At 51.0% G+C, this 72089-nt stretch overlaps 1 protein-coding gene across 2 annotated transcripts in view; it reads right to left on the reverse strand.

Annotated features, from left to right (window-relative positions):
- Positions 1-70217: 70217 nt before the first annotated feature.
- The window catches only part of KIF5B (kinesin family member 5B), a 721610-nt gene continuing 719738 nt past the window's right edge, over positions 70218-72089 (reverse strand). For both annotated transcript variants that reach the window (XM_085631849.1, XM_085631850.1), the window contains exon 26: positions 70218-72089. This exon is cut by the window's right edge and continues 792 nt beyond it. The gene's annotated coding sequence lies outside the window, so the exon portion shown is untranslated.

Below are 72089 nucleotides of genomic sequence, written 5' to 3' on the forward strand. Positions count from 1 at the left end.
CCAGTATTGATATCTTTCATAGATTCACATTCTTTCATAGACATCGCGCGGACAGCCGAAATACCCTTGTCCCCTCCCCCTTCCCCAGAAGTGGGTCCGCCGGACATCCTCCCTGGCCGTGGCCCAGGGACTAGACTGGTGCCTCCAGTGCATCCAAGATGGCGACCGGAGAGGAGCTCGGGAATGGAGCGCCGTAGGCTGGGGATCGAAACCGACAAAATATCCCTGTGTTAGCCCTCGCCAGCCCTTGCCGCGTTAGGCACTGGATCTCAGGAACCACATCTTCACAGATACAGATACGGGATTTCCTTACCGGAGAGCCGCATCGGCAGGAGCCCCCCAGGTCAGGAGCAGGACGCTGCAGTAGCAGCAGGCTCGCTGGTGACGACCCTCCGGGACGACCAAGCTCTTGCCCACATCGTCTCCGACTGTGTGGAGACCTCTAGCTTTGAAGCAGAGACTGGAGGCAGCCCCGCGGTGGCATTGGCAGGTCTCCGATATTTGATTTCGTTGGAATACAGCGCCGGAGGAAGACACATCGCGGGAGGCATCACGGGAGGCAGCTCTGCTTACCCGAGGAGGGAAGTGGCTTGGTGACCCACGGATGTGCTTCGTGGCCGAGTTGACGATTATAAATGCAGGTATTTCCCCCTCCTCGTGCCGCAATCCAGGACCTTCCCCTCGGGCGCCTGCATCTCTCTGCTTTGCTTTTTGCATGAGGCAGCACGCAGCGTATTTGGCCCATATCTAACACGCTTGCTTAAAAGCGCATCAAGATCTAATCGGCACAAAATCGGTCCGTGGGGCAAAAAAAACCCCCAAAAAACAAAAAAAAAAACAACGACCACACGGTTTCCATATCGGTTTTATTGCCTTTCTGGACACATCGCGCCTAGCTAGTCTAACGACGTTCTAACAATCATAGAGCGAGGCGGGTTCACAAGGAACTGGTCCCTCGGATCTCATATTGTTTTAATGGGCAATCTGCTCATTTACTTTATGTTTGCATCTTGACTAAGCCATCATTTTCACCACTCAGTGTTAATAGCAGCATTTGCTCTCCTCAAAATGGCTCTCTTAAATTACTACACCAAGTCATGACCAAAGACCTAGAACTACCTCGCTCTACACATTACTAAAAAGAAACAAAGGACCAACAACTGCTACCTATGGTTATAGACAGAGGACTTTAATCTGAGAGTGAGGATCATGGAAAGAGTGATAGGACTACACACTTGAACCCAATCATCTCTGGTCTTTCGGTAGCCATCTTGGTATGGCTTTCCTATTGGTTATATCAATCTTTAGTATTTCCCTGTTTTTCTCCCTTTGATTACCTAAACTTCCAAATCACAGAGCCAGTTCTGGCCATACTTCTCTGACAACCACTATCTCAGCAAGTTTTTCCCTGAATACTTTTGCGACATATACACAAACTCCCCTCTTCAAGGGCTCTATTCCCTCTTACTTCTGATCCTCCCACACCTACCTCGACCTTTGTCCCTTTTAGTGCAACACGTCTCTTTACTTCTCTCACTCTCGGTCCTCCCCACCCCACATTATAAAAAAAAAAAAAAATACCAACTTTCCTTCCTATCCTTTGCCTCTTTTGACCTCAACTCTGCGTTCACGCCTCTCCCCTCCCATCTCCCCTCCCATCTCACCTCCCTCCTCTCCGTACGTCACTCCGCTGGGGGTGGACGTCATGGAGCGTGCAGGTACACACACCTACAGCATCATTTATCCCCCTAACCTATCTAAAAATCAGCCAAGTGCTTCAAACATAATTTTATTAAACTTCACCCTGAAACGCTCTTCGCGGACCCTTATTTCTCACCTCGTACTGGAGTCACTACCACAGATTTCATTTTCCACACTAAGATAAGAGCCCAATGGGAATAAGCATTCCTAGCCTCACGATCTCCTCTACAAGGAAAACCGCACATGGAACAGCCTTCGTTACTTCCCCCTTCCAACTATTTCATGCGACAGCGACCATCACCATCTACAATAACGGCACCATCCTCATTCAGGCCTCGGATCATAATCTAAATCTCTTAGATACCATCTTCCCCATCATTAAAAACCGTGTGTCTATATCACAGCTGCCCTTTCCACCCCCCGTGGCAACTCAGACTGGATTAACCCCCCCATCCTTACTTACAATCTCTCACCATCTCTGCCCGGTTCCAGTCCTTCCCCCACTCAACCTACCCCCCCTCTCCCACACTCAGCACTTAACCTCACCTTCAACGCCTGGCGCCTTTATCTCCCCTACCCCACTTACTCCCCAGCCACCTCCAACACCATTGCCTTATAGCTCTCCCCCCGTGCACCCCTCCCCTCCATACCCCCCCCAGCACTGCACCTGACCCACTAACCCTACTGCCCAGCACGACTGCTTCAATCTATGTGCCCCCCTCAGAGGGGAACCCATTCCTCTGGAGCCCTCCGCTCCTCTCCCCCCTTACAATCTATATCCCTCTGACTCGTTCCCTTCAGCCACCTCCCTATCGCATGACCTGGCCTCACCTGACACTTACTCCCCTCAACGATGTCTCCCTCCTCCACACAGACTGCGTGATAATAATGTCCCACCTCACCCCCTTTTGGCTACTACGCTCCTTTCTGAACAAACCACCCTCCTTCCTCTCCCCGTTCCTGTACAACAGGCAGCATCCACAACTTTACAACCCCCCACTCAGCCTCCCGCAGGCACAACACACCCTCCTACCTCTCACTCATCCGCATCAGATCCTAGACTAGACGAAATTATGATCGCCTTGCACCAAATTAAAGCAGAGTTACATTAGTTCAAGGTGATGCTGTCGAGACATTCATTGCGCTTCACGCCATCAAAGTCATATAAGTCACACGAGCACCTGGACCTCATTCCACCTGCCTCCAAAATGCCCCCTCCTTGTTGGAAAACAGTTCCTTCCCACAACGCTCGAACACGCCCTATGCGCACCACCAATCTACTCTCGGAGAGCGATCTCCTCTCTCTTCTGCACTCTTACGAACCCTCCCTCCCCAACTCTCTTCCAGCCTCTCAGACTACCATCCCGACTATCCCCCTAAACCCTGGCAGACCCGCCACACACAAAAACAGAGGAGTCTGTGCTAATAACCTTAGATGAATCCTTGTCCCTCAAGACCCCTCTCCTTCCCTCACTGCACCCGATCTGAAATGCACTCTTCTAAACTGCCGATCAGCCTCCAGACATGCTGCCGACATAGCTGACCTCCTCATCTCCCAGGAGCTTGACATCCTATTTCTTACTGAAACCTGGTTAACAGATTCATCCACCTCGCTACTCGACATCCTCGTTCTACCTAACTACGACATCATTAGACTCGATAGATCGGACAAGATAGGGGGCAGCATAGCTTGTATACATCGCAGCAGCATCACCATAAACAGAGCCATTTCGCCCTTTTTCCCATCATGCGAATACTTATGCCTAAACATCTGCTGCAAGGGCAAACCTGTTTGCTCACTCCACATCATCTACCATCCCCCAGGAGACAACCTCCTTTTCATCGAACACCTCATGGATCTGATCTCCTCACAACGGGCGGAAAAATACCCAAATATTCCTAGGCGACTTCAATCTCCATTGGAATGACATTAATGACTCAGGGGTCAACAGTTTCAAAAACTTCCTGGATAATCTAGCCCTCACCCAATCCTGCAGTAGTCCGACACACAATAAAGGATCAACCCTTGATCTCATTATCGCCAAAGCTGACGTCATCCAGGTGGATTCGATCCAACCATGCGACTGGTCGGACCATCACATTATTGCCTTTCACATCAAAGAAGCCTTTAAACTCATCTCATCGCAACCCACAAAACCAAATATCTGGAAAAGAGACTTGAAAAAAATCAACCCCAACTCACTACCCGCCTCCAGTTATAACCTGCTCCAGCCCCCTGTAAACACCTCTGACATCCATGTTCTCACGAATCACTATCTCAACGCTATGACCTCGATAATTAATGAGGCTGCCCCCCTGCAACTTAAGAGAGCTCCCATTAAAGATTCCAAGCCCTGGTACAACGCTCTACTTAATGAGGACAGAAGAGCCCTCAGGTCCTCAGAACGCAATTGGAGAGCAGTGCCATCGGCTCTCCACCTCAAACTCCTTAGGAAAAACAGAAATAGATACTACAAAAAAATTAAGCGCACTAAAGCTGACTTCTTCAGCCACCAACTAGACCAAGCTAAAAACCAGCCAAAAAAGCTCTTCGAACTTGTCAAAAAGCAAACCAAGGAAGCTCCCCAACGGGCCCGAGACCTAGCTCGCCCACAACCTAACTGTCAAGAATTCTCCACCTTCTTCAATCTGAAGACTGACAACCTCATAAAGGATCTCCTTAATGACAGACCATTACACACTGCTCCTCATACGGTAATCACCCCCTTATTTACACCCATCCCATGCCATTCCCCCCCCTAAGGCCTGCCCCAAAAACGAGGCAGCTTGGTCCTCCTTTGAGGCGTACACTGAAGACTACCTAGGCAAGATTCTCAACAACCTGAAACCGGCCAATCACTTCACTGACCCTCTCCCGGCTAATGCAGTCAAAGCCCTTTCACCTTGGCTTCTTCCACTCTGGACCAAAATCATTAACAGCTCACTCCAACAAGGCTGCATCCCGGACTCCCTCAGAGTAGGCCAAGTCTCACCTATCCTAAAGAAACTCACTGCTGACCCTACTGACCTTAACAACTACCGTCCCATTTCCAATATCCCCACCTTGGACAAATTGCTGGAAAAATGTGTACACCGACAACTGACCTCACATAGATCACTTCAACCTACTAAACAAACACCAATCAGGCTTCAGAGCGGGTCACAGCACTGAATCAGCAATGACACACATTCTTGATGATGCGCTACAAATCCTTGACCAGAATGGTTCGTGCTTACTCATCTTACTAGACCTCTCATCAGCCTTTGATACGGTCAAACACCAGAAACTATTAGATCTCCTGGAGCATAGGATGGGTCTGTCTGGCACAGTGCTACAATGGTTTACATCCTTCCTGCATAACCGTACACAAAAATTCAAGGTTAACAACGCGCTCTCCAATGCCTCTCCTGTATCTCTTAGGGTGCCGCAAGGGTCCGCACTCTCACCGTCCTTATTCAACTTGTTCATGGAACCGCTCACTGAAATCCTGCAAACATCCAATGTTCAATTTCATATGTATGCGGACGACACACAACTATACCTCAAGATCAACTCCATAGAGGACATTAATTTGCTCAACTCCACACTCATGATCACCCAGTCTTGGTTATCAGAAAATCATCTCAAACTCAACGCATTAAAAACAGAATTCCTCCTCATAGCACCACCGGCCAAGATCCCTTTAATGCACGACTTGATCAAACAGCTCTCCGCGTTCAACGTACAACCAACTATCGTGGACTCATCAAAATCCTTGGGGATCACTCTCGACAACAACCTCATGATGCAAAAACACATCAGTAACGCCACAAAGAGAGCTAATTTCCAGATAAGTACCCTAAGGAAGCTGAAACCCTTCCTGCCACTCGAGGACCTCAAGTTGGCAGTACAAGCGCTAGTTATCCCTTGTGTGGATTACGGAAGTGTCTCCCTGTGTGGCCTACCAAAAGCTGCAACAGCGCCCTTAAGAGCGTCCATCAATGCCGCAGCAAGACCCATCACTGGCTCGAAAAGAACTGCACACATTACCCCGGACTTAAAATCCTTGAACTGGCTTCCATTTGAAGCTAGAATCCACCTAAAAGTGGCTTGCATGACTCATAAAGCCTTACACCACAACTCTCCCAGCTACCTCGCGCAGAAACTGACAATGACTGGTGATCTACGGACTTCCAGGAGTGCCGAAAACCTTTTACTGAAACCTCAAAGGTTCAACAAAAAGAAAACATATAATCGATCCTTCTCAGGGATGGCGCCCAAAATTTGGAACACTCTTCCCCCCGAAACCAGACGGAATCCCTCTTCCGCCGCTTTCAAAAAAGAAGTCAAAGCGTTTCTCATGGCAAAATTTACATGAGCACTTTCTCCTCAGAACTGAGTGCTGTAATCCTCCTACTATATTTGATCTCATTATGGTTTTATATGATTGTTTACTTGCATATTTTTGTTTTGTTCTTCTTACAGCCAGTTGTTATGTAAAGCGCTCTGATATCCGCAAGGATCTTGTTCGCGCTCTATAAAACTTTCTAAATAAATGCTTGTATCTACCCCGTTGTCATGGCGGGAGTCTCACGGTAAAGGAAATAGATAGCAGTAAAAGAAAAACCTGCATAGGTACCATAGATAACTATAGACTTTGGTATCCCAGTATCCTCATTATGTGGACCAAATGTCAGCCAATGAGACGCCAGCCAATGAGACGCCAGCCCTGAGATCACACTCCCAAGAAGAGCCATCATACCTCAGATTTCCAGCCCATAGTGTGAGCCAAGGAAGTAATCGGGAGATGAAAAGTGGTCTACCTGAGAAACGGGGAGGCGGGCGGGTCGCATGTGAATCTATGAAGTTATCAATACTGGTGAACCATAGTGTACAGGTAAGTAACTTGTTTCATCTCCAGTATTGAATCTTTCATAGATTCACATGCTTGTATCAGAATAGAAAGCAGTACACTTACAAGGAAGCATTTTCAGGATAACACCCATTTTTTTTCAGGCTCTGCTTCCTGTTTGAGAGATTAAAATATATCCTCTAGAAGATAGAACAGATTGCATGTTTCAGCATGTATCTTAATGCACAAGTTACTACTTGTGTAATGATATATCTGTAAGAGACATTAGTGATAGATTCCTTACCTTAGAATATCCCCAGGCGTCAGACTGGATCCGGAAAGTTTTGCTAGCAGTACCCCTGCGCGTCAGTATGTGGCGTCGTGCAGCTTCTCGTCCATCGCTGGCGTTGTAAGCACCGAGAGGATGTCACGGAGACTACTTTGGCGCCACCCATGCGGGCTGACGTCAGTTCTGTTCATGACTTTCCATGCCAGGAACGCAGAGCCATGCAAGAAACTGACCACTGGTGCCAAGAAACTAGGGCCCTGAAAGGGATGACCTTAACCCTAGAAATAAGTTCGCAGAACGGGGAGGATGGGTGGGGCGGTAAGGAATCTATCACTAACGAAAGTCTCTTATAGATATATCGTTACACAAGTAACTTGTGCATCTGAAAGAGACACGTTAGTGATAGATTCCTTAACTTAGAATAGATACCCCAGCAATACCAACCACGGAGAACAGACCGGCCAAAGAAGCAGTCTCTCCGGACTTGACTGTCAAGGCAGTAATGCTTGGTAAACGTATGCAGCGAGGCCCACGTAGCTGCCTGACAAATATCCTACAAGGGAACGCCGCGCCCCAGGGCAGAAGTGGCTGCAGTCGCCCTGGTAGAATGGGCACGCAGCCCCACAGGAGGCTCCTTCTTGGCCAACGAGTAACATGCTTTGATGCACAGAACGACCCACTGAGAGATGGTTTGTTTGTGCACGGCCCGACCTTTTTTGGTGCCCACATAGCCAACAAAGAGCTGGTCATCCACCCGGAACTGCTGTGCGCGCTTCAGATAGAACAAGAGCGCACGTTTTGGGTCCAGACGGTGGAGCCTCTCTTCCTCTTTTGAAGGATGCGGAGGCGGAAAGAAGGTGGGCAAGGTGATGGTCTGCCCGATGTGGAAGGGCTTGACAACCTTTGGCAAAAAAGGACGGGTCCGTAACACCACCTTGTCCGGATGAACAGAAAGGAAAGGAGGTTTAAAAGAAAGAGCCTGGAGCTCACTCACTCTTCTGGCAGAGGTGATAGCAACCAGGAAAGCCGTCTTGAGAGAGAGAAGACGTAAAGGACAGGTATGAAGGGGCTCAAAAGGAGTGCACATCAGATAGGTCAAGACAAGAATTAGGTCCCATTGAGGCATTATGAAAGGCATGGGAGGAAACGCGTGCGTAATGCCTTTCAGGAAACGGATAACAACCGGGGACTTAAAGAGAGAAGGCTGATCTGGAAGCCTTAGAAAGGCGGAGATGGCCGAAAGATAACCTTTGAGAGTGCCCAGAGCAGAGCACTGCTGGGCCAAGGATAGTAGGAACAGAAGGACCTCAGAAAGAGGGGCAGAAAGGGGATCCACAGACTTTGCTGCGCACCATGCCACAAACTTGTTCCGCCGGCAGGCGTATACCGTCTTAGTGGAGGGACGATCGCCATGGTGAGTAGCTCGGGATACCAGTATCTTCGTGCCCAATCCGGAGCCACAAGGATGACTTGGGCCCTGTCACGCCGAATCTTCTTCAGCACTTTGGGCAGAAGTGGTATAGGCGGAAAGGCGTACAACAGACCGCAACTCCACTCGCGACGAAAAGCGTCGCTGAGCAAGTGCCGCATTGGAAATTCCAACACGCAGAACTGAGGACATTGCGCGTTCTCTTCGGTGGCGAATAGATCTAACCAAGGCTCTCCCCACTGCAGAAAGAGTGCTTGTGCCACGTATGAGTGCAGACGCCAATCATGATCCATCAAGCACCGGCAGCTGTGTTCGTCCGCACTGGCGTTCAGCGAACCTGCCAGGTGTTGAACCACAAAGGTAATGCCGTGATGTTCCAGCCATGACCAGAGGCGCAAAGCCTCCTGACATAGGGTCCACGATCCCACCCCGCCCTGCTTGTTGCAATACCACATGGCGTGGTGTTGTCTGTGAACACCTGCACTATACTTCCCCGGACAGAGGGAAGGAATGCCTTCAGTGCAAGTCGGATCGCCCGAAGCTCCAAAAGATTGATATGGAGTCGGGACTCCGCCGGAGACCAGAGGCCTCTGATCTCCGCCTCCCCCAGGTGGCCACCCCATCCCAGGAGGGACGCATCAGTCACCACTGTGTGCTCCGTTTGGGGAAGGGAGAGGGAGCTGCCACTGACCCAATCGCGATTCGTGAGCCACCACTGCAATTGTCGTGCAGTGCCCTCCGAAATCTGCAAATGATCGGACAGGTCGCCCTGATGCTGTGCCCACTGGAACTTCAGGTCCCACTGCAGAGCCCGCATATGCCATCTGACATGTTGCACGAGCAGGATGCAGGAGGCCATCAGGCCCAGGAGCCGGAGGGTCATCCTGACTGAAACCTGGGATAGAGGCTGAAAGATCGGAATCATAGCCTGAATATCCCGGACTCGCTGCTCGGGAGGATAAACCCGAAACCGCGTCAAATCCAGAACAGCGCAGGTGAAGGGGAGCTTCTGAGAGGGACTCAGGTGCGACTTCAGCATTTTGATGGAGAACCCCAGCAAATGCGGGAGGTCGGCCGTAGTCTGAAGGTGGGAGAAGACTGCCTGGGGCGATCCCGCCTTCAACAACCAGTCGTCGAGGTAGGGGAAGACTGACACCCCTGACCTGTGCAGATGAGCTGCGACCACCCCCATCACTTTTGTGAACACCCGAGGGGCGCTGGTAAGGCCGAAGGGGAGCACGGCAAACTGAAAATGCTCCGGGCCTACCATGAACCGCAGGTAATGCCGGTGGGCCGGCAGGACGGGGATGTGAAAATATGCGTCCTGCAAGTCCAACGCTACCATCCAGTCTCCAGGGTCGAGGGCAGCCAAGAGCACTTTGTACGTCTCCCTCCGGAGGAAGCGATTGACGTTCCGGAGGTCCAAGATGGGACGCAGGCCTCCTTTGTCCTTCTTGGGGACCAGAAAGTAGTGGGAATAACAACCATTCCCTACTTCTGGCCCAGGAATGCACTCAATGGCCCCCTTGGCCAAAAGGGTTGTAACCTCCTGCTGGAGGGTTGCCAAGTGTTCCCCCGACATGCGGTGGTACCGAGGTGGCATGGCTGGAAGGGTGGACTGAAAGGGAAGGGAGGAACCCTCGCGGATGATCTGCACCACCCACTTGTCCGATGTGATAGCGTGCCAGTGGTGGTGGTGGTGGTGGATCCTGCCACCCACCGGCGTGAGGTGCTCCACAAAGCTTGGATTAGGAAGGTTTGGAGGTAGAAGCAGCGGGGGCGGAGGTGGACTGACCCCCATGCTGATTCCCAGACCCGCCCCTGTGGAACCCGCGGCCGCGCTGAGGCTGTTTCTGCACAGGCTTGCTGAAGGAACTTGCCTGGGCGCCTCTGCCGTGGCCACGAAAGGAACGAAAATCAGGAGTGGACGGGCTTTTTGCAGAAAGACCTAATGACTTAGCTGTGGCTGCAAGTCCTTAAAACACTCCAGTGCACTGTCGGCCTTATCGCCAAACAGGCGAGTGCCATCAAAGGGCATAACCATGAGTGAGCTTTGGACATCTGGCGAGAACCCGGTAGATCTCAACCAGGTGCCACAGTCGTAGAAACGGCTCTCTACCCAGTGAGTCCACGGTGTCCAAACCACACCGAATGGCGAACTGAGCCGCATGCTTACCCTCGGCAACAGCTTGGGACAGCACAGCTTGGGTCTCTTCAGGACACTGAGGCAACACCTGTGCAACTGTATCCCACACCATGTGAGAATAGCAGCCCATTAGGCAGGCGGTGTTCACCGACCGCAGCCCCAAGCTGGCCGAAGAGAACAACCGCTTACCGAACTGTTCCAGCTTCTTAGAGTTCTTGTAGGAGAGTAGGGTCTGCTTTCTATGTTCACCCCCACTTTTTGCTTTTGCTTTACTGGTTTTCGACTTAGATGTGGCTGTGGGCCTGCTAATCAGACCCACAGCCCTGCTGTTCTCCCTCTAAATTGATACTATGTACTTTAGGTGCATAACCCATTCGGATAGGATCACCTTATTGGCCCCTGTACAGTGTACCTTAGGTACCCAGGGCATAGGTGTACCCTAGGCCTACCAGGGGCTGCAGCATGTATTATGCCACCCCTGGCCTGGCCTTCCATTATGACACAACTGGCTGATCACTCAGCTGGGGCAAGGTCGTGTAATCAGCCCTTGCTTAGGTGTAGTATTCCTATACCTACCTTATATATAGACACATGTGTACCTATCAGCCACTCCTATGGCAGGCCTTAACAATCCTGGAGGCAGAGTGCTTGGTAACATGTGAGATGGTGCTCTAGCATGAGCTGAGCCTGTCTGCAGCTTTCGGAACCATGTCCTTATAGCTGTTCTATGATATAGCCTATCATATACTCTTAAAGTGCCTTATAATCTTAAACGGTTATGGTAACTATGGTTTGGCTTTATCAAAACATGTCGTGTAAGGTGTCTAACACTTTGGAATAATACCCTCATCCCATTCCTGGTGATGAGGATATTATCCCTCCCTTCTAGAGGGAGAAGACATGTTGAAACCTACTTACCCGGTTAAAGTTAACCAGGGCCCCAGCGTCACAAAATGGATGCTGCTGCCACGACACAAATCTGACCTCCTGCTGCTGGGAGTGATCCCGGCACGGGAGACTTGGACAATAGGTTTCCTGCCTTGGGAGGTGCTAGCACCACCCCAGACAGGCCTTAGTGTATTAGGGCAGGGAGGGATGAAAGAAACTAGACACTGCCTGGGGCACACAAGGTGTCCCATGCATAGTCCAGTTCAAACCGGTGCTGGGGCACTCCAGCCCCAGTCCTGGCGCGAAACTGGACAAAGGGAAGGGGGTGTAACCACCCCCCTCCCAGGTCCCACCCATAAGGCGTGACCTAGCAGGCAACCCAGCCCCCCAGATTAGTATAAGTGTGGTAGCTGGGCCCCAGGAGATTAGATTATCCTGAACCTGCAACTTGAACAGAAACTCTGGACCTTCGACATTCGACGAAAGAAGACTGAAGAATCTCCCTTATGGCCAAGGAGTGGCTACCCTGTGCGAACAGGCACCATCAAGAGAGTTGCCCTTTGCTTTGCTGAAGTTCTACGAGGGACCGACTGCAGAGCCTGACCAGAGCCTTGACTTCCAGACTTCTCCGACCCTGATCCACATCCACAGCCGAGCTGAGATCCGTGGAGGCGACGAGAGACGTGGGACCGGCTACCTGGGAAAAGTGGCGAGTATCTTCCAGCGCAGCTTCTGAAGCACCCTCGAGGTTGTGCACCGGGGATTGAGAAGCCCCAACCCCAAGCACCATCTGCACCGAAGATCAGCCCCCCACACTCCACGACTCCTGCGTGGGGCCCTTCTGCATTTTCCTGCTTGCCGCGTCTGTCCGGTTGCTTGCCCGTTGGCTAGTAACCTTTGCGGCGACTGTAGGAGAGTAGGGTCTGCTTTCTATGTTCACCCCCACTTTTTGCTTTTGCTTTACTGGTTTTCGACTTAGATGTGGCTGTGGGCCTGCTAATCAGACCCACAGCCCTGCTGTTCTCCCTCTAAATTGATACTATGTACTTTAGGTGCATAACCCATTTGGATAGGATCACCTTATTGGCCCCTGTACAGTGTACCTTAGGTACCCAGGGCATAGGTGTACCCTAGGCCTACCAGGGGCTGCAGCATGTATTATGCCACCCCTGGCCTGGCCTTCCATTATGACACAACTGGCTGATCACTCAGCTGGGGCAAGGTCGTGTAATCACTCCTTGCTTAGGTGTAGTATTCCTATACCTAACTTACATATAGACACATGTGTACCTATCAGCAACTCCTATGGCAGGCCTTAACAATCCTGGAGGCAGAGTGCTTGGTAACATGTGAGATGGTGCTCTAGCATGAGCTGAGCCTGTCTGCAGCTTTCGGAACCATGTCCTTATAGCTGTTCTATGATATAGCCTACCATATACTCTTAGAGTGCCTTCTAATCTTAAACGGTTATGGTAACTATGGTCTGGCTTTATCAAAACATGTCGTGTAAGGTGTCTAACACTTTGGAATAATACCCCCATCCCATTTCTGGGGATGAGGATATTATCCCTCCCTTCTAGAGGGAGAAGACATGTTGTAACCTACTTACCCGGTTAAAGTTAACCAGAGCCCCAGCATCACAAAATGGATGCTGCTGCCACAGACACGAGTCTGACCTCCTGCTGCTGGGAGTGATCCCGGCAAGGGAGGCTTGGACAATAGGTTTCCTGCCTTGGGAGGTGCGAGCACCACCCCAGACAGGCCTTAATGTATTGGGGCAGGGAGGGATGAAAAGAATGAGACATGCCTGGGACACACAAGGTGTCCCGTGCATAGTCCAGTTCAAACCGGTGCTGGGGCACTCCAGCCCCAGTCCTGGCGCGAAACTGGACAAAGGGAAGGGGGTGTAACCACCCCCCTCCCAGGTCCCACCCATAAGGCGTTACCTAGCAGGCAACCCAGCCCCCCAGATTAGTATAAGAGTGGTAGCTGGGCCCCAGGAGATTAGATTATCCTGAACCTGCAACTTGAACAGAAACTCTGGAAACTCTGGACCTTCGACATTCGACGAAAGAAGAAGACTGAAGAATCTCCCTTGTGGCCAAGGAGTGGCTACCCTGTGCAAACAGGCACCATCAAGAGACTACCCTTTGCTTTGCTGAAGTTCTACGAGGGACCGACTGCAGAGCCCGACCAGAGCCTTGACTTCCAGACTTCTCCGATCCTGATCCACATCCACAGCCGAACTGAGATCCGTGGAGGCGACGAGAGACGTGGGACCGGCTACCTGGGAAAAGTGGCGAGTATCTTCCAGCGCAGCTTCTGAGGCACCCTCGAAGTTGTGCACCGGGGATTGAGAAGCCCCAACCCCAAGCACCATCTGCACCGAAGATCAGCCCCCCACACTCCACGAGTCCTGCGTGGGGCCCTTCTGCATTTTCCTGCTTGACGCGTCTGTCCGGTTGCTTGCCCGTTGGCTAGTGGCCTCTGTGACGACGCATCCTGAAATCTTCACTGCTGGTTTGGCTCCTCCAGACTGGCTCCCGCTTCCTTGCAAAAGAGAAGCACCCCAGACCTTCCTGGTCTGCACCAGAAGCAAGTCCTCCGTTCTTCGTGGGTTCCGCTTGCCAAGGTTTGGTGAGTCCTAGTTCGACTTCGACGCCGCCGACAGCAAGAGCCTTCGTGGGACAGCTCGCCTCCTGGTCCTGGTCGTCCTCGACGCCTCCTGGTACCCGTGGCTGCAGCGACAAGCTTCACCTTTCACCTGCAATCTTTACGACATCGCCTGGTTCCTTCCTGGTTCCACGTGGTCACTGGCTAGTGACCTTGACTCTGTCCCTTCTGCTTGCAGGTATCCTCTCTTCTTGATCCCAGCCTTGGGATCCACCGGACACTCTTCACTGACTGCCTGTCAGCAACTTTCCTTCAGGCATCCATAGAAGTCCACGACGAAACCGGACGCAAGTTCACACCTATGCACCCGCAGCCCGTGGGCTAGGTAACTTGGGTACTTCGGTGCTCACAAGGGTAGTGACTATCCTAGGGTCTAGTTTCCGAGTCTCGACTCTCTAGCTGCTTCAGAAGTGTCCTTAAACTGTTAAATCCTAACTGCTAGTAATTCTATCGACTTTTACGCATTACGCGTGAGTGTTTCCACTCTGCACGTGAATCCCGTGGGCCCTTCACTTCCTAACTGTTGCTAGTGTACTGTAGCCCCTGCGATTCCCTAGGCCTAGGCCTATCCTATTTCCGTGACAGTGGTCCTTATACCACTTCTTTAGTATATGGGTTGCGTGGCCCCTAGGGCCTAACTGTATTACTTACCTGTGTGACTTAATGTATGCTTGAATAAGACTGTGTTGTACTTGCCTCTAATCTCAAAGAGTGCTGAGGGTTTGACTAGAATAAATACACTTTATTTTATATATATATCTGTTGTGGTGTCCTTTCATTTGGTATTCAAGGGATTATATATGGTATCACAGCTGGCTTCCCATGCCATTCAGAGTTTAGCCTAAGACTGCTCTTGTCCATGCTACCACTAGGATAGCTGGTCTATAAGGTTGACTTTACAACCAATCACCATAAGGGTTGTTTGGACTGATATAAGGTGTGCACTAGAACTAGTGACACCATACATCAGGCCAACTTCTCACAACGACACACCTTCAATTTTCCACTGCTGGTTTGGCTCCTCCAGACTGACTCCCGCTTCTCTGTAAAAGAGAAGCACCCCAGACCTTCCTGGTCTGCACCAGAAGCAAGTCCTCCATTCTTCGTGGGTTCCGCTTGCCAAGGCTTGGTGAGTCTTAGTTCGACTTCGACGCCGCCGACAGCACGAGCCTTCGTGGCACAGCTCGCCTCCTGGTCCTGGTCGTCCTCGACGTCTCCCGGTACCCGTGGCTGCTGCGACAAGCTTCACCTCTTCACCTGCAATCTCCCAACATCGCCTGGTTCCTTCCTGGTTCCACGTGGTCACTGGCTAGTGACCCAGACTCTGTCCCTTCTGCTTGCAGGTATCCTTCCTTCTTGATCCCGGTCTTGGGATCCACCGGACACTCTTCACTGACTGCCTGTCAGCATCTTTCCTTCAGGCATCCATAGGAGTCGACGACAAAACCTGACGCAAGTTCACACCTATGCACCCGCAGCCCGTGGGCTAGATAACTTGGGTACTCCGGTGCTCATCAGGGTATTGACTATCCTAGTGTCTAGTTCTCAAGTCTCGACTTCCTAGCTACTCCAGAAGTGTCCTAAATCTTATTAATTCTGAAATGTACTATTTCTATCGATTATACGCATTACGCGTGAGTGTTTCCACTCTGCACCTGAATCCCGTGGGCCTCCCACTTCCTAACCTTGGGTAGTGTAGTGTAGCCCCAGCGATTCCCTAGGCCTAGGCCTATCCTATTTCCGTGACAGTGGTCCTTATACCACTTACATAGTATATGGTTTGCGTGGCCCCTAGGGCCTAACTGTATTACTTACCTGTGTGACTTAATGTATGCTTGAATAAGACTGTGTTGTACTTACCTCGAATCTCATAAAGAGTGCTGAGGGTTTGACTAGAATAAATACACTTTATTTTATATATATATCTGTTGTGGTGTCCTTTCATTTGGTATTCAAGGGATTATATATGGTATAACAGCTGGCTTCACATGCCATTCAGAGTTTAGCCTAAGACTGCTCTTGTCCATGCTACCGCTAGGATAGCTGCTCTATAAGGTTGACTTTACAACCAATCACCATAAGGGTTGTTTGGACTGATATAAGGTGTACACTAGAACTAGTGACATCATACATCAGGCCAACTTCTCACAGTTCTTATCCGGCGGAGCCGTGGGAAAGGCACTCTGTGACGTCGAGGCTTGGATGACCAGGCTCTCAGGCGTAGGATGAGTGGTCAGAAAAGCGGGGTCACCAGGCGCCGGGCGGTGACAACTGGCGACATTCTTATCCACAGAAGCCCCTGTGGCTGGCCGCGACCAAGTGCCCAACAAGACGTCAGTGAGGGCGACGTTAAATGGGAGCAGGGAGTTCGACGAAGTGGACGCCGTCTGGAGCACCTCCGTGAGGAGATTAGTTTTGAGGGCCACCGTAAGGAGATCAAGGTTAAGGACCTCAGCTGCCCGACGTAGTACCATCGTGTAGGAGGTGCCCTGCTCCATGGTAGGCGGGGGAGAGGCAAACCCCAGGTCAGAGGAGACGTCTATGTCGCCGGCATCCTCCAAGTCGTCTGCCCAGTGCTGCTCGGAGTCACATTGACAGGCAAGAGGGTTCTCTGACCCCTTCCAGTCGTCCTCCACCTCTGCCGCATGGGGAACAGACCACGGCTGCAGAGCTGGGGCCGGAGAAGGAACAAACGGCTTCGGAAACGGAGCCGAAAACGGCACCAGGAACGGCGTCGGCCGGGGCTGAGCCGGCGCTGTGTCCCAATGCGGATCCCAGGTAGGAACAAAATGGTCCTGGAACCTGGGCAAGGGCGGGACAAATGGCACCCACTGCCGGAGCCGGCAGCGCTGGACCTTGTGGCGCTGGGGCCAGAACCCACAGCGCAGGATCCTGTGGTCCGCCGGCGGCCCAACAGGATCCGGACACGGGACCGCGGGGCCCGAGGGCGCGCCGGCAGGAGCCCGAGGCCTAAAGAGGCGGTCCATGGTAGCAAGAAATTCTTGCACCTGTTCGGGAATCGCCGACGGATCCGGGTAAGGTGGGTAGGCCGGGCCCGGGAGGAGCCGCAGGGGCAGAATCCCTGTACCCCTCGTCTGCATCCGAGGACCGACGGGGGGACGTCGGAGAGCGAACTCGCTTCTTCTACTTCTTTTTGTGTCGTCTCTTACCCGAATCCGAGGGTGAAGACTTGGAGCCTGAGGAGCGACGACTGCGGCCCTGCGAGCGTTCCCTGGAACGGCGCTGGGATGAGTGCCGGGCCTCCAGCAGCTTCCGGCACCGCTCCCTCAAGGCCTTCGAGGCCATGGCCCAACAGTCCCAGGAGTCATGGTCGGTCTCCCGGCAGTAGAGGCAGACATCGTGGGGGTCCGCCACCGACATATTGCGACGGCAGGCCCCACAAGACTTAAATCCAGGAATCCCTACGTGCACCAAGTCTCAAAAAGGGTAGTCTAACCGGATCTGCGCTTTCTGGCGCAGAAAAAATAAAGAACGGACGTCAGCGTGCATGGGTGGTGCCTAAGTAGTATTCGTGACGTCATCTCGGCACTTACGACGCCAGCGACGGACGCGGAGCTCCACGACGCCACCTACTGACGTGCAGGGATACTGCTAGCAAAACTGTCCGGCTCCAGTCTGACGCCTGGGGATATTCTAAGGTAAGGAATCCATCACTAACGTGTCTCTTTCAGATGTAATATATCACATAAAAATCAAAGACATATAGTGAGAACTATTCAATGTAACATTTACGAAAAAACATTTAACAAGAACAAAAGAGCCATTTTAAGAAACTGTAAGGTAAATACCTTAATGAAACAGGTGACGTAGCACAGCTTGTCCCACTGCTGAATCTGCTTTCCAAGCTGTGTCCAGACAGTAGTGCTTGGTAAACGTATGGACATTCTTCCACGTTGCCTCTCTGCAAATATCCGGAAGTGATACTCCCGCAAACAATGCAGCCGAAGTCGCCATTTTTCTGGTTGAGTGAGCTCGAACCGCCGAGCGTAAAGGACTTCCGGCATTCTTGTGACACAAAGTAATGGCTGAGACTATCCATCTGGATATGCTAGTCCTTGACAAAGCCAGACCTTTTCTGGGACCAGCAAACTCTATTAACAACTGCCTTGTCTTTCTAAAGGACTTTGTCTTATCAATATAACATTTTAAACACCTCTTGACATCTAATGTGTGCAAATATTTTTCTGCTGCAGACGATGGGTCTTTCAAATATGTGGGTAGAACAATAGGCTCCTTGAGGTGAAAATCCGAAGGGACTTACGGAATGAATTTTGGGTTCATTCGTAATATCACTTTGTCTGTTTGGAATTGAAGGAAAGGCTCTGTGATGGAAAAAGCCTGCATCTCACTGACCCTTCTCGCTTACGTCAGAGCCAGGAGTAGAGCTACTTTCCAAGATACAAACTGCAGCTCAGCTTTGTGAATCAGTTCGAAAGGTGGTTTCATTAGTTGCGCCAAGACGGTGTTAAACTGCCATGGAACTGATGGATGTCTAATTGGAGGGAAAACTCTGAACAATGTTTTTTTTTTGTTTGCAGAGTTTTATATAGCGCGAACTTGACCCAAATCCAATCGGGTATCAGAGCGCTTTACATAGCACCAGTTACGTTACACGAGGACACACATTCATTTTTTGTTAGGCGCAGGGAGATTAAGTGATTTGCCCAGAATCACAGGATGTTTAGCGTCATTACCGAGACTCGAACCCAGTTCCCCAGGTCCGAGGTCGAGCGCCCTAGCCATTAGGCCAACTCCTCTCCCCTAAATCCTTTCAAGAATTCCTTTATCACTCTCTGCAACCAAAGAGATGGATAATTTGGTTTCCTGCGATATCTTGAAATGGCACTTTGACTGATGCATGAGAAAGGCCTGCTATACGAGATGTAATAGATAAGGGAGAACCTGCTCCGGAGAAGAGTGCAAGGGGTGAAGAGATTTATCAAATACCATTGGCAAAACGTTTTCCACTTCGCCACATAGGTTTTATTTGTGGAAATTGCACGATACTGGGAGAGGATATCTCAGAATTCTTCATTAATGTTTAAGGACTAAAATTCGTGCTCATGAGGTTCCATGCCGACAAGTTCAGCGAGGCCAACTGGGGATGAAGAACTTGCCCCCTGTTCATGGAATCAAATCTTGGATTAGAGGAAACTGCACTCTGGAAGTCACTGATAAGTGAAGAAGCTCCGAGAACCAGAATTGTCTTGGCCATGCCGGGACTATCAGAAAAAGTGACAAGGTTCCCATCTCATTCTCCGGAGCATCTTTGGGATCAGCGGGAATGGGAGAAATGCAAATGCGAACATCCCAGTCCAACGGAGCTAAAGAGCATTCCCCTAAGATCCTGGCTGAGGTAATCTGCTCGCAAACTGGTTGCACTTTTTATTGTTTCGATTGGCAAACAGGTCCAGAGCTGGAGTGCCCCATAAGCGAAATATTCAAATGAGTTAATCCTGATTCAGTTCCCATTCGTGACAAACAGTTGCTGATCTGCTTAGCGAATCTGCTCTTATGTTGTGTATTCCAGGAACATGTTGAACTTGCAGAGAAATATTATGTATTAGAAGCCATTTCCAGATTTCTTGAGCTTGCGCTGATAGAGGCTTTGATCTTGTTCCCCCGTTTTATTAGATAACACATCATTGTTGTACTGTCTGTCCTGACTAGTACCGGAGAATTGTGAATGCTGGGGAGAAAGGCTCGGAGGCCCAAGAACACCGCTTTTAGCTCCAATAAGTTGATGTGTAATTGAGCCTCTTGTTTGCTCCAGTGTCCTTGGATTTCTAGGTCTTGAAGGTGCGCTCCCCATCCCTGCAATGATGCATCTGTTGTCATTATATAACTGGGAGATTGAGGTTCGAAGATTAGCCCTTCTGATAAGTTCTGTCTTATTCCCCACCATGACAGCGCCTCCTTTATTTGAGGATTGATCAGGATCCGATCCTCGAAGGAGCCTTGCTGTTGCACCCATTGAAGGTCTCGAAGTTCTTGTAGAGGCCGCATGTGAAGCCGACAATTCGGAACTAAGGGGATGCAGGATGACATCATCCCCAACAAGGATTTGAATATCCTTACTGAAGTGGACTTTCTTTTCTTTAGTAGTGAAGTTAGCTTCAGAATCTTTCGGATGCGTTCCTCTGAAGGGTACGCTTTTGCTTCTCTGGTTCGCAATAAGGCTCCTAGAAATTGAAGGGACTAGGTCGGAATGAGAGAGGATTTTTCCGTAACCCCATAAACTGGAAGCGATTCCTGCAACATTCCAAGGACTCTTGAGTGTCTTGGTACGAAGCGCCCTTTATAAACCAATCGCCCAGATATGGATAAATCTGATGACCTTGCTGCCTCAGATACGCTGCAACGGCGCCATGCATTTCGTGAACACTCTTGGCGCGGATCGGAGACTGAAGGGTAGCACTCAGAATTGGTAGTGGCGCCCCGCCACCACGAATCTGAGATACTGTCTGTCGTACATGGATTGGACTATGGAGGAATGCATCTAATAGATCTAAAGATGTCCTCTTATCAACATCATCAGGATTTCTTGAAGAGATAGCATACGGAAAGATTGTTTCCTGATTAACTTCTTTAAGCCTCTGTGGTCCATTACCTGTCTCCATAGGTTTGATTGCTTTTTCCATATGAGGAAACAATGCAAGTAGAATCCTTTCCCTCGCTGTTGAAGCGGGACCTCCTCTATTGCTCCTTTTACCAGAAGAGACAGAATTTTCGCCTTGAGGGCCGACAGATGTTGCTGTTTTCTGTGAATGGGAGGACGATCTGGTGGTTTGTAGAGGAACTCTAGGGTGTGACCCTGACAAATTATATCTAGCACCCATCTGTCCGATGTTATAGACAGCCATTGGTGGTAATAGTAGGAAAGTAATGGGTCTGATGGAGGCTGTGGAATGACGAGGTGGTTGGTGCCTTGGAATTGTCACTGTCTTTGATTGGTGTTCTGTAATGTTCCTCTTGCCGTTGGCTTTCATCTGGACTGTTGTTGGTAAGACGTATTTGAGGATCAAAATTGCTTTGTATTTGCATACTGACCATACCCTTGCTGATGGTACGGCTGGTACCTATTGAACTGATAGGGCGATCTCTGTTGATGGTGTCCTCTTGATCCTCTGCCACAAAAGGACTAAAATCTGCTTTATTGCAGTGAACCTAATGCCCTAGTCATATCTGTATCTTTCTTAATACCCTGACGGGCATCATCCACGTGGCTGCCAAATTAATTTTCTCTGTCGAAGGGCAGGTCTACTATCTTAGTCTGCACTTCCGGTCTTTAGCCATACCTGCCTGCGAAGTGCTATGGCTCCTGCCATTTGTCTGAACGCCACCGCTGATATATCCATGGCTATGTCTATGGATTCTGAAGCTGCTCTAGCTCCATCCTGTAACATTAGTTTAGATTCTTCTTTCTTGTCCTTCGGTAGATGTGATAAAAGAGGAGCTATATCCGACCACATTTACCTGTTGAAACGGCTAATTATGGCAAGCGCATTTGATGCTTTAATAGAAGCTGCTGCCATGACTGCAAAGTGTTTGCCTGTTCCATCAAGTTTCCTCCCTTCCTTGTCAGGAGGAGCTGAACATGTAGCCGATTGATTCTTTGATCGTCTTTGTGCAGCTTGCATCACCACAGACTCTGGTTGGGGATGACCAATAAGACATGCCGCAGAGGATTCGGGAGCCCGGTACTTCTTCTCTATTCTGGGAACCGAGGCTGCGACGGAAGCTGGATTCTTCATAATTTTCAATCCCTCCTCCCATATATGTTTTACCATGGGGATTGTCCTTATTGATTTACTTGAAGACTCTTTAAAATCATATAGGAAACACTCCGTTTCCTTAACCAGAAGAGGAAGATCGAACCTCTTAGAAGCTTTTTCCATGAGTTCGTGGAATCCCAGGATGTCCTCTGGTGGAGATGTCGCCAAGGAGGGTGACTGCGATGGAAAAGATGGGATAATGTATTGGTCCCATTCATCGCAGACAGGATCATGTTAGCTCAGTTCTCTTTGCTCAGGTTGGTCTTCAACCTCGCTGTCAGCTAAGTCATCTCTGATGGTAATGACCCTTGGAGTTAGCACCTTCTGCACTGGAGGCGGAGGCTGACAACCGGAGCCTGCGCGACGGGTTGCTGCTTACTTGAAACTTCCCCGGAAGAGGCATTAGCTTCAGGGAAGCGATGATAGTAATCGTTGATCATGCTCCTGAGATGCGATACCAGTGATAGTAGCATGGACACCGACTCCTTTCTGACACTTGGGGCATTATCGTTCTCCTCCTCATGGTCATAGGATTGTTGAAAAGACTCATATCTTTTTGAGCCTGTTAGAGGTTGATCTTGAAAAGAGAAATCCTCCTGCACTTCTTGATATTCCTCCTCATCAGTTTCCAGACTTTTAATTTTCAGCTGAAAAGGACTGTATGCGACCTCATATGGACTTTCTTCTTCAGAGTCCTGTATCTCACGAAGATTTGACGGAGGCAGTAGAGAAATTTTTGTCCAAGATGTAAATTCTGAATTGCCATATCTCTCCGTGGACGAGCCCCTCGACGTTGGCAACCTTTTAATAGAGATCGTCGTCAGTGATCTTTTCATTGGAGATTTAAAAGTTGTCGTTGAAGGAGCGATCGCCGACGAATTCGATAACAGTATCAAAAAAGGAGTCGTTGACGGTGTCGTCTCTGTACCAGTCGTCGATGACCCAACCGTTGACGGTGTCGTCTTCGTAATCGCCGTCGATGAGGTCGACGGAATGGTTGTAGAAACTCTTTACTTCGTAGACGGATCCGACAACGGAGCTCTCGTCTCTAAGGATTTTTTGAACAGGAGTGTGAGGCAGAGAGGAGGAAAATTACTCCTTTTCCTTAGATTTACTGATTATTAAAATCAGATTTCACCTCTGAAGCTCCTCCTTTGCGTTTTGAAGAGCAGTGAGCCTTAGAACCATCCTCAGAGTCAGATTCTGAAGTGGCCTTCTTCTTTTGGAGCCACAATAACAAATGTGCCTCTCTATCATTAAGTGTCTTTGTTGAAAATGTCCTACAATGTTTGCACTCCTTGGTGACGTGCTTTGAATAGAGGCAGTATAAACAATCATTGTGGGGGTCCTCAGAGAACAACCTGGCCTTTCTACAAGATCTACAGGGTCTGAACAGCCTCTTTTTAGAACTTTCAGACATTTTGAAGAAAAAACATGAAGAAAAGACAACACCTCAGTTCCAGAAGGAAATGCAGTAAAATACAGGTCAAAAGTTCAACCAAGGGAACAAACTGAGCAAAGCTCAGGGAGACTCCTTCTCACACGACGGCGGTTGGAAATCTAAGGTATGATGGCTCAATGGGGAGTGTGATCTCAGGGCTGGCGTCTCATTGGCTGACATTTGGTCCACATAATGATGATACTGGGACACCAAAGTCTATAGTTATCTATGGTACCTATGCAGTTTTTTGTTTTATTGCTATCTTTTTCCTTTACCGTGAGACTCCCACCATGACAACGGGGAAGATACAAGCATGTGAATCTATGAAAGATTCAATACTGGAGTACGGCGTCGACTCAAGAGTTGAGCTCCGCACTGCAGCCGAATAAAGCGCAGGGAGCCCCACAGGGCTGTGCGGTGATGCCACAGGAGGGCCTGACGTCTGACGTAGCGACCCCGGAGCTGGAGTCAGGGTACTTGATCAGCGCCGAGGGTGAACCTGCCGGCGAATTCCCAATCTGAGCCCCTACCCCCCTGTGGGGCCCAAAGCCGCCCCAGGGAGGGGGTAGGGGCTCAAACATGGCCTGTAAAGCCCGAGAATAGGCTTCCATCTGGGATCTACTTGCCCCAACAGCAGGAAATGGTGGGTAGGTGGGGGCCGACTCCTGGGGGCCAGTGTCCGGTGAAGACCAGGAGCAGCGGGCCCCGGCGTCAGGTTTATGGGAGGTCGATTACCTCTGTGACTTCTTCCTGTGCTTACCTGCGTCTGGCGAGCGACATACACTGGAACGACTTTGTGACCCGTCCCCAACAGAGGCCCCAGCGTGAGATGGAGACCGGCGACCCGAGGAATCCGAACAGGACATCCGGGAAGACAGCAAATTCATCTGATGTTCCCACAGGGACTTTGGCTTCAGCTACCAGCAGGCGTCGCACTCCTCGGAGTCGTGGTGCTCTCCTAAGCACCACATGCAGATCTTGTGTCGATCCGTTACCGACATCGGCAGAGTACAGGTCTCACACGACTCGAAGCCCATAGACATCGCATACTGTTCCCGGATGCTAAAAGTTGTCGATACGTCCGGAAAACAAAAACAGGCCAGAGAAACCGCTTCTCCTGGATCCGCGTTGAGACGCGGAAAAGAAGGAAACTGACATCAGCGCGCAAGGAAGGACTTGTAAGGCTCCATTGACGTCATATCCATGGACGACGTCAGGACGGAGCCATGCGATGCCGTCCCCCAGCATGTAGAGGTACTGCTGAAGATTTTCCAGATCTAGTCTGACTCCTGGGGATATTCTAAGTTAAGGAATCTGCAGCTAGATATCTCTATCAGATTGTGCCCTTCAAAGCAATATGGTGACGCTGGCAAGTGCCCCCACCCCAGCCCAATACACTAAGTACTGTCTGGGAGGGGGTCACACCTCCCTCTGACAGGAAACCAATTGTTCTACCTTCCCCTGCTCCAGATCAGCTCAGCAGAATTGTGTCTGCGGTCTGCAGTAGCACTAGCTTGCTGTTAGACACTAAAAGGCTAGTACTAGGACTACAGGTGGGCACCCTAGGGGAGCTCTCCAGTGCATGGGATCCTACATCCAACACTAGAATCGGTGTTGGGCTAGGCCTGTCATAGGGTGACGTATAGGTTTTAAGTGCAGTGACCTCAGATATAAGGAAACCTATCTGTTGTGAGTGGTGCTAGCACCAACGTACACAGGCTGCAATGGCAGGCCTGTAGTCACAGTTTGAGTGGTCTCTCATGGGTGGCATAATACATGCTGTAGCCCATGGGAGACCCCTGGTGTACCTATGCCCTGGGTTCCATAGTACCATATACTAGGGACTTACAAGGTTACACAGCAAATTTAGGGAGAGAGAACAGTGACTGAGTTCCTGATTAGCTGGATCTCAGTCAAGACTAGTCAGAAAACAGTATAACACCAGCAAAAAGTGGGGGTAACCATGCTAAAATTATCCTTACTTCCTACAATATTCATACACCACACATCAATTGTAGCATCTATATTGTTTATTCCATGTTAAATAAGGCCTCCTGTGAATTGATTGCTTACCACTCTCTGCTGGCACAAATATTGCCAGATTATGTGTAGATGCTGGTTATTAATACACTGTGCCCATTTTCATTTAAGTCTATTATTTTCTCCTATAAAATACCCATAAAAAAAATTTTAAATCAAAAAAAGAACCTGAAAAACTGATTTTGCATACATTTCACAAAATATGTAGCACTAAACTAGCTGGCGCTACCCTCTATAAAGAGGGGAATTGTTGAAGATTCTACCAAGGTAGTGCGCAGTGGAGGCGGGATGATGGAGTCATTACTTTGATGCTCTTTGAGCCTTCCCTGTGGTTGCTGAAGCTTACTGGTTTCCTAAGGCTGTGCATGGCTTTTGCCATTGGTAAAGGAATCTGTTGTCTATTTTAGGGAAGTCGTTTTTTTCTCCATGCCCTCAGACTTCAGCATTTCTGCTCTATAAGGTGTATCGAAAGACTAAGTCAGGAAGGGAAGGTAGCCAGGTCAGTTGTCTATATTGCTGCACTATTGACTTCGACAGGGGTGACCATGCCTTCCCTGATATTCAAAAAATCCAATCTTTTCTCTCTGAATTTTTTTAAATCTCATTAAAGTGGGGAGGCCATCAGGCCAATCGTCTTGCCTAAGCAATTTGTATGCCCGCTCTCGAAGGCAGAGATGAGGCTGACGAGATTATTGAAAGTTGCTGTGTACAAAACTAATTTTACACCTTACAAATAAGCATACTCACCCCTTAGAATAGAGAGGTAAATGAAATCCATGAGGAATCTCCAGTTAGAGTATCCACCAGAAAGATTGTTATTGAAGTTAAGTAACTTGCTCTTCTGGATACTTTCATCTGCAGATTCTTTGCCTCTTGAATTGCCGTCCAAGCATTATCTACAAAGTGCTCGGTCTGAGGTGAAGGATGAACCAAAAAGTCCTGCAATACAGACCAGTTAAAATGGCCATCTCAGTGAACTTCAGTGTCGAGACAAAACTGACTGGGGAAGACGTTAACCAAAGCACAAGTTACTTACCTTCGGTAACGCTATATCTGTTAGAAACATTAGTAGTGATAGACTCCTTACCTTAGAATTAACCCCAGGGGTCAGACTGGATCGGAAAAGTTTGTCAGTAGTGCCCCTGCGTGTCGGTAGGCGTCGTGGTGCCGCTCCACGTGCGTCGTTGGCATCGTCGGTGCCGAGATGACGTCAATGGAGCTACTTAGACGCGTCCATGCGCGCTGATGTCAGTTCTGTACATGACTTTCCGTGCCAGGAACGCAGGCCCATGCAAGAAACTGACCACTGTTGCCATGAAACTAAGGCCCTGAAAGGGATGAACTTAACCCTAGCAATCAGTTCGCAGAACGGGGAGGATGAGTGGGGCGGTAAGAAATCACTGCTAATTTTTCTTACAGATATATCATTACCGAAGGCAAGTTGTGAGAAGTTGGCCTGATGTAGGTCACTAGTTCTAGTGTACACCTTATATCAGTCCAAACAACCCTTATGGTGATTGGTTGTAAAGTCAACCTTATAGACCAGCTATCCTAGTGGTAGCATGGACAAGAGCAGTCTTAGGCTAAACTCTGAATGGCATGTGAAGCCAGCTGTGATACCATATATAATCCCTTGAATACCAAATGAAAGGACACCACAACAGATATATATATAAAATAAAGTGTATTTATTCTAGTCAAACCCTCAGCACTCTTTATGAGATTAGAGGTAAGTACAACACAGTCTTATTCAAGCATACATTAAGTCACACAGGTAAGTAATACAGTTAGGCCCTAGGGGCCATGCAAACCATATACTAAAGAAGTGGTATAAGGACCACTGTCATGGAAATAGGATAGGCCTAGGCCTAGGGAATCGCTGGGGCTACACTACACTAGCAACAGTTAGGAAGTGGGAGGCCCACAGGATTCAGGTGCAGAGTGGAAACACTCACGCGTAATGCGTAAAAGTCGATAGAATTACTAGCAGGTAGAAATTAACAGTTTAAGGACACTTCTGAAGCAGCTAGAGAGTCGAGACTCGGAAACTAGACCCTAGGATAGTCACTACCCTTGTGAGCACCGAAGTACCCAAGTTACCTAGCCCACGGGCTGCGGGTGCATAGGTGTGAACTTGCGTCGGGTTTCGTCGTGGACTTCTATGGATGCCTGAAGGAAAGTTGCTGACAGGCAGTCAGTGAAGAGTGTCCGGTGGATCCCAAGGCTGGGATCAAGAAGAGGATACCTGCAAGCAGAAGGGACAGAGTCAAGGTCACTAGCCAGTGACCACGTGGAACCAGGAAGGAACCAGGCGATGTCGTGAAGATTGCAGGTGAAGGTGAAGCTTGTCGCTGCAGCCACGGGTACCAGGAGACGTCGAGGACGACCAGGAGGCGAGCTGTCCCACGAAGGCTCTTGCTGTCGGCGGCGTTGAAGTCGAACTAGGACTCCCCAAGTCTTGGCAAGCGGAACCCACGAAGAACGGAGGACTTGCTTCCGGTGCAGACCAGGAAGGTCTGGGGTGCTTCTCTTTTGCAAAGAAGCGGGAGCCAGTCTGGAGGAGCCAAACCAACAGTGAAGATTTCAAGGTGTGTCGTCACAAAGGCCGCTAGCCAACGGGCAAGCAACTGGACAGACGTGGCAAGCAGGAAAATGCAGAAGGGCCCCACGCAGGACTCGTGGAGTGTGGGGGGCTGATCTTCGGTGCAAATGGTGCTTGGGGTTGGGGCTTCTCAATCCCCGGTGTACAACTTCGAGGGTACCTCAGAAGCTGCGCTGGAAGATACTCGCCACTTTTCCCAGGTAGCCGGTCCCACGTCTCTCGTCGCCTCCACGGATCTCAGCTCGGCTGTGGATGTGGATCAGGGTCGGAGAAGTCTGGAAGTCAAGGCTCTGGTCGGGCTCTGCAGTCGGTCCCTCGTAGAACTTCAGCAAAGCAAAGGGTAGTCTCTTGATGGTGCCTGTTTGCACAGGGTAGCCACTCCTTGGCCACAAGGGAGATTCTTCAGTCACCTTCTTTCGTCGAATGTCGAAGGTCCAGAGTTTCTGTTCAAGTTGCAGGTTCAGGATAATCTAATCTCCTGGGGCCCAGCTACCACTCTTATACTAATCTGGGGGGCTGGGTTACCTGCTAGGTCACGCCTTATGGGTGGGACCTCGGAGGGGGGTGGTTACACCCCCTTCCCTTTGTCCAGTTTCGCGCCAGAACTGGGGCTGGAGTGCCCCAGCACCGGTTTGAACTGGACTATGCATGGGACACCTTGTGTGCCCCAGGCATGTCTCATTCCTTTCAGCCCTCCCTGCCCCAATACACTAAAGTCTGTCTGGGGAGGTGCTAGCACCTCCCCAAGCAGGAAACCTATTGTCCAAGCCTCCCTTGCCGGGATCACTCCTAGCAGCAGGAGGTCAGACTCGTGTCTGTGGCAGCAGCATCCATTTTGTGATGCTGGGGCTCTGGTTAACTTTAACCGGGTAAGTAGGTTACAACTTGTCTTCTCCCTCTAGAAGGGAGGGATAATATCCTCATCCCCAGAAATGGGATGGGGGTATTATTCCAAAGTGTTAGACACCTTACACGACATGTTTTGATAAAGCCAAACCATAGTTACCATAACCGTTTAAGATTATAAGGCACTTTAAGAGTATGTGGTAGGCTATATCATAGAACAGCTATAAGGACATGGTTCAGAAAGCTGCAGACAGGCTCAGCTCATGCTAGAGCACCATCTCACATGTTACCAAGCACTCTGCCTCCAGGATTGTTAAGGCCTGCCATAGGAGTGGCTGATAGGTACACATGTGTCTATATGTGAGTTAGGTATAGGAATACTACACCTAAGCAAGGAGTGATTACACGACCTTGCCCCAGCTGAGTGATCAGCCAGTTGTGTCATAATGGAAGGCCAGGCCAGGGGTGGCATAATACATGCTGCAGCCCCTGGTAGGCCTAGGGTACACCTATGCCCTGGGTACCTAAGGTACACTGTACAGGGGCCAATAAGGTGATCCTATCCAAATGGGTTATGCACCTAAAGTACATAGTATCAATTTAGAGAGAGAACAGCAGGGCTGTGGGTCTGATTAGCAGGCCCACAGCCACATCCAAGTCGAAAACCAGTAAAGCAAAAGCAAAAAGTGGGGGTGAACATAGAAAGCAGACCCTACTCTCCTACATAAGTAACTTGTGCATCTGAAAGAAACACGTTAGGGTTAGATTCCTTACCTTAGAATAGATACCCCAGCAATACCAACCCCGGTGGTGGGTCTGCGAACCAAGACTACACCAGAAAGTCCTGGAGAACAAAACAGCCAAAGAAGCCGCCTCTCCGGACTTGGCTGTCCAGGCAGTTGTGCTTGGTAAACGTGTGCAGCAAGGCCCACGTAGCTGCCTGACAGATGTCATGCAAGGGAACTCCCCGTCCCAAAGCAGTAGTGGCTGCCATCGCCCTAGTAGAATGGGCGCGTAGCTCCACCGGAGGATCCTTTTTAGCCAAGGAATAACAAGCCCTAATGCACAGAACGACCCGAGAGATGGTCCGCTTGTGCACGGCCCGGCCTTTCTTGGCGCCCACGTAGCCAACAAAGAGCTGGTCATCCACCCGGGAACTGTTGTGTGCGGTTGAGGTAGAATGAGAGCGCACGTTTTGGGTCCAGACGGTGGAGCCTCTCTTCCTCTTTTGAGGGAGGCGGAAAGAAGGTGGGCAAAGTGATGGTCTGCCCGATGTGAAAGGCAGTGACAACCTTTGGCAGAAAAGATGGACGAGTCCTTAGAACCACTTTGTCCGGATGGACAAAGAGAAAAGGAGGTTTAGAAGAAAGAGCCTGGAGCTCACTCACTCTTCTGGCAGAGGTGATGGCCACCAGGAAAACTGTCTTTAAAGTGAGAAGACAAAGAGGACAGTTGTGAAGTGGCTCAAAGGGAGCACACATCAGATATGTTAGAACCAGGTTCAAGTCCTACTGAAGCATTATGAAAGGAATAGGAGGGAAAAGATGAGTAATGCCTTTTAAGAATCTATTTACAACAGGGAACTTGAAAAGTGAAGGCTAATCTGGAAGTCGTAAAAAGGCTGAAATGGCAGAGAGATAGCCCTTGATAGTACCCAGAGCAGAGCCCTGCTGAGCCAAAGAAAGAAGGAATAGAAGGACCTCTGAAAGAGGGGCAGAAAGGGGATCCACAGCCTTTGCTGTGCACCATGCCACAAACGTATTCCACCTGCAGGCGTATACCGTCTTAGTGGAGGGACGCCTGGCTGCCAAGATTACATCACAACCTTCGGTAGGCAGGTCAAAGACGTCAACTGCCGCCGCTCAATATCCACGTAAGGAGGTGGAGGCTGGACAGGTTCTGGTGGAAGACCGTCCCCTGTTGCTGTGACAGAAGATCCTCCCGAAGAGGCAGTCGGATCGGGGGATCGATAGCCATGCTGAGTAGCTCGGGAAACCATACTCTTTGAGCCCAGTTTGGAGCCACAAGAATGACTTGGGCCCGGTCGCGTTTGATCTTCTTCAGCACTCTGGGTAGAAGTGGTATAGGCGGAAAGGTGTATAGTAGACTGCAACTCCACTGGCGACGAAAAGCATCACCTAGCGAGTGCCGCCTTGGAAATTCCAACGTGCAGAACTGATGACACTGCGTGTTCTCTTCGGTGGCAAATAGATCTAACCAAGGCTCGCCCCACTGCTGAAAGAGACCTTGCGCCACGTCCGAGTGCAGACGTCATTCGTGATCCATCATGCACCGGCAGCTGAGTTCAGAGAACCTGCCAGATGTTGAACCACCAGGAACATGCCTTAATGTTCCAGCCATGTCCAGAGACGCAGAGCCTCCTGACATAGGGTCCACGAACCCACCCCGCCCTGTTTGTTGCAGTACCACATGGCGGTGTTGTTGTCAGTGAACACCTGCACTACTCTCCCCTTGACAGAGGGAAGGAATGCTTTCAGTGCAAGTTGGATCGCCCGAAGCTCCAGAAGGTTGATATGGAGCCCGGACTCCACCGGAGACCAGAGTCCTCTGATCTCCGCCTCTCCCATTTGGCCGCCCCATCCCAGAAGGGAAGCGTCCGTCACCACTGTGTGTCCCGGTTGGGGAAGGGAGAGGGATCTGCCATTGACCCAATCGCGATTCGTGAGCAACCACTGCAATTGTTGTGCAGTGCCTTCCGAGATCTGGACGTGATCGAACAGGTTGCCCTGATGCTGTGCCCACTGGAACTTCAGGTACCACTGCAGAGCCCGAACATTCCATCTGGCATGATCCACCAACAGGATGCAGGAGGCCATAAGGCCCAGTAGCCGGGTGGTCATCCTGACCGAAACCCGGGATAAAGGCTGAAAGATCAGAATCATAGCCGGAATATCCCGGACTCGCTGCTCGGGAGGATAAACCCGAAACTGCACCGAATCCAGAACCGCTCCGATGAATATGAACTTCTGAGAGGGAATCAGGTGCGACTTCGGCATGCTGATGGAGAACCCCAGCAAATGCAGGAGGTTGGTTGTAGTCTGGAGGTGGGAGATGACTGCCTGGGGCAAGCCTGCCTTCATAGGGGAAGACTGGGACCCCTGATCTGCGCAGGTGAGCTGTGACCACTGCCATCCCTTTCGTGAACACCCGAGGGGCGCTGGTAAGGCCAAAAGGGAGCACGGTGAACTGAAAGTACTCGTGACCTAACGTGAACCGCAGGTAACGCCGGTGGGCCGGCAGGACGGGAATATGAAAGTAAATGTCCTGCAAGTCCAATGCTACCATCCAATCTTGCGGGTCCAGGGCAGACAAGACCGAGCAAGCGTGAGCATCTTGAACTTCTCCTTCCGGAGGAAGCGATTGACGTTCCGAAGGTCTAAGATAAGACGCAGACCCTTGACCTTCTTGGGGACCAGAAAGTAGTGGGAATAACACCCACGACCTACTTCTGGCCCAGGAACGCGCTCGATGGCCCCCTTGGCCAAGAGGGCCGTGACTTCCTGCTGAAGAAGCGCAAGATGGTCGCCCGACATGCGGTGGTATTGAGGTGGCATGGCTGGAGGGGGAGTCTCGAAGGGGAGGGAGTAGCCCCTTCGGACAATTTGCAGCACCCACTTGTCCGATGTGATGTTGCGCCAGTGGGGGAGATGATGGCGAATTCTGCCGCACACTGGCGTTTGATGGGCCTGAAAGGTCGGACTAGGAAGGCTTTGCAGTGGATGCTGCATGAGTGGAGGTGGACTGACCCACCCACTGGCCCCCAGAACCGCCTCGACGGCTCCCGCAGCCGCGCTGAGGATGTTGCCGTGCAGGCCTGTGGCTCTGGAACGAACATGTTGCGGCACCCCTTCCGTGGCCACGAAAGGAGCGAAAAGTGGAAGGCGGAGGAGGGTGCGTGGCCGACAGGCCCAAGGACTTGGCCGTAGCCCGTGAGTCCTAAAACCGCTCCAACGCACTATCCGCCTTTTTGCCAAAAAGGCGAATGCCATCAAAGGGCATGTCCATCAAAGTGTTCTGGACATCCTCTGAGAAGTCAGTGGTTCTCAGCCAGGCGTGTCGCCAAAGTGCCACCGTCGTGGAAATCGCCCTGCCCAGCGAGTCGGCGGTATCAAGCCCACAACGCATGGTGAACTTTGCTGCGTATCTGCTATAACTTGGAAGAGTACTGTCCGTGCCTCCTCCGGACAGTTCGGCAGCACCTACGCAACCGTATCCCACAGAGAGTGGGAATAACGGCCCAAGAGGCATGCGGTGTTCACCGACCGCAGCCCTAAGCTGGCAGATGACAAGCTGCTCCAGCTTCTTGGATTCCCTATCCAGAGGTGCGGAAGGGAATACGCTCTGGGAAGCAGAGGCTTGGACAACCAAGCTCTCTGGAGTGGGGTGTTGGGAGAGAAAGATGGGGTAGCCCTGGGCCGGGCGATGGGCCACGTTCCTGTCCACAGGAGCCCCTATGTTGGGCCTGGACCAAGTGCCCAAAAGGACGTCAGAAAGTGCGTCGTTAAAAGGCAGCAAGGGCTCCGAAGAGGTTGCCATCAGCTGAAGCACTTCTGTCAGGAGGTTAGTCCTGACGGCTACCGTAGGGAGTTCGAGTTGGAGGGCCTCGGCTGCCCTACGTACAACCACTGCGTAACTGGCTCCCTCCTCCGTAGCCACGGTAGGAGGAGACAGCATGTCACTGTCAGGTGAGGTGTCAAGACCACTGGCATCCCCCAAATCCTCTGCCCAGTCCGGATCATAATCACATTGCTGTGTGAGAGGGTCATCAGACCCCTCCCAGTCCACCCCTTCCTCCGAAGTCTGCGAAACAGGCTGAAAATAAGGAGGACGGACATAGGGGAAAAATGGCCCCATCAGCGTCGGGATCGGCGTCGATCGGTGCCAATCCGGCACTGTGTCCGGTTCAGGGCTGAAACTGGGGATGCCGTCGTCCCGAGGAACGGGTGACGTCGGAGGTGGTGCCGGTGGGTCCGACGTTGGTGTTACAAGGTCAACCGGCGTCCGATCCCAGGGGTCCTGCGGCGCCATAGCCGCCGGCAATGCCGGGGCTGGAGCCGCCGGGGCTGGAGCCGCCTGCGATGTAAGGACAGGGCCTCCAGTCGGGCCCGTAGGTGCACCAGGCGGGGCCAGACAGCCCAAAGAATTGGGCCATGGCAGCAAGAAACTCTCGCACCTGAGCAGGCGTCGCTGACGACCCGGAAAAGGTGGGTAGGCTGGCGGCGACGTTGCACCACCCGCACCCTCAGCCGCGACGGGCAAGGGGAAGTCGAGGAGCGACGACGCTTCTTCGACTTCTTTTTGGAATGCTTCGACTTACTTGACCCTTTGTGCGAAGACTTAGATCCAGAGAAAGGATGGTGACGGCTCCGCGACCGGTCCCTCGACCTCCCACGGGACCAGGATCTTGAGCGGTGCGGAGCAGACTGCCGGACTTCCAGCAACATTCGGGGCCGCTCCCGCAAAGTCTTCGGCGCCATGGCCCGGCAGTCAGGGCACGACTTGGGAGTCGTGGTCACGCCCCAGGCAGTAGAGATGCACGCGGTGCGGGTTAGTCACCGACATCATGCGGTGACAGTCCCACATAGTTTTTAAAGCCAGGCATCCCTACAACACCAGGAGTCGATTGACTCGGAGAAAATGAGACAAAAGGCCTTGAAAAAACTCAGTCAAAAAGTGACTGGGGGTACTTGCTCTTCCCGGATCTGCCCTTGCTGGAGTGGAAAAAGAAAGAACTGACATCAGCGCGCGTGGGCGCATCTAAGTAGCTCCAGCAACGTTATCTCGGCTCCGACGACGCCAACAACGCACGCGGAGCCGCACGATGACGCCTTCCGACGCGCAGGGGTACTGCTGACGAAAACTTTCCGGATCCAGTCGGACGCCTGGGGGTAAATCTAAGGTAAGGAATCTACCACTACGTGTTTCTTTCAGATACCTATTTTTCTGCTCAGCAGAAAGCCAGGACAGGAAGTGCCCAGGACAGTACTAAAGAAGTTGTCTTTTCATCTGTGGCCTAGGGCCTCCGTTGTTGGCAAGATCATAGCTGATCTAAATAGCACAAGCAGAGATGACTCACCTTTCTTTGAGCCAGAAAAACCAAGGAAAAGCTGATTGTCAATCCTGTGTTTGCAGGTCTTATCTATGTAAAACAATAATGGCTCTGCAAGGATCCAGGTGGTGATGTCTCCTCCTTTCTGGTGGGATGAAGAGGAAGGCAGAGTGCTGTACTGGTCCATCCGAAATGGGTCTGATAACTTTCAGCAAAAAAGAAGTTCTAGGCACCAGCTTGTCTGGGAAAAATGTGGTAACTAGAAGACGAACAGACAAAGCCTGCAGCTTGCGAATACGTCAAGACATAATAATTGCACTCAAGAACACAGTCTTTCAAGTGAGCAGTTGCAGATGGCAAAGAGACCCCATCTAGAAGGTGAGCACCGAATTTAGGTTCTGCTGATGTATTACAAAGAGAGAATAGGGGTATCAAATGGATCAACTACTTCAGGAAATATATAACTATACTAGTTTTTAACAATGACAGTCGACCTAGCAAACAAAGAACCAAAAGGGCGGACAAACAGCACTCAAGAGTGCCCACAGTAAAGTCTTACCTGGTGGCCAAAGAAAGGGCAAAGCACAATACATCAGATTAGTGCACCTTGAGTAGGTCAACATCTGCTTCAGAACACCAAGAGAGGAAACAGGACTAACACCCAAAATAAACTGGTCTAGTGTAGGAGCCATGAGCCAACAAAAACACACCTACCACCATAGCAGGCAAATCAAATGAACTCAGAATAGTGTAGCTGAACAAGAGAAAGTCTGTCCTTCGCAAGAACAGGAAGGAATGCATAGGGACAAGTGGAGCTGATCCAAGAAACACATCCTCCTCAGCCAGTCAGGCACAATTAAGTTCATCTAAGCACAGTCCAGTCCCAGATTACTAAGAACCAATGGAATCAAACAGATGGGAGAAAAAGTAAAGTGGAGGTGGTAGTCCCTGCTCAGACAGAACAAAATCCCCAAGGCTCCTTATAAAGGAAGGTGTAGGGCTCAGAGCTACAGGCAGCGATTCCTCTTATGATTGGCAAAAAGATCCACTAGAGGACAGCCCAATATGGTGAACATGGATTGGCCCACTGTAGGGTGAAGACGACATTCATTGTTTGCAAGATGGTGCAGACAATATGCCAACCTGCACATTCAGAGAGCACCACCATCCAGACATGAGCCTAAGCCCGAGGCCACAGTCTCAGGACCTCCGCCCAGGCGTCGTCCGCACATGTGACATCAGCGAGGTCACATAAGCCCCGCCCCGGCGCGCATACCTCAGTTTTCTTCAGAGAACTTTCCCGCACCACAACGCGGAACCACCAGATAAAAAACTGTGGAAGCATGGAAATAGTGTGCGAAGAGCAGAAAAATTAGAAAGAAACTGTGACTAACAACACCACCAGAGTAGTGCCAACACCGCAGAACCCAAGGGCAGGGAAAGAAGAAGAAGAACAAGCAGAAACCTGCGCAGTCACCCTGCCAGCACCTAGACAACCTCCCATCCCTGTGCCCCGGAGACAAGAACATGCGTAAAAGTCATGGCACACGTAGGAAACCCCCCCCTCCATCCTGAGCTAGGAATGGGACCAGTCCCAAGACAAACCGGGACAACAAACCTCCAAGCCACCCCAACCTAGAGGGCAACCACCCACAAGGGAGCAAGACAAGGCCAGATGACCCTTAAGCAGAGGATAGCAATGGAAGGAAGGGAGGGGAGGGAGGACACGGATAGAAGCAATTCCCCCCAAACCTGGAGTAGCCAGAGCAGCAGGGCACCCGAGCACCGGAACCCCATCCTCCAAAGGACCAAAGGAGGAATGAACCACCCCCAGATGTAGCCACCCATCAAGAACAAGGAAGGCACTCACAGGAGACACAGCCCCCCACCGGGAGGCGAGTACCAAAGACCAACCCAAGGGTACTCGCAGAATAGGGGAGGAAGGGCGGGCCGTGAAGGAATCTGCGGCTAGAAACGTCTCTACCAGATACATCGTTACCGAAGGTAAGTAACTCGTACATCTGATAGAGACTACTAGCCGTAGATTCCTTCACGTAGGATAAATACCCTAGCAATTCCCCCTGGGAAGGAGGGTCTGCGAAAGGACCCCACCAGGCAATGCAGAACAGAGGATCCCACAGGGGACCAGATCTGTGGACCAGGTAGAACCTCGCCCCTGCCATCCCAAGGGAACCCCAACAAGCAGGACCCCCACTGACCCCAAGGGGATGTAGCAGGGAAAGAAGGCTGAAGAGGCTCGGACAGTCACAGCAGCTGAACCAAGGGCAAGGACTAAGAGGCCGAAGCACCCCACTCCCCCACAAGGCAACATAGCTTCCGCCCAATGCCGAGACAGGAAAAGCGGAAGAAAAAGAAGAAGAAGCCTAGAGGGCCCAAGGAAACTAGGGAAAAGAGGCGAACCCACTCCAGATGGAGAGCAGCCTGCCAGCCAGAACAACACCGGCAGTCAAAGCCAGAAGCAAGAAGAACAGCCCGAGGCCCCAGGAAGGCAGAGTAGGCGACGCCCGGCAAGGGAGACACAGCATCATCCCATACCTCAGGACAGGAGCAGGGAGAGGAGGAGATGCCCGGGCCACAACTACGAGTGGCCGCTCACACGACCACAGGAAGCAAAAGCAACCTACTGAAACGCCATGGAGAACAGGCACCCGAAGGTGACCAGAACCCTCTAGCAGAGCGCAAGCCATTTGACAGATACCACTACCCCACATAGGGTACATTAAGTCCCAAGTGAAGGGAACCCTCTTTGGAAGAACTTCCGCAACAGAGGAAAAAACAAAAGAGCCACAGGGAAAAAAACACCCCTGCCGAAGGCTTGACAAGCAACCCAAGCAAAGCAGAAGGCCCAATCTCAGGGCCAAGCCTGCGCAACAACCCCTGCAGAACCACACACAATCAACATAAGGGCCGTCCAGCAGCCAACAATGCCAAAGTCCCAAGGAAGGACGTTAACGGCCAGAAAACACACTGCACAGCCAGAACAGCCAGCTTAAGAAGGCCCAGAATCAACCCAACTCAGAAGTCACTGAGGAGGGGACGGAGGAGGAGGAGGAGGAGGAGGAGGAGGAGGCAGAGGACGGAGCCCTGCCAAGAGCTTTTGGATGACGGTGTCGGCCGGGGCATGGAACAACAGGCTGCCATCAAACGGAAGATTGATGAGTCGCTCCCGAATATTCTCACGGAATACTCCATCCCGAAGCCAAGTATGGTGACGGAGAGCGACTGAGGAAGCTATGGCACGGCCCAGCACCTCTGAGATACCCAGAGCGGAGCAGAGAATAAACGCCGCAAGCTCCCGGCCATCCAATGCATGATGCCGTAAGTCCACCAGGCCAGACTCCTGGGACGCTGCAGATCCCAGAGACTCAGCCAAGTCCCACAAACAGGAGCAGACCCTAGCCAGCACACGCAAGGTGTTAAGGTCTCGCAGGGCCACGCTGGTCGAGGCGAACATGTTGCGTCACCAAGAGTCCAGCCAGCGGGCCTCTCGGGACGGCAGTGTCAACAGTGGTGGCAGGGAGGGAAACGCGGTTCGCAAAAGGGGACTGGCGGCTGAGGGGTGAAGTGAAAGACACGCCGGGTCACGCGGCGCCGGGAGGTGCCGGTGCAGAAGATGCGGAGGCACCGGGTCCCCTGAGGCAGGATGCCTTCAAGCCCCCGTCAAGGAAGAAAGGAGCGTCACCTCGGCCTTAGACAGGGTCACCTTTTCAAAGGACCGAGAGGGGCTCGGGGATGCGACCCGAACCCTGGCGACCTTCCGCGACACCACAGGGACCCCCGCGGGAGTTTGCGGCGAGGCAGAGATGCCGTGACCTGAAGGAGGTGCCCCAGAGGAGCCGCACCCCAACAGTACCACATCCTCCAAGCCTGGATTCGAACCAGCCGGAGACACTGGCGGCGCCGCAGAGGGCCCTGCGCAGAGCAAGGGATCCGCCGACGCCCCAGGAGGGGAAGGAGGAGGAGACGTCAGCGAGGCCTGCAAAGCTGGAGCCTATGTCTCCATTTGGACTCTCGATGCCCCAACACCGGGAAACGGTGGACAGGACGACACGCAGGGCCACATCACCCACGGAGAGTCCATGCCCCCGGTAGGCCAGCAACCAGCCCCCGGGGACAAACTGAGACACTTACCCACCGGGGAGCGACGCTCACGTGATATCGGAGAAAGGCGAGGACGACGACCACGGCCGTATCAGAAGCCGTCCGTCGAAACAGACCGAGGGGAGGACGTCGACCTGGAGAGACGCGCGAGAGAAGTTTCATCCGGTGCTCCCGCTGCGACTTCGGATTCAACTGTTGGCACTGCGTACAATCTGTGGTGCCGTGATTCTCCCCCAAACACCACATACAAAGGAGGTGAGGGTCCGTCGCAGACATAAGATGCCCACAAGACGTGCAAGTCTTAAAGCCCGAAGGCGTTCGCACACTGTTCCACCAAAGAAATGGAAGAAAAAAGGGGGGCCCTAACAGGCCCGTAGCAAGGATCGGATCCGCGTTGCACGCGGAAAAGGAAAAAACTGACGTAGGCACGCCGGGGCGGGTCTTATGTGACCTCGCTGACGTCACGTGCGCGGACGACGCCTGGGCGAAGTCGCGTGATGTCACCCGGCGCGCAGGGATGCTGTGGCAAAAAAGTTTCCGGATCCAGTCTCACGCCTGGGGCTAATTCTACGTGAAGGAATCTGCGGCTAGTAGTCTCTATCAGATGTAGATATTTCTGCTTGGAGGAAAACCAGAGGCCTCCAATCTAAAGTGCATCAAGATAACCACTCCAACCAAGAGAAGATGTATCAGTTACCACCATGAGCATTGACAAACAAGTTACTTACCTTCGGTAACGATATATCTGCAAGAGACAGATTAGTTATGGATTCCTCACCTTAAAATTTTACCCCCAGGCATCAGACTGAATCCAGAGAATTTTTTTGTCAGTAGTACTCCTGCGCATCGATAGGTGGCGTCGGTCAACTCCGCACTCGTTATTGGCGTCGTGGTCGCCGGGATGACGTTGCGGTATCTACTTAGACGCCGCACTCGCGGGCTGAAGTCAGTTCTATACACAACATTTCACGCCAGAAGAGCAGAGCCATGCAAGAAACTGACCACTGGTGCACAAAACTAGGACCCTGAAAGGGAATCCTTAACCCTAGAAGTCAGTTCGCAGAATGGGGAGGATGGGAGGGGTGGTGAGGAATCCATCTATGTCTCTTACAGATATATCCTTACCGAAGGAAAGTAACTTGTTCATCTTAAAGAGACAATTAGTTATGGATTCCTCACCATAGAATAGATACCCCAGCAATACCAAACCCAGAGGTGGGTCTGCAAACTAAGTTCACACCAGAAAGTCCTGGAGAACTCAACGGCCAAAGAAGCCGTCTCTCCGGACTTGGCTGTCCAGGCAGTAGTGTTTGGTAAACGTGTGCAGTGAAACCCACGTAGCTGCCTGGCAGATGTCATGAAGGGGGACTCAACGTCCCAAAGCAGTAGTGGCTGCTGTTGCCCTGGTGGAATGGGCACGCAGTCCCCCTGGAGGTTCCTTTTTTGCTAAGGAGTAGCAGATTTTGATACAAAGAACGACCCATCGGGAGTTGGTCCGTTTTTGCACGGCAAACCTTTCTTGACGCCCACATAGCAAACAAAGAGCTGAACATCCACCTGGAATTGTTTTGTGCGATCCAGATAGAATGAAAGCGCATGCTTTGGATCCAGATGGTGGAGCCTCTTCACCTCTTTAGAAGGATGCAGGGGCGGGGAAAAAGGTGGGCAAAGTGATGGTCTGTCCTATGTGGAAAGAGGTAACTACTTTGGGAAGGAAAGAAGGCCTAGTGCGAAGGACAACTGTGTCCAGATGAACTGGCAGGAAAGGAGGCTTAGAAGAAAAGGGCTTGAAGCTCACTCACCCTGCGAGCAGAGGTGATGACAACCAGAAAAGCAGTCTTAAGAGTCAGAAGCCTGAGAGGACAGTTATGTAACGGCTCAAGTGGAGCGCACATAAGATAGATGAAAACCAGGTTCAAGTCCCACTGTGGCATCACGAAAGGAGTTGGGGGAAACAAGTAAGTGATGACATTAAAGAAGCTATTTACAATAGGGGACTTGAAAAGAGAAGGCTGGTCAGGCAGCCAAAGGAAGGCCGAAATGGCCGACAGATAGCCTTTTATAGTGCCCAGAGGAGAGCCCTGCTGGGCCGAAGAAAGAATGAAGAGGTGAACCTCTGAAAGGGGTGCAGAAAGGGGATTCATAGCCTTTGCTGCGCACCATGCCACAAATTTGTTCCATCTACAGGCGTATACTGTTTTGGTGGAGGAAGCCTGGCTGCCAGGATTACATTACAGACTTCGGGAGGAAGGTTGAAATCTGTCAACTGTTGCCACTCAATCTCCAAGCAAGGAGGTGGAGGCTGGACAGGTTTGGGTGGAGGACTGTCCCCTGCTGCTGCGACAGATCTTCCCCAAGAGGCAGTCTGATCTGAGGATCGATGGCCATGTGTAATAGCTCAGGATACCAGACTCTTTGTGCCCAATCCGGAGCCTCAAGAATGACTTGGGGCCCGGTCGCGCTTGATGATCTTTAGCACTCTGGGGCAGAAGTGGTATAGGCGGAAAGGTATATAGAAGACCGCAACTCCACTCACGACAAAAAGCGTCGCCTAGCGAGTGCCGCCTTGGAAATTCCAACGCGCAGACTGCTGACATTGCGCGTTCTCTTCAGTGGCGAACAGATCTAACCAATGCTCTCCCCACTGCTGAAAGAGACCTTTCACCACCTCCAAGTGAAGACGCCATTTGTGATCCATCATGCACCTGTGGCTGAATTCGCCAGCCCTGGGGTTCAGTGAACCTGCCAGGTGTTGAACCACCAGGGATATGCCCTGATGTTCCAGCCATGTCCAAAAGGCGAAGAGCCTCTTGACATAGGGTCCACGACCCCACCCGCCCTGTTTGTTGCAGTACCACATGGCGGTGGTGTTTCCGTGAACACCTGCACTACTCTTCCCCGGACAGAGGGAAGGAATGCCTTTAGTATATGACAAATCACCTGAAGTTCTAGAAGGTTGATGTGGAGTCCTCTGATCTCCGCCTCTCCCATGTGGCTGCCCCACCCCAGCAGTGATGCATCTGTCACCAGTGTGAACTCTGGTTGGGGAAGGGAGAGGGGTCTGCCGTTGACCCAATCCTGGTTTGTTAGCCACCACTGCAATTGGCGTGCAGTGCCCTCCGAGATCTGGACGCAATCGGAAAGATTCCCCTGATGCTGTGCCCACTGGAACTTCAGGTCCCACGGCAGAGCCCGCATATGCCACCTGGCATAGTCCACCAGCAGGATACAGGAGGCCATGAGGCCCAGTAGCCTCAGGGTCATTTTGACCAGAACCCAGGATAGAGGCTGAAAGATCGGAATCATACCTCAAATATCCCGGACTCGCTGCTCGAGAGGATAAGCTGGAAACTGCGCTGTGTCCAGAACCGCTCTGATGAAGAGGAGCTTCTGAGAGGGTATCAGATGTGACTTCGGCACATTGGTAGGGAACCCCAGCGAATGCAGGAGGTCGGCCGTAGTCTGGAGGTGGGAGAACACAGCCTGGTGCGAGCCTGCCTTCAGCAGCCAGTCGTCGAGATTGGGAAATACTGGAACCCCTGATCTACGCAGATACAGCTGCGACCACAGCCATCACTTTTATGAACACCCGAGGGGTGCTGGTAAGGCCAAAGGGGAGCACGGTAAACTGAAAGTGCTCGTGGCCTACCGTGAACCTCAGGTAACGCCAGTGGGCCGGCAGGACGGGAATGTGAAAAATAATCAACGCTACCCATCCAGTCTCCAGGGTCGAGAGCTGACAGGACCTGAACCAGAGTCAACATCTTGTACTTCTCCTTCCGGAGGAATCGGTTGACGTTCCTGAGATCCAAGATAGGACGCAGGCCTTTGTCCTTCTTGGGCACCAGAAAGTAGTGGGAATAACAGCAACCTACTTCTGGGGCAGGAACGTGTTCAATGGCTCCCTTGGCCAAGACAGCCGTAACTTCCTGTTGCAGAAGGGCCAGGTGATCCTCCGACATGCGATGCAATTAAGGTGGAATGGATGGAGGGGTAGTCTCGAAAGGAAGGGAGTAGCCCCTTTGGACTATTTGCAAAACCCACTGTTCGACGTGATGTTTAGCCAGTGGGGGAGGTGATGGCAAATCCTGCCGCCCACTGGCGATGGATGGGGCTGAAAGGAGGGCTTGTAGGCTGCTACAGAGGGGGTGCTGGTGGACTGGCCCGCCCACTGGCTCCCCGGCGGTGGGATCCACGTCCCAGGCCGCGCAGAAGCTGGACAGCTTGCGCAGGCCTGTGCCTCTGGGCGGAACGTGGTGGGGCACCCCTTCGGTAGCCATGAAAGGGGCAAAAAGCAGACTGCGCTGGGCAGGAGGTGAAAGCGAGGCCTAAGGATCTGGCCATAGCCCTAGAATCCTTAAAGCGCTCGAGCGCGTGGTGTGCCTCATCGCCAAAAAGGCTATGGCCATCAAAGGGCATGTCCAAAGGTGCTGCTTGGACATCACCCGAAAAACCAGTTGACCTCAACCAGGCATAGCGTCTCAGTGCTACCGACGTGGAAATCGTCCTGCCTAGTGAGTCGGCGGTGTCCAGCCCACACCGGATGGCGAACTTCGCTGCGTCTCTCCCTTCAGCAACAGCACGGGAGAGCACAGCCAGGGGCCTCCTCCGGGCACTGTGGCAGCACCTGCTCAACCGTATCCCACACTGGGTGGGAGTAACGGCCCAAGAGACAATGGGTGTTCACCGAACGCAGTCCTAAGCTGGAGGAAGAAAACATCTTCTTCCCAAGGTGGACCAGCTTCTTGGATTCCCTATCGTACGAGTTACTTACCATCGGTAACGGTGTATCTGGTAGAGACGTTGTCTAGCCGCAGATTCCTTAACTTAGAATATCCCCAGGCGCCAGACTGGATCCGGAAAACTTTTTGCAGCAGCACCTCTGTGCGCCGGGGGACGGTGCCACACGACTCCGCCCTGACGTCATCCACAGAAGTGACGTCAGCGAGGTCATACATGCCCCTCCCGGTGCGCTGGCGTCCGTTTTCTTCGGAGAAACTTTTCCGCTGCACAACGCGGAGCCACCAACAAAACGGTGAAAGTATGAGAACAGTGTGTGAAGGATGAAAAATCCGTAAAAGATAGAAAGAAGGCGGATGGTGCAAAACACCATCATAAAAGACAGTAGCAGACACTGTCTACATATACGAGAAGTAAAGGCAAAGCAAAGCTCTGATAAAAAAACCCACAAAGAGAAGCATGGACCCTCTCCAAAGGCTGAGTAACAAGGGAAGAATATTGCAATAGGCAAGATAGATTGTTATTACCAAGTAGAACTGTGCCGACCAACAAGGACGGGACACAGGAAGAACAACAGTCCGCTGCGAGAAGGTATGAAAAGAATGGTATTTCCCTATAGCAAGGGAAGGCCGAAACATAGCCCAGCAGATCCCCAAAGAAGGCTACTAACAAGGAGACAAGAGACCTGACTCAATGGAGAAGGAAGGAGGGAAGGAAGCAACAGGAGAAGAAGAAGAATCTCCTAATGATGGTGAATGAAAAGGCACCGTTTTACAGGAAAGAAGCCACTTGGAGGGAGGCAGCCGCATATGGCAATTCTTAAAGAGGGCACAACAATGTGATCACCCTGAAAGAAAACCAATGGCAACTGAAAGGAGACACAAGTGGAGAAACCCACCTGGTACGGTCCTCGCAGAACGGGAAGGATGGGTGGGCGTTAAGGATTCCTTAACTTAGAATAGATACCACAGCCATACCCCCAGGGGGAGGTGGGTCTGCGACAGAACAACAGAAAGTGCCTGAAGCACTGAGCCGGCAACAGAGTGACGGACCATGGGGAAGGTTGTGGCGGAACAGCCAGACAGCAACCCAAGTGGCTCGAAAGAGCAAAAGACAAGACATCCCAAACTGCCAGAATAGCGCGACATCATACCCGTAAGAGTATGAGATGTATAAACAGCCCTAGCCATATTCCATCACACAAGAGAGACCCGAACGAAGGAGGGAGAAGGACTACTCCTGGCTCAATGGTGCATTAAGTGGACAGCAACGAAAGCTAGAGGATAACAAGAAGAAATGTAACCAGAGTTTACCAGGCTAGCCTTAGCAGGGGAGGCCGGAGAGGCCACAGCCAGAAGCGAAGGGCAGAGGCAGGAACTGAGCAACATTTAGAAGAGAAGGCGGGAACAAAGACACGCCAAGTGTACACCTAGACACCAAAAGGTGTGACAGTGGCAATAGTATCACAGTTTAGTACGCTCAAAAGGACCACAACTAAAACATGCACAGAGCAGACAGCCACGGCGAAAGATGAAATGAGCATGGAACTGCCCAATGAGGGAGTTTGAAGGCCGAGGGGAGAACTCACCCACAAAATACAGAGAAGCAGGGTGCAGCACCTTGGACAACCTGCATCAGAGGGGCTGTCCTGCAGGCACAGGGGACAGAGTAGGATGACGTAAAATTGAATTCCCTAGCTGGGGTTTGAACCTTTGTCAAAAAGCATTCAGAGCCCCTGTAGTTACCTCTGGACCATCTGTCCTGTCCCAGTAAAAAAAGACACATCCTAAGGGAGTGGCCGCAGAGGCACCGAAAGTGCCAATAGGAGCTGTGAATAGGAACACACAACTGTGGAGGAGAACCTCAGATCTCCAGACCACTTCCTCAGATTGTGAGGGGAAATCCACCCCCTACAGAAGAGTGGGACTGTTTAGCATAGGCCAAGAAAGAAGCATCGTGAAGCGGGTGGACCATCCTACGGAGTGGAACGCAAGGAACCCTCATTGCCGAAGATGCAGGAAAAGACACCGAAGTGCATATAAAAGGTGCTAGAAAAGACACCGCCATGCAGAACGAGGGCAAGCTCGAGCACAAGCACTGACTTGCTCCTTGAAAAACGGAGATGTAGGACCAGACTTCGCAGTAGCAAAGAGAGGTGGAGAGCAAGGGGGGGGGGGGGGGGGGGGGGGGAGCGAGCTACGACCATACAACTACGGGTGCCGTAGGAGGAACCCACCTAGTGCACTCATGGAAGGAAGTACATTGAAAATCTCCAAAAGAGGAGAATGAGGCACATATGCAAGGCTCAAGCAAGGTGAGACCCACGGCGTAAAGGAGATTGCGCCACAGGAACAACACTGAACACCGTGCAACGGGAAGACAAGGGCGTCATTGGACGTAGGCAGCCCAAAGGGGCCTCCATGCCCGCGTGACGCTTAGCAGAGCTATACAATAGCATACAGGTACTCCACTTGGAGTATGGCACATCCCCAAGAACCATGGGGGGGAACACCTCTTAGAGCAAACCACAATCAGAGGACAGAACACAAACAATCTGTGGAACAATGCCACAGTAGGGTTACCGCCAGCCTAAAAAACGCTTAGTACAACTGGTGGACGCCAAATAAAGGGGTAACCACGCCAGAACATGTGACATGGAAACCGTTGAAATACAGACCTATGGGGGAGGACGCAATCCCGCCAGGAGGCGCTGAACAGCCGAATCGGCGTGGGCATCAAACAAAAGGACCCCATCAAAGGGCAGGTCAACAAGGCATTCCCGGATGTTCTCCAGAAAGATGCCATCCCGCAACCAAGCATGGCGCCGTAGGGCCACCGAACCAGCCATAGCACGGCCTAAGGAATCCGCAGCATCCAAGGCCGAGCGAATTGTAAATTCCACCAAATCACGGCCATCACGGAGAAGAGGAAGGAGGTCAACACGAGCGCCCTCAGAAGTGGCCAATAGAAGAGACTCGGCAGAGTACCAAAGGGCAGAAGTAGCCCGAGCCAAAACACACACTGTATTCAGTGATCAAAGAGCTGCGCTTGTGGAGGCGAAAATGTTACGGCCCCACGACCCCAGCCATCTGGACTCCTGGGAGGGGGGAAGCAAGAGCGGAGGCAAGGAAGGGAAAGCAGTTTTCAGGACAAACCCCTGAACGTCTGGGTTAACAAATAAGCAAACTGGATCATGTGGAGCAGGAGGGTGGCGGTGCAAGATAGAACGAGCCACCGGATCACCGGAAGCTGGCAGAGCCCAGGTGCCCAAAAGGGCATCATAAAGAGAAGCTTCGAAAGATAGAAGTGGCTCTACAGTCCCTGAACCGTGGTGGAGTACACCCAGCAGAGGGTCAACTGGCAGGGGGACCGAAGGAGGATGCATACTCAGAACACGAGCGGCTAAGGAGACAACCCTAATGAATGCCGCACCGGCCTCGGTAGCCCTCCGAGGAGGGGACAGCAACTCATCTGTGGGTGAGGGCTGTAAACTAAGCCTCCCACCCCAAGGAGGTTGACCAATGAACTGAGGATGCGACCTATGCCCAAAAGAAGGAAGCCCCATCGATGAATGAGGGTCCGGATGGGGCTCCTGAGGAGGCGGGGAGTCTGCCGGGGCTACAAACTCCAGGGGGGGGGGGGGGTGAGGAGAGGCAAGGACAGATCCGGCGTCGTCGGGCTTTGAGGCTACGTCGAACTCCTTCCGGAGAGGAGTCAATAATCCTGCGCCAGGGCGGTGCCTGAGCGACTTCGGTTTGCGCCGACCCTGCCCCGTTCGGCATCTCCATCATCCCTAGAGGTAAGGGGCATAGTCTGTGTCGGGGGCGAACCCAACGGCGCATCCGCCGGAAACCCCGCCCGTAGCTGAGGCTCCGAGGACGCCCCAGGGAGAGGAGGGGACCCAAGGGAGGCCTTCAGGGCCGTGACATAGACCTCCATCTGGGTCCGAGTCGCCCCCGTGCCTGGATAAGGCGGATAAAGAAGGGGCGACTCCCGGGGGCGCACGTCCAGAGGATTCAGGGAACTAGTGCCCCCGACAACTGAAGGAAGTGAGGTCGAGGACCTCGGCGACATGCGCCATGACTTACCCAAGCAAGGCGAATGACGCACCTGGGAACCAGCGGGTGACCGTCGTCGCAAATGGAACCCACTGCCAGAGGGACCTACCGCCGATGAGGAGGCCGGGGGCCGTGAGGACTCCGACCAAGACAGACGAGCCGAAAGCAGCTTCATCCTGCACTCCCGCCGGGACTTCGGCTTAAGGTGTTGGCAGGCGTCAAGTCGTGGTGTTCGCCCAGACACCACATACATATAAGGCGTGGGTCCGTTGCGGAAATTTGCCGCGAACAGGAGGTACAAGTTTTAAAGCCCGAAGGCATCGCACACTGTTCCAGACACAAAGCGTCAAAAGAGGCCTGAAAACAGGCAAGAGGAACCGCTTACTCCGGATCCGCGTTGCACGCGGATAAGAAGAAAACTGACATCAGTGCGCCAGGAGGGACTTCTAGGACCTCGCTGACGTCACATCCGTGGACGACGTCAGGGCGGGGTCGTGTGGCGCCGTCCCCCGGCACGCAGAGGTGATGCTGCAAAAAGTTTTCCGGATCCAGTCTGATGCCTGGGGATATTCTAAGTTAAGGAATCTGCGGCTAGATGTCTCTTATCAGATAGGTGGTGCATTACGGAATGCGCCCTTGGAAGTTGAGGCTTGAACCACCAAGCTCTCAGGGATAGGGTATTGGGAGAGGAAAAGGGGGTCGCGTTGGTGTCGGGCAATCATCCTATCCACAGGATCCCCTGTATTGGGCTTAGACCAGGTGCCCAAAAGGATGTCCATGAGGGCCTCATTGAACGGCAGCAGGGGCTCGGAAGAGGCCGCTGCTGGCTGAAGCCCCAGATTCAGGAGGTTAGTCCTGACTGCCACCGTAAGAAGCTCGAGGTTTAGGGCCCCGGCCGCCCTATGCAACACCACTGTGTAAGATGCACCCTCCTCCGTAGCCATGGTAGGGGGGAGAAAGCATGCCAAGGTCTGGGGACGTATCCAGACCACTGGCCTAACCCAACTCCTCTCTCCAGTCCGGTTCATCCAACTGGTCTGCTAGAGGGTCCACAGACCCCTCCCAGTCCTCCTCACCCTCCTCTGGTAGCCACTCGATAGGGAACACCAGGGGAGAACAATGGCACAAAAGTACAGGTCGGCGCCGGTCACGTCGTCGGTCCGGCTCCGCGTCTACATCGAGGGCGAGGCCGGAGTCGACGTCGGATAGGGACACAACTGGCATCAGAGGCGTTGGTTGTGTCATCACTGGATTCGGCGCCGGAGGTATCCCAAGTTCGACCGGCACCGATCCGGATCGAGGCCTGGATCCTTAGGGGCCCTGCAGCACCGGAGCCACTGGCATCAAAGGGCTTGAGCCCCAACCGAGTCCACGGGGCCCGAGGGAGTGCAGGCAGAGTCGGCTGCACAAAGATGGCAGGCAAGGCTTCGTAAAAGTTGCGAAGCTAGGCAGGGGTCGGTCCGGCTCCCAGAAAGGGAGGGAAGGCCGGAGTCGACCCAGCAGGCTCCGCGGGCGGAGCCGGACGACTACTTTCCGCTTCACACGTCGCCTCAGCTGACGGACGGGGAGAACATGAAGAGTGACGGTGCTTTTTCGCCTTCTTTTTGTGCTTCGACTTACCCTAAGATGAAGACTTGGATGAAGAATGGTAGTGACGACTCCGCGACCGGTCCCGCGACCTACCTCTCGACCGGGACCTTGAATGGCGCGGAGCTGACTGCCAGGCCTCGAGAAGCTTTCGGGACCACTCCCGCAAAGACTTCGGGTTCATGGCCCGTCAGTCGGAGCACGACTTCGGGTCGTGGTCGCGCTCCAAGCACTAAAGGCACACAAGGTGAGAGTCCTTAACTGACATCAGTTTGTGACAGGAGTCACAAGCCTTGAAACAGGTTCGAGAACGGGACATCCCTGCGTGCACCAGGAGTCTAAGGACTCGAAATGATGTTGATAAAAGTCACAAAAAGAGAGTCAAAAAGTGACTCGAGGTACCGCTCTCTCCAGATCTGCGCTGGCTGGTGTAGAAAAAGAAAGAACTGACGTCAGCGTGCGAGGGTGGCGGCTAAGTAGATACCGCAACTCCATCCCAGCGACCACGACGCCAACAACGAACGCAGAGTCGACAGATGCCACCTATCAACTCGCAGGGGTACTGCTGACAAAAATGTCCCCGGATCCAGACTGACGCCTGGGGGTAATTCTAAGGTGAGAAATCCATAACTAATTGTCTCTTTCAGATAGAGCTGACAGAGGGCAGTAGGAACTCCCACAAGAAAGTTTCTGCGTCACTAGCCTCCATTGCTGTCTGAGAGGATTCTCCAGTGCTGGGCTCACTGGAAGATCAGCCACCACAGATGTGCACGCATATGCGACTCAGCTTGAGACACCTGCAAAATGCCTGAGGCATAGAGACACAGGACCGTCGAGGCTAGTAGAAGAGCTCCCTCCTGAAACATCAGGATCACCGGAAGGTGTCCAGTTCCTCTACAATGAAGAGGAGATGCAGGAAAGATGGAGGTGTGAGTTGGGGTGACTGACAGGAAACCCAAGTCAAACATTAGGGAGACGGTTAACTGTAGGTGTACACTGTAGGAGTAACACCAGCTGTAGTGAGCTGCCTTCAGCAGCCAATCGAGGTGCAGTAGTTCAGTTAGTCAACCTGCAATGGTGCGCTGTAACCACTGCCATCACATTTGTAAACACCCAAGGTGCCAATGCTAGTCCTAAGGGTAGGACCGTGAATGGGTAGCTGTGGAGCTCAAAGCAAAATGAGGGTAACTCCTGTGCGACTGGGGGCGGGTGGGGGGGTATGTGCAAATACACACATCCTGCAAATGGAGAGACTCTATCCAGTAGTCTCATTTCACAAGCAGAGGAACATATGCTGAAGACAGCATTTTGAATGTCTCCTTATGGAGGAATGGGGTGGCGAACATGGAGATCAAAAACAGGCAGAGTCCTATACTTTTATAGGAACACCCTTGCCTATTTTTGCTTGTGGTGCTGGTGCCAGGAGCAGGAATATGGCATGGTTGCTATTCTCTGTATTTACTTGTTTCCAAAAAACAGTGGCTTCAAGGTTTTTGACCCGCTGACCACTTGCACAACCTGCTGGTGTAAAATCAAAGTAAAGCCATTTGAGGTGACTGAGGGAACAGGAGGGATGGGAGAGGTGTACCCTTGCTGAACAATTCAGAGGACCAAATAGTATGTAGGAATAGACTGCCAGCACAGTAGAATGCACACTCCCTCACAACATGAAGCAAGTGCTGCTTCAAGGATGTGGTAAGGGGAGGAGGAGCCTAGCGCGCACCCAAGATGGCCGCGTAGGTGCGAGGCTCCCGAGGACCTCCGCGACCTCCTGCATAAATCCTGACCGAATCCTGTCCTAGATGAGGGGACTGTGTTTGTGAACCCGAACTGAGGTGACGCCCGTTTTCCGTTTTCAATTCGGACTTCGGACACCGGCGGGAGCACCGATTAAGGTTTGCGGCCTTCTCCACACCGGCCCCCCGTACTGGAGTTGTGGGGCGATCCGGCGACAAAGTGAATAACAGCGGCGGGCAAGGCTGGGCGACTCGCGCACCCCGCACTTTCACTTTCGCTTTTGCGCCCTCCTTGCTGCCAGGCGAGGTAGGGTCGCGAAGCGGTGTGCGGTGGTGTGGCCTCGTTGGGGTGCCCTGCCGGCCCGCCGGCTGCGGTCCGTCCTGCGGAGCGGTGGTCGCCCCCCCCCAGAGCCCTTGAACGGGATTGTCTACCCCCTTTTTGAGGAGATTGGCTCGATTTGGGGACCGCGACCATGGCCACAAAACAAGATGGCGACCGGGCTAAGGTGAAGTCGACCCGTCGTGGCGCGGCCCATCAATCCAACAACATGGACCGCTACACCCTCCAGAAGGGGTCTCCAGAGGCGCTGCGTAGGTCCCCTACGGGCCCGACTGATGCTCCTGCTCTGCCCACGGACCTGACCCTCCGAGACGTCATGGGCGCCATCGCCGAGATGAAGGCCTCGGTGGACCAGCGCTTTGACACTCTGGCGCAGAAGATCGACTCGGTCCTCGTGGACGTGGGCCTCGTGAGAGCCGATCTGTCAAAAACAAATGACCGGGTCGATTCTTTGGCCCACTCTACCTCGGGCCTCACATCTGACGTGGCGGCCCTCCAACAGGAGGTGCGCAGGCTTGGCCAGGCGAGCGCCCTGATGCATCGTCGACTGGAGGATTCCGAGGGTCGGGCCCGGAGAAACAACGTCCGCATTATCGGGGTGCCGGAGGGACGCGAGGCAGAGGCAGCGGATCTGTTTGTGGAGGACTTGGTCCTCACCCATCTCCAGCCTCGGGGGCTGAGTAAATTCTTTGCAGTGGAACGTGCCCACAGGGTCCCCGGGGGTAGGCCTAAGGCCGGAGCCCCTCCGAGGCCTCTCATCGCCCGGATTTTCAATTTTCGGGACAGGGACGCTATCCTGCAGACTTCCAGGCTACAAGGGCCGGTCAGACTTGACAATATGGATATAAATTTCTATCCTGACTTTACTCCGGCGGTCCAAAAGCAGAGACTGAGCTTTCTCGGTGTCAAACGTCGCCTACGGGACCTGAATCTCAAATATGCGATGCTTTTTCCGGCTAAGCTGAGGGTGGAGGTGGATGGCCGCACGCACTTTTTTGATCGTCCCGAGGCGGCCGGGGACTGGCTGGACACTTTGCCCGGAGATCGGGGCCGGGGGGGTGGGGGGGGGGAGCGGTTGGTGGGGAGGGCCCGCCGGATCAGGACTGAGGGACTAATGGTAGGCCTTGCTCTGGACTGTGTCATTGTCACCATTGACTGTTAGGGTAAGTTCCCCTCCTGTGGAGGTCGTGTGGGGTCTCTTGGGGGATCTCCCTCCTCCTCTGGGGGACTAGTTAGTTTTCTTTCTATGGGGCGACAGGCACACTGCACTTTGGGGGGGCTGTTTGGGCTCATGCAGGGGTGCAGGGTGGGGGGAGTTCTGTTGGGATGGGTGGGTTGGGGTGGGGTGTGGTTCGTTTCTACCGCAAGGCAAACCCTTCATTGTATTGGTGTTTTTGAGATGCTCTCCGGGGGACAAATGATGGCTTCTGTATGTGATGGGGGGTAGGGACCTGACTTTGTTGTCCTGGAACGTTAACGGACTGGGTGATAGGATTAAGCGGGGTGTGGTCCTGCAATATCTGAAACGGATTTCGCCTGATGTGGTCTTTTTGCAGGAGACGCACCTCATTGGTAACTCCTTTTGTGCCATGAATCGACGTGGCTATCGTTTGGTGGCCCACTCGGGCTTCACATCAGGCTCACGAGGGGTGGGCATTATGGTCAGGACCTCGCTCCCGCTAGAAATAGACGAGGTGCGCCATGATGAGAGGGGACGCTACACTGTCTTGGTGGGGAGAATGGAGGGCAAAGTAGTCGTCTTTGTCTCAGTGTACGTCCCACCGGGGTTACAGTCCACCACCTTTGCGGACCTGGGACGCCTCCTGCTTGACCTTCCGGGGGGGCTTCTGGTGGGTGGGGGGGACTTCAATGCGGTGGCCTCTGGGACTATGGATCGCTATCCCCCTAGGGACCTCCCCCGGGCACAAGCGTGGCTGTCTGGCCTTTTGGACACACTGGGATTGGTGGACTGTTGGCGTCTAAAGCATCCCACTCAGCTGCAATACACCTTCCATTCGGGGGCCCATGGTAGCCTTTCGCGGCTTGATCATGTCCTTGTCCCTGCGGCCTATGCCGGGAGAGTGGGGGAGGTGCGCCATCTGGCGCGGGGTATTTCAGATCATTCCCCACTCCTGTTGCACTTTGATGTCTTCCCGAGGGGGGAGGGCAGGGTAGCTCCAATCAATGCCTGGTACCTGCGCGACCCCACTATTCGTGCTGACTTGATTAAATCCTTGCAACGGTATTTTGAGGAGAATGTGGGGTCTGTCCCGTCGGCCATCTCCCTGTGGGAGGCTTTCAAGACAGTGCTTAGAGGGGAGGCCCTCTCCTTTATTTCCCATGCCCGGAGGCGCGCACAGGAGGAGGTGACCCGGGTGGAGGCCGAAATTACTGAACTGGAGGGTGATCTGGGGAGTGGGGTGACTGACGCTGCGCTGCACGTTCTGCACCTTAAGCAGGCGGCCTATAGGTCCCTCGTCACGGAGGCGGCCAGGGGCCTCAGCAGAGAGCAACAGGGGCGATTGTATGATGTGGGTGATAAGGCTGGCAAGTTGATTGCGTGGTTGGATAAGAAGGAGAGAGCTAGTCGTGTGGTCCCGCTGATTGAGAGAATGGATGGTGTACGTGTTACTGAGCCGGAAGGCATTGTCTCTTGCTTCGCGGATTATTTCCGCGAGGTATATTCCCCGGTTTCTCCCTGCCCGGAGGAGGATTCCCATGCCCTGCTGCGTGACATCGCGCTGCCCTCCCTCTCAATGGAGGACAGGGAGTTGATGGATGCCGCCCCCACCTCGGACGAAATTGCCCTCGCCATCCGCTCGGTCGCTTCTGGCAAGGCCATGGGCCCGAACGGCATTCCTATCGAGTTGTATAAACTGCGACCGGATGTACTGGCACCCCACCTCCGCGCAATGTTCCTTGCGGCCCACTCGCGGGGCTCCCTCCCGCCGGACCAGCGTCTGGCTACCATCGTGGTTATCCACAAGGAGGGGAGACCGCGAGACCGGGTCACATCCTACCGGCCTATCTCGCTCTTGAACGCGGAGCCTAAAATCCTTGCCAAGGTGCTCGCCAACCGGCTGGTCGGCGTGGTGGGTGATTTGGTCCACCAAGACCAGTCCGGCTTTATTCCCCATCGCAATACGGCCCTTAATCTGCGGCGCTTGCACGGGGTGCTCGCGCGTGTTCCATTCGTGCAGGAGCCGGCCATCTTGGCGTCCTTGGACGCCACCATGGCGTTCGACACGCTCGAATGGCCCTACATCTGGGCGATGCTGGCGAAATTTGGATTTGGCCCGGGATTCATCAGTTGGGTCAAATTGTTGTACTCGGACCCATTGGCACAGGTGGTGGTGAATGGTCGAGTCTCGGCCCCATTCGTGCTGGGACGGGGCACGCGACAGGGTTGTCCCCTGTCGCCGCTCCTTTTTGCACTGGCCTTGGAACCCCTGGCGGAGTGGCTGCGGTGGCACCCTTCTATCCGTGGTCTCCGTTGGACCCCCGAGTATGAGGACCGCGTGTCCCTCTACGCTGACGATATCCTTTTGTACTTAGCCTCCCCGCGCAAATCACTGATTGTCCTGGTCGATGTTCTGCGCTCCTTTGGCCGTAATTCAGGCCTTGTCATCAACTGGGCTAAATCCTGTGTCTATGTGCTTTCCGGGGAGGCTCCTGTCCTCCCTCGGGGCTGTCCGATCCAGATTGCCTCGCAGGGATTTCGATACCTGGGGGTCTATATTACGCTGGACCCGGTGGCCCGCTACGAGCGAAATTTGCTTCCCCCCCCTCCAGCGCTTGAAGGAGGACGTCGCGCGCTGGCGGCGCTTGCCGCTTTCGCCGCTCGGCCGGGCGGCATTGTTCAAGATGATGTCATTGCCGCGCTTTCTGTACGCTCTCCAGAACACTATGGACTTGGTCCCGGCGCGCTACTTCCGTGAGGTGGAAAGCTTACAGCGCCGTCTGTTTTGGGACGGGAGGCCGCGTATAGCCCTGGCAAAATTGACGCTCCCGTGGTACGACGGAGGGATTGCCCTCCCGGATATTAAGCGGTATTACTGGGCCTCCCAGTTAGCTGCAATTAATCACGGCTTCTATGGGCCCGCCCTAAACCCGGCATTTGAAATGGACAAAATGCTCCTGCCCGGTGGCGACTACAATCGAGCGCTCTACACTAGCGTGCCCGATTCCCGCTTGACGGGACCCACGCGTGTCATGGTGCGAGTATGGCACGCGGCTAATGCAGCTATGGGATGGAAGGACCGTTTGACCCGGGCGTCACCGTTGTATGCGTCGGAGAGGCTGGGCTCTTTGTGGACCTCGAAGGGCTTCGAGAGGTGGGACATGATCGGCATCAGTACAGTGGGAGATCTCTGGACGAGGGGAGGATTCAAAACATTCGAGACGCTGCAGGCGGAGTTTCAGCTGCAGGGCAGTGAATACTTTCGCTACCTGCAGGTCCGTCACGCACTGGGTTCCGTCTTCCCAGACGTGGCCTCCATCCCGGAGTCCTCCCCCCTGGAGGATAGAGTGCTAGATGGCCACGTTCCGGACAGCACGATCTCCCTCATTTACAAGAAATTGATAAATGACCGCTCGGGCTTACTGACTGGCCTCCGCGAGGCTTGGGTTGCCGATGGGCTGGAGTTGGACGACGAGGACTGGATTTCCGCGGTGGCCTCTCCGAAGGAGGTGGCCATCCCGGCTCGCCTTCGCTTCGTCCAGCTTAAGATACTCCACCGGGTGTATATGACGGGGCCAAGGCTTCTGCGTATGGGCTATGCCGAGGATGGATTGTGTAAGCGTGGGTGTGGTGCGTTGGCGACTTTTTTGCACATTCTGTGGGAATGTCCGAGGGTGGAGCGATTCTGGCGTGGTGTGCATGAGGTCCTGCGAGCGGTTACGCATGTCGCGCTGTTGCCTGAAGCGAGGAGATGCTTGCTGAATGTGTGGGAACCGACCGATTACTCGGTTCCGCAGACGCGATGGGTGACTCTGGGATATATGATAGCTAAACGTGACATCGCTCAACTGTGGGGATCCCAGAGGCCCCCGGCGGTGTCGGCCTGGAAAGAACACATGGATTGGTGCATGTTCCGAGAAAAGGTGGTGTATGTGGCGCGGGGTAAGCCTGGGGCATGGGTGAAGATATGGGGCCCCTGGAACGCCTACCGCGGGGGTATTTGCGAGCCGCCGTTGTTGCCTCCCGCTTCACCAGCTCCATCCCCCTAGTTGACCCCCTCCCTCAGCCCCGGGCACATTGTTCTCCCAGTCCCGGATCTGTTTCCCTTCCCCTCTCTGGATTTCTTTGGATGGTTGGGGTCCCCCACTTGAGGAGCAGGTGTCGTCATTTTCGATCGCGGGTTGCCTTGCGGGTGTGGTTTTATGTTGTTGTGTTGTATAAAACGAAACCATATTGTGGGCTCAGAGTCATGTGGCCCACGTTGTTGCTACCTCCTGCTTTATCGTCTCTGCAAAGTCAAGTGCCTTATTGTATGTATGTCATTTGCTTCTGTCACTTTAGCGGCCGGCCGGAAGGTTGTAGGCCCATACCTGTATATATTTGAGATTGCAATAAACGGTTTCAACAAAAAAAAAAAAAAAAAAAAAAGGATGTGGTAAGGTGATACCTGTGAGTGCCAGGAAAGAAGAGGAAGTAGACTGCTGCTCCTGGCCTCCCTGGCCTCAAAAGCCGCCATGTCCTCTATAAAGCAGAAAACAACTTGTTGGGCTTCTGAAAGAGCTGAGAATGTTGGTTCCTCCAACTGGGTATGCCCCGGGAGTAACTTCTGAATTTGTGAGACTGTTAATGAAACTTGTGAACCGGTAAAGCCAGGCCCAAAAACTTGTTTAAAGTGTCACAACAGTAAATTGGCATTCTTGCTAAAAAATTGAATGCCATCAAAGAGTATATCCCTCATGGTCAGCCGAACTGTCCCTGAAAATCCTGCAGAACACATCCAGGCATGGCGAGTGAGGTACCCATAGATTGAAACGCATAATTCACTGTTTGACCAGAGCAGAGAAATCTATTTTGCCTTATTTTGCACATAGCGCATAACTGTCACAAAATTATCACTCAGGCTCAAGATAATCAGCTATGTAATCGCCCACAAGCAAGGACTGTAACGGGCAGAAGGCAAGTCACAATAATAATTGCAAGACCCCCAGGTGAGAAAACATTTCACAACCTTGATTTTCTTACACTCCCTGTCAGGGGGAGCGAATAAGGAAGGAATCTGTATTTTGTTAGGTTTCCTCCCACTCCGTTTATTATGCCTCAGTGGGATCTAATTTGTTCATACTTTTCTAATGGGCTTTCCTTTTGAGCTCTTACATAGTTCCTGTTAAGGTTTCTTGCTTTGAAAACTATGTTTTCAGTAGCAATTACATGTGGTAGAAGGGTGAGTGAATTGCAGGCTCTTCGCTCCAAGCCTCCTTTTACATCATTCCAAGCGGATAAGATGGTTCTTAGGATCGGAGATGCTTTCCTCCATAAGGTGGTCTCTCTGTTCCACTTGGGGCAGTCTATTACCTTGCCTACTTTCTACCCTCCACCACATCCATCTAAGGAGGAGGAGAGACTTGGACCCCAAGACGGCAGTGAGCTTGGACAGAACCACAGAATTCAGACTGGAGGACAAGCTATTCATCGGATATGTGGGCAAGATGAAGGGCAAGGCTGTCCACAAAAGAACTTTATCTGGTGGATAATCATGTGCATTTGTGAGAGAACGTGCCCTCTTTCTGCATGGTTGCCCCCACTTTTTGCTGTATTGCTGATGTGCTTTGACTGAGTGTGCCCTGTACCCAGGGCCTATGTTCTTTCCCTAAAACTGCATTGAAGCCTAAACCCAATTGGCATCTCTGGCCACAGGTCAGCCCCTGGTAAATGGTACCCCAGGTACCCACGGCACTGTGACCAGAGAAGGCCTCTAAGGGCTGAAGCACTTATTGTGCCACCCTTAGAGGTCCTGTACCTTCAAACTGACACACTGCCTTTGCAGGTTGTGTGCTTTGGTGCAGAACAAAATGAAGAGTCGACCTGGCACACATACCTGTGTACCATGCCTACAACTGCCCAGGCATGGATCAGTTACCCCTCTAGCTGGGTGTACTATACCAGTGGTGAGGGTACAGGTGCATGAGCCCTGTACCCCTACAGTGTCTTATTGTAAGTGCTGTGCTGCCATTAAGAGTATATGGTGCTGGGAGTTTGCTCCACAGCACCATAATGGCCACACTGAAAACTGAGAAGTTTGGTATCAAACTTGTCAGCACATTAAACCCACATTGATGCCAGTGTGGGATTTAATGAAAAATGCACCCAGGGAGCATTTTGGAGATGCCCCCTGAAAACTAACCTACCACTAGTGTCCAGGCTGAGTGGCTGCTTTTAGCTGCCACCACCAGACATGTTTCTGGACCCCTGAGTTGAGAGCCTGCTGCTCTCGGGGGGCCTCAAACAATGCACATCCTGAGACGAGGTGCCAAGCCTCCACCCCCAGGATGGGCAGGGTCCACGAAGGGGAAGCTTCAAAGGCTTGCTGCCTTTGTGAGCGTCCCCAGGCCACTTGTTGCTTTTAGCAACTGGTCCCCACTGGTTCTGACCCCCACTTTGGGCAGGAGAACCGGCGAGAAAAACAAGTAAGGAAGAGAGGTGTGCCCAACTCTGCCAACTCCACCCCTCAGGTGGGGGAGGCGAGGTGAAGCACAACTCTCAGTCCCCGCCATCTTGCAGATGAGATGACTCAGCCAACCACGGAAAGGCTTATGCCCCCTTACTCCTGGAGGGTGGCATAAAAGGGGGTGTACCCAACCCAGGGACGGGACCCATTGGTCCCAACCTTGTATCTATCTGTAACACCCCTAAATCTAGTATTTAGGGGCACCCCTGAACCTTACTTCCTCAGACCAGAAGAAACTACAAAACAAGAAGAAGGAGGACCGAACAGCCGTGCAGAAGCTAACAAGAGGAAGACGCCCACTGACTTGGCCCCAGCCCTACTGGCCTGTCTCCACCTCGAACCTGCTCCTGCAAAATCCCCGAGTGTCCTGCAGCCAGCAACCTCGAAGGACCTGCCTTCCTTCAAACACAAAGACTGTCTCCCATGAACACCGGATTTGTTCATCTCCAACCTCTGGCTTCGGCCGGACACAGCGAATCCGCACCACTCCGAACCCGCCATCCACGGCCCGAGCTCGAGTGGGCAAACACGAGGATGTCGCCCTGGCGATCCAGACCCGAGATCCAGCGACCCCTGACCTGCCTCAAGCCTCCAGCCAACGCCTGCAGCCCAAATCCAGAAGGCCCCCCAACCAACCGCGACCAGGAGCTGGTAAGAAAGATCCGACCCTAAAAGGCACCCCTGCACCCGACGCCCCACGGCCTTGGGTGGTCCAACCGACGGTGCCTAATCAACTCTCAAGATCCCAACTTACCTCTCGAAGTGGTGGTCGCACAAAGAAGACCTTCGTCCCAGAGCCTGCAGTGCCTAAGCAAACCAGAGGTTCCCCATTGCAAACAGGGCGCCTGACGTCAAAACAGCACCCGGCCACCCTAGTGCCGCTGAGGGTGCACCTTTGGTGCTACTTTGTTTGCCCATTTGCCCGGAGCTAAAGTCCAGGAGCTTTGCTCCCACAACCAAGTGGCCTGCTCGTCAGCAGCCACAAACCGGAGGCCCTCTATTCCCCACTGGATAACATTGTGCCTCAGCACTCTGCACCCGGCCACCCTAGTGCCGCTGAGGGTATAACGAGAGTGCATCCCTGACCCTGGGGGACCCCGAGTCTACCCCCAGAACCTCAACTCCAACTACCGAATACTTACCCTAAAACCAATAACACTACTTTCCTCCCTAGGATAACATTGACTGTTTTTCTTGGAAAAGTTTCTAAGTGTTGAGATTGAAAACCTAAAGAAATTCTTTAAATTGTACTAACAAACAAAAACGAGTTTACTTACCTGTTTACAGGAAATGTCCCAGTGTAGTATCCAGGAATACTACACTGTGTAAGAAAAGTAATCTCAAAAGTAACTTACCTGTAATTTTACTCAACATCCTAGACAAAGAATATGTACTGTATTCTGAAAAGCATTGCATTATCAGTAACACTACTGTAATCAAATCAAAGTACATTTCCAATTCCAATCCAAACTATGTTACAATCTGTATTTTTACTGCAAAGTACTTAACAGTTACCTGTGCCAGGCTTGCTTGGTTCAAGGAAATAAAATAACTATAAGAATATTTGTATACAAAAACAATTGGTCTGAAGTTCAGTCTTTGAGTGTGTGAATTCATTTGCTGACAGTGTGTACAACAAATGCTTAACACTGTCCTCTGATAAAGCCTTACTGCTCGACCACACAACCACAAATAGAGAGTAAGGTGCTGTCTAACTTTACCTCTGCCTACCTTTGGGGTTCCACTGGACTCTGTGCACATTATACCTCACTTTGGTATAGTATATACGCAGAGCCAGCTTCCTATAATTTGCTACACCATGGCTAAGAAGGAGCCTCCTGAAGGTATTCGTGCTCATTCTACTAGAGCTAAATCTTCTTCTTCTGCTTTGGCTAGAGGTATCCCTGTAATTGACATCTGCAAAACGGCAACTTGGCGTCCCTCCACACTTTTGCAAAGCTTTACTGCTTGGATTCGGAGGTGAGGAGGGACAGCTCTTTTGCTTGTCCTGTGTTACAGGATTGTTTGGTATAGCGAGACAGACACCCTCCTCAGAGTGCAGGACTGCTTAGGGATTCTATTCAAAAGGTGAGGAATCCACAGGCAGATGTATCCACCAGAAGAACAAGTTACTTCCCTTCTGCAACGCTTTTTCTGGTGGGTACAGTATCTGCCTGTGGATTTCTCACTGACCCACCCGCCTCCCTGTTGCGGACTTATTCCGAAAATACATTTGTGTTTATCTTTCATATGAATGTTTCCTATGAGGTTTTCTGTTAAATCATGAGAAGGAAATAAGTTACTTACCTGTAACAGTAGTTCTCCAGTATTGGAATCTTTCATAAATTCACATGCTTGAATCATTCTCAGTCGTAGATATGAAAGCCACTGGGATCTTTAAAAGCAATGTCCTATTAGACATAGAACAGAGGGCCCAAGGCCTTATTATTTAGTAACATACCCTGTCCTTTTTCAAAAAAGGACCAAACTTGGAAAACAGACAATTAGACGTTCTCATCCAGTAGAACCTTGCTGAGAGAAGCTCCAGTCCCTCAGATTTTCTAAGCACTAGTGCGTACCAATAGAAATAACTGAGAAACTATAGGTAAGCCTCTCCAGGATGAGGTGGTTGGGTCGCATGTGAATTTCTGAAAGATTCTAATACTGGAGAACTACAGTTACAGGTAAGTAACTTATTTCCTTACTCCAGTATTGGAACTTTCATAGATTCACATGCTTGAATCAGAGTAGTGAGCAGTAATTAATACATTTTCTCTCAAGAGACAGAATCTGTGAGCAACGAGAAATGCTATTCTGTGCACACGTAAAATACCAAGGTACATATGTACTTACATGAATAAAATTATACATAAACAAATGCATATACACATATCATAGAAAATGTGCGTTAGAAAATGGATGGCGGGAATAAAGAAAAAGGCTCACCTGTATTGAAAAAGATGTCGGAGAACCGCTTGTCCCACTGCCGCATCACGCATAGTCTTCGAGTCCAAGCAGTAGTGCTTAGTGAATGTGTGCGGCGTTCTCCAGGTTGTTGTTCAGTAGATATCTGGAAGGGACACTACTGCAAACAGTGCCATAGACGTGGACATGGCTCTGATGGAGTGAGCAAAGACCTTTGATGCCAAAGGCTGGCCTGCTTGTTGATGAACGAAAACAATAGGACTTGATATCCACCTTGATATGCTTTGTTTAGTGAGAGGAAACCACTTTCTAGGTACACTGTAAGCTACAATCAGTTGGTTGGATTTACAAAAAGATTTGGTTCTGTCCAAATAGGATTTTAGGCACCGTTTGACATCCAAAGAATGCAAAGCACGCTCAGCTGAAATCTGAGGATTTGGAAAAACGATTTTAAAACAATCGGCTCGTTTAGGTGAAAGTCTGAGGGCACCTTAGGGATAAACCTAGGGTTAGTACGTAGAATGACTATCATGTTTAAATTGTAGGTAAGGCTCCTGGGTAGTGAAAGCCTGGAGTTTACTAACCGTTCTCACTGAAGTAAGAGCCACTAGGAGAGCAACTTTCTAGGACAGGAACTTTGTATCCGCTCTATTGACAGGTTTGAATGGATGCTTCATTAATTGAGCAAGCACTGTGTTTAGTTGCCATGTAGGAGGAGGGGTCTGCACTGGCAGAAAAGTTCTGAATAAACCTTTGAGGAACTGTTTCACCAGTCTACTAGACCATAAAGATGGAACACTGCTTGATCTCCGGAAACGGGCAATAGATGCTAAGTGAACATTAAATGAAGCGTGAGCGAAGCCGGAACGAGCCAAATTCAGAAGATAAGCCAACGTTTCTTCTGGTGATGAATGAAGAGGATGGACGTTAGTCGATGTGCACCAAATACAGAACCTCTTTCATTTGAGAGTATGTCTTGTGAGTACAATCTGCTCGTGCACTAGCTCGTCATCAAGGTAAGGAAAAATTTGATGATGCTGCTGCCTGAGGTATACTGCAACTGGCACCAGGCACTTCGTAAAGATGTAATGGCCGATTTGAGCCCGAAAGGCAATACTCTGAACTGATAGTGCCTGCCGGCCACCGTGAACCTGAGAAGCTTTTTTTGTTTCTGGTGTATGGGTATATGAAAGTATGCGTCCTAGAGATCCAGGGACGACATATACTAGTTTCAGTTGAGGAGATGCAACACATCCTGGATGGTGATCATGGGGAACGATTGTTTCTTGAGGAATATGTTCAGGCTTCTTAAGTCTATAATCAGTCTCCACTTCTTTGACTTCTTGCAAACCAAGAAGAAACGGGAGTAGAAGCCTCTTCCTCTTTGACTCAGAGGGATGTGTTCTATAGCTCCATTCCGTAACATGGTGGAAACCTCTGGCTTTAAAAGACGCAGGTATTTTTGGGCAAGAGGTAGCGCAGGGGTCGGAGGAGGAATTTTCACAAATTCTAGAGAGTGGCCAAATTGGATTAGGTCTAGGGCCCATTGATCCGTGGTTATTTTCTTCCACTGTTGAAAATAATGGTGCATCTTGGCGTCCACTCTGGATGGAATGGGCGAGGTGGAAATTGGCAGCAGAAAAATAAGTCACTGACTGCGACTAGCGTCCTTGCCCTGTCGTCCTGTTTTTTCTCTGAAAGAGGACTTGTTGTAGGCAGCCACAGGTGGCTGGCACGGAGTAAATTGCGGTCTGTATTGTTGGGTGGAGGAAGCGTAAGTAGGGTACCAAAACTGTTGGTATCCTCCCCTGTAAGATGGATGCCCTTGCCTCGAGCACCAAGAAAAGGCATTTTCTTGTACTGTAAAGTCCTCAAAGACTTAGCTGTTTGTGTCTTTCTTAATTGATTGTAAAGCATCATTGACGTGACTTCCAAATAATTCTTCCCCATTATAAGGAAGATCCAAAATGTTGGTCTGTCCTTCATGTCTAAATGAGATGTCCTTCAGCCACCTTTGACATCTCAAGACTGCAGCTCCAGCCAGTTGGTGGAAACTGGTGGAGGCAATGTCCATAAAGCAGTTTATTATTTCCGACGCAAACCGAGAACTCCACACCTGGATCTCCAACTGAGCAGACAAGCTTGCCCCGCTACGCAACCCCGACAGACAACGCACCAGGAAAGCCGCCTAGTTCACCACCGCTCTCCAAGAAGCCAGACGCACCTGCAGACGCCTGGAGAAGAACAGGAGAAACACCAAGACAACAGAAACCCCACCACCTACAAGGACGCCATGACGGACTACCACAACCAGATCAGAGCCACCAAGAGGAACTTCATCCACAACAAAATTCTGGCCAACTCCAAGGAACTTTTCAGTGTCGTTCAAGAATTCCCCATCCCACGCAGCGAAGCCACAGACACCAACCTGTCCCAAGACCTCTGCGACAAGCTTAGAACCTATTTCCACCGCAAGATCAAAAACCTCTACGACAACTTCATTGACCATCCACCAGGCGCCACACACGGCTCCCAGAAACACCAGCCAGCCCACCATCTACAACTGGACACTGATCACGGCTGAAGACACCGCCTCAACCATGAAAAGCATCCACTCGGGGGGGCCCCCACCGACCTGCCCCACTCACATCTACCACAGAGCCGCAGACGCCATCGCACCCAAACAACAACGCACCATCTACACCACCTTCAAAACAGGCACCTTCCCAGACGACTGGAAGCACGCAAAAGTCAGACCCCTGCTCAAGAAGCCCACAGCTGACCCCACCAACCTCAAGAATTATCGGCCCATCTCGCTCCTCCCCTTCGCAGCCAAAGTTACAGAGAAAACAGTCAACAGGAAACTGACAATTAATTGAAGAGAACGCCGTCCTCGACCTGTCCCAATCTGTTTTCCGAAGCAACCAAAGCACAGAGACCGCCCTACTCGCCGCCACAGACGATATCTGCACCCTCCTGGACCAAGGCCACTCCGCAGCCCTCATACTACTCCACCTATCAGCGGCCTTCAGCACCGTCTCCCACCGCATACTAGTCGCCAGACTACACAACGCAGGCATACAAGGAATAGCCCTTGAGTGGATCCGATCATTCCTCACTGGAAGAAGCCAAAGGATCAGACTCCCACCCTTCCTCTCCGACCCCACGAAAATCACCTGTGGAGTCCCAGAGGGTTCATCACTGAGCCCCACCCTCTTCAACATCGACAAGGCCCCCCTCACAGCCATCGTCCGACAACACGGCCTCAACATCGTATCCTACACCGATGACACCCAGCTCATCCTCTCCCTCACCAAAGACCCCACCACTGCCAAACTCAACTTCCAGAAAGGAATGCAAGATGTCACAGTCTGGATGACGAACAGCTGACTGAAGCTCAACGCCGAGAAGACAGAAGTCCTCGTCCTCGGTACCACCCCTTCTGCACGGGACAGCACCTGGTGGTCGACCGCCCTCAGAAGCCCACCTACCCCCTCAGACCACGCCAAGAACCTGGTTATCGCACTCGACTCATCACTCGCCATGAACCGACAGGTCAACGCCATCACCTCCAGCTGCTTTAACACCCTCCGCATTCTCCGTAACACCTTCAAGTGGATCCCCCTGAGTCAAGGAAGACAATCACCCACGCGCTCATCACCAGCAGACTAGACTATGGAAATGCACTCTACGCCGGCATCATTAAGTCCCTACTCCGCAAACTCCAGACAATACATAACACTGCTGCCAGACTCGCCCTCTGCATCCCCCGACACGAACACATCTGCCAATACCTACGAAGTCTCCACTGGCTCCCCATGCAGAAAAGAGTCACTTTCAAAATCCTCACTCACGCCTACAAATGCCTACACAATAATGGACCCAAATACCTCAATGACAGAATCAACTTCCACGTACCCAAAAGAAACCTCTGATCGTCCAACCTCGCACTGGCCGAAACCCCGCACATCCACAGAGCCAGAGCAGGCGGAAGATCTTTCTATAACATTGCAGCCAAGACTCGGAACGAGCTACCGGCAGACATCAGACGTGCCCCCTACCCCAACACTTTCAGGAAGACCCTCAAGACCTGGCTCTTCGGCTAAACAGATCTGCAGAACCCCCCTCAGCGCCTTGAGAACCTCACGGGTGAGTAGCGTGCTTACAATTCCCTGACTGATTGAGGCGGAGCGCTGGCCTTCTAGCAAAATCTTTCTTGCTTCTTCCTTAACGTCTGATGGAAGTCTATCAACGTATGCAGCAACATCTGACCACATCTGCCTACTGTAACGGCCCAATAGCGCCAGGGAATTTGAAGCTCTGACCGTTGGTGCGGACATTGTACGGAAGCGTTTTCCTATCTTGTCGAGTCTTCTGCCTTCTTTGTCAGGGGCGCTGAAAGAGGGGCCGAAGGATTCTTAGATCGTCACCGCGCTACTTGCGAGATAACTGAATCTGGTTTTGGATGATCAGTTAGACAAGCAGGTGCGTCATCTGGGGCATTATATGTTTTACCCAGCCTTGGTAAAACTGGTGGTACTGTTACTGGATTCTGCATGATCTTCAAACCCTGGTCCCAAATGTAATCGAGGATCGGCATAGATCTTACGGACTTCCTGTAAGGCTCCTTAAAATCATAAAGGAAGCAGTATTGCTGATGCACGGGCATTGGTAACTCAAAACAGCTGGCTACTCTTTTCAGGAGGTTATGGAAACCCCCTAAATCTTCAGGAAGGGAATACGTTTGGGGCGGAGATGGAGATGCTGGTGGGGGAATTATGTAAGCATCCAACTCATTCTGTTGAAGATTACCCTCTTCCTTGTCTTCTTCAGAAGATGACAATTGTTGCAACAGTACTTCCTGAGGAGAGGAATGAACAGCTGGAGACCCCTGCTGTGGTGGGATAGGAGAATGAACCTGTAGTTCAGGAGGAGGAGAAGGAGTTTGTTGGAGAGGCGATGCTGGAGGAAATCTTTTTTTATAATCTGCTACCATGGATTGCAGATTTGTTACGAGACTAGAAGGAAGACACACCGTATCTGATTTTGTTGGTGATGTTGGTGTGAATAGCATTGTTGGTCATAATTGTCCTGATCATCCAAGTACTTAACATTAAGCTCTGATGGGCTTTGTGCTGCCCCAAAGAGACTATCATCCTCAGAATCATTATCATCCAATAGATGTGAAGGTAAAATTGATTGTACCAGACTGGGTGGAGTTAAAGCTGGAGTCAAGGTTTTATGCTTTATCTTGTGATGTGAAATAACTTTTTCTCTCTTTGCTGTTGGTGTCATTGACGAGCCCGTCGACGAGGGCTGCATTACAGTAAAATGTGCCTGTTCCATCGACGGAATAGCCATCGTCGCCAATGAACAGTTGGTGAAAAGAAATTTCGTCGACTAGGACGATGTGGTTGCCGTTGACGACAAAATCGTAGACACTGCTTCCGCCGTCGACGAGGTCTGCACCGTCAACGAGGTTTGCACTGTCGGCATGACCGTCGACTAGGATGAGGTCGTTGCTGAGAGCTCTGTCGTCGGCAAGAGGATTACCATCGCAGAGAGATGTGTCGTTGACGGGTGGATCGTCATCGAGAGATTTCTTTTGACACTTAGAGGACGAAGTGATCTGCGTCGTAGACGATAAAGGAGCCTGGCCTCTTGACGAGGACATCGTCGACGAGGAAATCGCGGACTATACGGTGGTGACTGTGGACGCAGTCGACGCCACTGTAACAATACCTGAAGAGGATCTTCTCGTCGTCAGAAATGTCGTCAACGAGCTCTCCATCGGCGGGGCTGAGGTAGGCTTTTTGAATGATTGTTTCAACTTCGGAGGTGCAGTAGAAGGCTCAGAAACTGCGTTTTGAAGGGATTTTTGGAAGATACTGGTCTTTTATCCTGCTGCAGCTGGGAAGGCGGCTTAGAAAGAGCACTATGCTTGTGAGAGCTCTCAGATGATCTTTTAGATACTTTTTTCGGTGGCTGCGGAGATGGACCTGCAGGGTCATAAAAAGGCCTTATTTTAGGCGTTTTAGAGGAGGATCTAGAAGAGGCATCACTCTCCTCATCAGAGACCACAGTATCCCTGCACTTAAGCCTCTGCAGTCACAAGAGAAGCCTCCCTTCCCGATCTTTCAAAGTTTTGGGTGGAAAACGTACGGCATACCTTGCAATGCTTTGGTTTGTGGTGAAGATATAGACAGTAAAGACTGTCCTTATTAGGGTCGTCGATATGCAATCTCTTCTTCCTGCAAGTGCTACAGGGTCTGAAGAGACCTTTTTTTAGGGGTGTCTGACATGATGGGCGTCAGTTTAATCCAACTAAACACAGATGTACATGTCTGGAAAGTTTATTTGTGCAACAAGGACAAAGAAAAAACGTGAAGAAAATCTTCTTTCAAGAGTTGTAAGGAAAAAACTGAGCAGAACTCAGTAGAGACTCCCTAGCACGAAAGCGGTAGAAAATTTGAGGGCCTGGAGTTTCTCTCAGGAAGGTTCTACAGGGTGGTATCATCTGATTGGATGTTTTCCAAGTTTGGCCCTTTTTTAATTGAGGACAGGGATATGTTACTAAATAACGAGGCCTTGGGCCCTCTGTTCTATGTCTAATAGGACATTGCTTTTAAGTATACAGGGGGCTCCCATCTTGATGACGGGGACTGATTCAAACATGTTAATCTATGAAAGTTCCAATACCTGAGTAATGTTTTGATTTGAAAATCATATTGTGGGTTATTTCCTCATTATTTTGTGCGATGTATACTATGTACACTTGTTGGAAACGTTGTTGGTTCACCCGTTCGCCTCGGAGGAACGGAAAAAATGGGTGGAACAGACGTCAGCATGCCAATGAGGTTCTCTTACAGCTCCGATGACGTCACGCAGAGTCATGGGCGGAGCTGATACATTGGGACGCGGGAGAGCTATGGAGAAAAGTTTCAGTGGAATGCTGAGCATTGGGTAATTCCATTTGAAATTCCTCTCTTTTGATAAAGCCTGCTCGGAAAAATTGCTAGTTGAAGGCGACAAATCATCCCAGGCTTGGACCACGGAAAGTGTTTCCTCTTTTTTCCTAATGGCCTTGGCATGAATGCAACCACATTGATCTCAGGACTAGGGAGTCAAGCCACAGACCGAGACACCATAAGCAGAGGGTGTGTTGATCTAAGAGAGACATCTGCTTGCCACGGGCAAAGTTTGAACCCTGATAATTTTAGAGGAGACATTCTAAACACAATACTACACTTAATATTTTGATAAATGTTTCAAGGAAAGCAACTCATGATCCATGTGCCACTTTTCGGGAAAAAACCCAACTGGTAAGGGTGCACCAGGGCGGTGACTTCTGCGACTTTGTGATGTGATATGTTTGGGGTGGTTCCGGATAGGAGATTGAGTAGGGATGCGTCCTACCAGCGCAGAGGAGCTTTTGCAAAATGTTCAGATCTAGTCAAGTACCTGGAGGGATTCAAGTGGTGAGTAATCTGTAGGTAGAAGTAGCCATTAGAATCTTCATACATGTCACTCTAGAACGTCATCATAAAATGTGGAATTCTGAGAGCAGATTGCAGACAGTCAAATTGTTTTAATGGACTCCCCTGGTCAGGGATAGGCAAGAGTCAAGGCAGACACTGCATTTTCATGTCTACTACATCCCAATGTATGGCACTCAAGGGTGGACCACAAACAATAATTGTAAGTCAAATAGAGGAGCCATATTATGCTTTGTGGCAGGATGAGAAACACACTGATGGCATTAAGAAGGGCAAACAAACTTTGGGGAAATAACTTTTTGCTGAAAATAAGGAAAGACATGGAATAATTACCATTTGATATTAAACACTTTTTTTCCTCTCTGGTCAATTAGAGGGTGGATGAATAGGATTCAAAGTTGTGCTCTTGTGCCATTAGAATACCCTTACAGCCAGCTAAAGTACTTTTATTTGCAACTTTATATATACAATTCCATGAGATGAATTTGATAGTATGGTCAAATAGGCAGCCCCTGTTTTAGTACCACATGTTTATATGTTGATCACTCAGATTATGCCACTAAGTGAACAATGGTGTCTGAAGAACACATTTTTGTATTTATTTTATCACAACAGATCTACACATACAAGGCGGCTAAAATTGGATTTTTAGACATAGTTATGTCTAAATGCAACAGAATAAATGAATTGTATTCAAAGATGAGATATGTTCAACTTTCAAATGTTGCTATACGCAGCTAGAAAATCATATTTTCAATCAAAATAATTAAGTTGATCACCTTGAATAAATATTTGTCTTTATTTCATTGAGTTTGTCTTCTAAACCATTCTTGGAAATATGCTCTAGAGTAACACACAAAAGGTAAACCCTTCCAATAAAACCTGCAAATCAAACTGAACAAAGCATTGAAAATACTAATATAAACCAACAATTTCCCTTACAGAGCAATATTGTCATGTCCAAATGAACACATGGCCCAGCCAAAAAAAGAAAAAAAAAACACAATAGTGATTGAAAGTAAAATAAATTATTGTTTGTAAACGTTTAGGAACAGCAAATCTTTTTTTCCCCAATAAGGTATTGTTGCACAGTTTAAGCTTCATGCTAGTTACAGTTTATTTTACTGTTGATTACAGAGTAATGTACAGCATAAGTGACTGTGGCATACTATTGATAAAAATTCAACTACCATATAGGAGGCACAAGAGAAAAAATTATGTTTCACTCTAAAGACCTCCAGAGAATCCAGATTTGAACAGTTAAAATATGCTAAGGAGCAATTCATGAAGCGCTTCTTTATAGGCACAAATCAGAGATGTGTTGCACTATAAAAGTTGCTAATGCTTTAACTGCAGCTGTTTAAATAGTACAGTGTATTCAACAGTACAGTACATTTTGAAATTTAACAGGATTTCTATTTGAACTGCATCATACTATATAGTGACTGATAAAATGATGAGCTTGTAGTATATGCTTATTATTAAGATTATCACCATTACTAATTGCCTTCATTGTCACATATCTGTAGCAATGACAAATTGTTTTTAATTTCTTTATTTTATCTTCTAACTGCTCAAGCAGAATTTTTGGCATACTGAAACACAAAAACGGGAAAACTCAAATCTGCTTATACTGTGCAAATTAGACTAAAGCAAAAGTATTTTTGCTTTTAACTATTACTCTCATGGTTCTTGAATCTGGAGTGTATATTCCTAGCTACACTTCAATTTCAGGACCTAGAAATGGTCCATTCTCATGACACGCAAGATGTGTTGCTGCTTGTTCAATCCAAAATAAAACCAAAGTATCTGGTACTCTTTGTACAGAAGTTGAGCTATAAAACAGCGAAACCATAGCAGTATTTTACAAGGGAATAGAAAAACATAATCCATGTGGGGTGTGAAGTCATCATCTCTAGGAGCAAACATTACAATGTAAATGTCCAAAAACAATTATAAAATATTTTAAATTGTATTTTGCCATACTAATTTCCAAACTGATAAACAGAAGGGAATTTGAAAACTGAGATAAAGTTTACGATGTCTTGAAATATGGAGTATTCTGTTCATAACCAAATGAGAATGCCTATTACCAATTCACTTTTGAGAGAAAGAATTTGCAAAAAAAGGCAAAATATCCAGGATTATTATTTAAAAAAATGTTAGGATGTATCCTAACCACAAAAGAGATACATTTTTATTTTCATTACTATTTTACAAGTCTTTCCAACATACAACTGTAGGAGGTAGTCTGCAGAAAAATAAATTACTTTTACATTTTAGATGCACAAATAGATTTTAGGTATAAGTTTAAATAGCACAGATGGTCAATTAGTAGAAATTATGTGGTGTGATTCATTGGATGCACTTTTCTGTGAAAGAAAGTTTCAGATTTTGTATTAAGTAACTGTACTAAATTCTACTTCACCTCAGACTTCATTAGTGTCTTTAAATTCGCTATTCGATTGTTTCAAAACAATTTCATAATTGATCAACACTACCTTTTACTTAGTTGACATGTTACTAATACATTAGAAGGTATAAAAGATAACTGAACCACATCCAATCCTAGTGCATTAACTATGTTAATTTGATGGATAAAAATGAACAGACACACTGTGCCCTTGTGGAAAGGTTCATTAGAATT

Source organism: Triturus cristatus, chromosome 10 (genome assembly GCF_964204655.1).
Source record: "Triturus cristatus chromosome 10, aTriCri1.1, whole genome shotgun sequence".
Lineage (NCBI taxonomy): Eukaryota > Metazoa > Chordata > Amphibia > Caudata > Salamandridae > Triturus > Triturus cristatus.